General features: G+C 35.6%; 3 protein-coding genes, 1 long non-coding RNA gene and 1 pseudogene across 5 annotated transcripts; 2 read left to right on the top strand and 3 right to left on the bottom strand.

The window, feature by feature from the left end:
- Nucleotides 1-16,924: 16,924 nt before the first annotated feature.
- On the bottom strand, nucleotides 16,925-18,307 carry LOC145092651 (uncharacterized). The gene is made up of 2 exons (XM_079030612.1): nucleotides 18,154-18,307; nucleotides 16,925-17,768 (listed from the first exon to the last, which is right to left on the bottom strand). Exons 1-2 carry the CDS (start codon nucleotides 18,247-18,249, stop codon nucleotides 17,145-17,147), a joined length of 720 nt encoding a protein of 239 aa, XP_078886738.1. The 5' UTR covers nucleotides 18,250-18,307; the 3' UTR covers nucleotides 16,925-17,144.
- A 17,415-nt stretch (nucleotides 18,308-35,722) lies between these two features.
- LOC145094519 (uncharacterized) lies at nucleotides 35,723-37,672 on the bottom strand. Its single transcript, XR_013703393.1, has 3 exons — nucleotides 37,098-37,672; nucleotides 36,747-36,899; nucleotides 35,723-36,233 (listed from the first exon to the last, which is right to left on the bottom strand). It is a non-coding gene; the product is annotated as an uncharacterized LOC145094519 (long non-coding RNA).
- Nucleotides 37,673-43,434: 5,762 nt separating this feature from the next.
- On the top strand, nucleotides 43,435-50,410 carry LOC145092650 (mediator of RNA polymerase II transcription subunit). Its single transcript, XM_079030611.1, has 20 exons — nucleotides 43,435-43,805; nucleotides 44,003-44,046; nucleotides 44,134-44,233; nucleotides 44,313-45,287; nucleotides 45,408-45,642; nucleotides 45,727-45,944; nucleotides 46,020-46,227; nucleotides 46,335-46,612; nucleotides 46,703-46,786; nucleotides 46,861-46,955; nucleotides 47,022-47,184; nucleotides 47,250-47,666; nucleotides 47,755-47,868; nucleotides 47,964-48,089; nucleotides 48,175-48,323; nucleotides 48,486-48,726; nucleotides 48,798-49,518; nucleotides 49,594-49,775; nucleotides 49,891-49,994; nucleotides 50,073-50,410. Exons 1-20 carry the CDS (start codon nucleotides 43,620-43,622, stop codon nucleotides 50,272-50,274), a joined length of 4,842 nt encoding a protein of 1,613 aa, XP_078886737.1. The 5' UTR covers nucleotides 43,435-43,619; the 3' UTR covers nucleotides 50,275-50,410.
- Nucleotides 50,411-52,578: 2,168 nt separating this feature from the next.
- Nucleotides 52,579-53,526, top strand: LOC145092648 (horcolin-like; annotated as a pseudogene). The gene is made up of 2 exons (XR_013702611.1): nucleotides 52,579-53,015; nucleotides 53,095-53,526. The product of XR_013702611.1 is annotated as a horcolin-like (transcript).
- Nucleotides 53,527-67,769: 14,243 nt separating this feature from the next.
- Nucleotides 67,770-68,426, bottom strand: LOC145092647 (uncharacterized). The gene has a single exon (XM_079030610.1). The coding sequence runs from the start codon at nucleotides 68,321-68,323 to the stop codon at nucleotides 67,934-67,936; it is 390 nt and encodes a 129-aa protein (XP_078886736.1). The 5' UTR covers nucleotides 68,324-68,426; the 3' UTR covers nucleotides 67,770-67,933.
- Between the last annotated feature and the right edge of the window lie 3,663 nt (nucleotides 68,427-72,089).

Genomic DNA, 72,089 nt, shown 5'->3' with positions numbered 1-72,089 from the left:
CCCACTCCAAACACCCCAAACAATCCAAATGATCCATTTGAAAATATTAGTTACATGCAATTGATAAAATTTTCAAACCAACAACAACCTCTATTCACCAATCTTTCGTACCATCCAAACTACATGTAAATCTTTGTTTTCTAATTATTTTAATATGGTTTTAATCAATGTAAAATATTTATTTATGTTTTAAATTATGTTTTTTATTTAATTTATTGTTAAAAAATAATAAAATATAATAAAATTATATATATATATATATATATATATATATATATATATATATATGTATGTATGTATATATTGTAGAGTGCTAACCATTTTCAATGTCTAGTGGGTTGATGGTGGGTTTGTAGTGGAGCTGACGTGACGTTGAGTTGGCAGCGTTTTTCCGGTGGCTTTGGTCACACCACTCCCCATATCCTTAAATCTCAATTTATTATCGTTTGACACTTCACATTTTAGTCTTGAGTCTTGATAGTCCTAATATATAAGTGATTTCCTTGATCTGGTCCAATTGTCTCTAATGTGATACATGGAAGCCGATTCTGAATTTCTATTTAATGATTTGGGTACGATTGGTTTTTGTAGTCTGTTTTAGAAATCAAATTTGGATTAGTTAATGAGTTCAATTTCAAAGTCTATTTATTAAGGTTTGTTGGAAATTTGATTTCTTCTCTATTTTTATTTAGTGATTCACTAATTTAGGTGTGATTTGTTTTTTTTTTTTTGTATATTTTAAAAATCAGATTTGGATCAATTCATGGGTTCAATTTCGAAATTTGTTTATTAAGGTTTATTGCAAATTTGATTTCTTCTCTACTTCTTATTTAGTGATTCACTAATTTGGGTATGATTCATTTTTTGTTGGTTGTTTCAAAAATGTGATTTTTCCTCTATTTGTGCTCGATATTTATTGTTTCAGAAATCAGGAGCGGATGAGTTTCAAAATCTATTCATTAGGTTTGATTCAAAAATATGCTTTATTTTTTATCTATTTGATTTCTTCTCTATGTGGTTACAGTAAAAAATAGTGAAAGTCAAAGTATATGATTTTGTATTTGATTTGTGCTCGTTATTTGTTGTTTTAGAAATCAGATTTGGGTTAGTTCAATTTCGAAATTTGTTTGTGATTGATATTTGTTGTCTAAAGTTCCTTTATTAAACTGTTGTGTTCTTGTTTATGTGATGTGAAGCAAGGGCCAAACTTTTTACTTTATTTTACTTTGGATATCTCAAATTTGAACCTGGATTTCCTAAATAAACGTATTCATAATAGAAAAAATAATTTGATGAAATTCCAAATATCAAAAGAGAACACCAGTCTTCTCATCAAACATTTAAAAATGATTATTGTCCGATCTAAAAGTAGATTTGAACAATGCAATATGTTGAATTTGTAGTTGGTTTTTTGTTTGATACTTTCAAATTAATTTGTTGAGTTGATGATGAATCAAAAGAAAAATTGTTTAAATCTTGAGCCCAATTTGACAAATGGTGAATAATATGATATTTATGGAATTGGTTTATTTATTGGTTTACAAATTTTGGAAAAAAATCTTCTCCGATGCAGCATATAAAGTTGAAAGTCCTTGGACATCGATATGTTCCCAAATGTGTTGGTTGCATATAAGATATTGTTGATGATGTCGGTTACGATTGCTTCTGTGGAAAGAAGTTTTTCAAAATTGAAGTTACTGAAATCGTATCTTCGAAGTACCATGACTCAAGAATGATTGAATAGATTATTGAAATTGATTTTTTACAAAATATTGATTATTGTAAAATCAGAGATGTTTTCGCATCAAAAATACACGAAAACATCGTTTTAGATGATTTATATAGGTGTTTGTTTTTATTAGTTGTGTGATTCTAAAATTTACTGCACTTTTTATTTTATAAATCTTTTATATATACGTTTTCTCTATCGTACTGTACATATATAAGGGTATAAATTTTTTATCTCGTCCCAACCATAAATATAGTAGAGAGTGACGTTGTATAGAATAAAATTTTAATTAAACCATTTTGATTATCATTTTAATAAAAATATTAATATATTTTTTTTAATAATGTAGGTTGGGAGGGTTAATGTCCTGTTTAGAGTTTGGAAAAACGGAAGAGAGAGAAGGAATATCAATGAATCTAATTATTGCAATTCCTCAGGATACCTTTTTTTAGTTTCTAGGGTCTATTTCTTAGTTCAAGATCTCTAGAGCTCTCTTACTAACTGGAATCAAAGAATTAGTAGATATGTTCCACCCAAAATGGTAATTGGTTTGGGTTATGAACTTATAATCTATAATCTGATGATCAAATTGATTCTATGATTATAAATTCATTTCATATTGAACCAGACCGGAATAGGGTTATATACATTCTCATCGGGAGAAGGGGTCATTTGAGCGTATCTAAATAGATACTATATTTATATATGGATCCCTAGTTACATTCCATTTAGGATTAGGAATAGGCGTAATTGAACCTTTTTTTCAAATATCTCTCGTTATTTGGGACCCTGTTCACCTATTTGGGCTTCAATTGAATCAAGAAATAGGTTTGATTGTCCATCTTTTTGATATATTGGATATCTATATAAGGCTTTCTCCGGATAATGCAAATTGAAGCAATTGAATGTCCAATTCGGGCCTAGATGACATGACTGATCAATAGAAATACTCCAACACTCCACTTTTATCATATATTCCATACATCACACTAGATAGATATAATATTCATGGAATATGACTCACTTTCAAGATGCCTTGGTGGTGAAATGGTAGTCACGCGAGACTCAAAATCTTGTGCTAAAGAGCGTGGAGGTTCGAGTCCTCTTTAAGGCATAATATTGAGAATGCTCATTGAATGAGCAATTCAATAAGAGAGCTCGGAGAGCAATATCGATTCGATCCAAGCGCTCTTGGAATAAGTTCGGCATTGGATCACGAAATCTTAGTCATCTTCTCTATCTAATGAATGGGGAGTCCGCGTTAAAATTGTTCACCATGCACCCACTCCCCCCAAGTATATTCTTCAATAGGATTCACACAAGGGTATCTTATAACTAGGAAAATGACCGTCTGTAACCCAACAGATAAAGTACATTACATAGAGACAAAGGGCTAAGCTTTGAATAGGAAAAATAGTGGATCTGCAAGGTTCCAAATAAATTGGCTTATTTGAAAAAGGTCTTGTTCTTTGGAAGATATATCTTGTGTTTGGTACTGCATGGTTCCACTCTGCAAGAACTCCAAATCGTTCTCTTGAAGCTCATCATCTTCATCATAAACAATTTGCTTGCCCCAAAATGACCTGGACCAATAGGGAAATCCCAATTCATTGGGCCTTTCGATACAATCAAATAGAAAGCTCCAGGAGCGCCATATTCTAAGAGCTCAAACTATGTGATTGAATAAATCCTCCTATATCTGGTGTCGACCATCCCCTTCTTCACACTTTGATTCGGCTTTTTCATAAAGGAATCTATAATCAAGGATAGACCAAGATCCATTTTTGCATCATATCTAAGGGATTGCTTGGTTCAGATCGAAGAAGCAATGTCACTCGATCCTTATCAAACTGATTGCATGTCCATGAGGATCCCATCAGAGCGCCTTCCACTTCTAATAGGCCACAAACTATGTCATAATCATTCTCAATGAGTCCATGAGGAGTGATCCCATTTTTTTCAACGGGTCCGGGTAGAGACCAAATTTCTTGAATGACTGATCCGGTAGAACAACTCAAAAGATAAAGAAGTATCGTTAATTTCTTCATGCTCGTTCCAAGTTCGAAGTACCAATTGTACAAATAATAATCCACTTCGTTACATGATTTCTTTTTCATATAGATAGATATAGGATCTATGGGAAAATTACTTAAAGTATATTTTATGCTACAGCCCTTCCTATCTTATAGAAAAGGATCACATAATCCTGGACCGACCTTACCTGGGATCATGAATCACAAATTTGTCTATGAAGAATGTATCTAATTGTATTAGTATTTATAATTGATTTATTTTGTGTAATGCTAATTGATAGGGCCTCATTGGCAAGTGCTACACGATCTCGTGCATTGTAAGGCATAGTTACGGACCCAAATCCATTAGTATGGAACAATTTCTTTTCCAAGTGAAATCCCCTAGTATAAGAAAAAGAGTGAAAAAATGTTTTCGTTGTTGTGGAATAAGAAGCCTTCGTATCTTAATGCATGTATTTAATTTATTCGGAGCTATTACAGCAGGATCCACTTTTTAAGGAATATGAGTTGAAGCAATAACAAGAATATTTCTAGTTTCATAATCCCTGAAGAGTAGGTTCACTAATAGACCTGGGGACAAGTAATTATACTCATTCACATCTAGATCATTAATATTTGCAATCCGTATTATGCAAGGAGACATTGTTTTTTGATAATTCGAATTGAAGGATGATACAAAGTAGGTCTTCATCATCAAGCATCATATCCATAGCGCATTCATGCTAGTTAGCAGTTTCAGCTCCATATCAAAGATATTGTCACTAGCATCACTACCATCACTAGCATCAACATCAATATTATCAAAACCTTGAGACTTATTATCTAGGGAACTTGTTCAGAAATATCGTAATGAAAGGAATATATGATTTTTCGCTAGGTATTTGACCAAATAAGATCATCGGGTTCCTATAGAACCTATTACTAAAGTACCCTTAAAGAGGGATAAAGCTAAGTGGGGCGAAAAGGGCTTTCCATAAGATGGGAAATGCAAACTATTAGCCCCACACGAAGTTTATGAATAAGTGATTGTTTGATAATGAGCAAAGAATATTCGTCTTTCTGCTAAAGATGTATTGAACTCATAATTCATTAGATACTTTTTATGAATGTCAACTAAGGGGGTGTTTGGCATTGCTTTTATAATGACTTTTAACTTTTAACTTTTTCAAAAAGCCAAAAGATGTTTGTGTAATAGAAAAGTTTTTTTGAAAATGACTTTTTGTATAAAAGAAAATGAGGGGTTTCAAAAAGACACAAAAAACTTGACTTTTTGTGACTTTACATGTAAAAGTTATACCAAAAGTCATTTTCCTAATCCAACCACGTTTTAAATAGCTCTTTTTGCAAAAAGTCCTTCTACAAAAAGACTTTTGATGTTCAAAATCAATCCCAAACACCCCCTAAGTATCGTAAGTAAATTGCTCTCGATTGTTCAATCATTTGATGACCAAAGTCAATTGAATCGTTGTTTACAACCTAGGATTCTATTTTATCATCAATCCAATCCCCATTCATGTTTTTTCTTTTTCTTATCAATGAATAGATATTTTTACTTGTATGACTTAGACGTCTTGTATTTTTCGATGAAAAAAAAGTCATGTGTTGTCTAAAATATGGAAGGGTTATATTTCATCTTAGGCTAAAAAAACCTCATGTGGTGTCTAAAGCATGGAAAGGGTTAGATTTCATCTTTTAATGATTGGAAAAAGGAAATTGTCATAAAAGCCCTTAATTTTTCCAAAAAGTGATGGTTTTACCCTTGGATGAGTTTGGGGGTCATTAAAGTCGGATACTTTCATTAAACCTATCAAATATCTCATTTAACAAGTTGGACCCTTTGTAGTCGGTTACCATGTGCTGATTTGGCACTTAATTGACATGTCAAACAACGTGGGCCCCAACCCTCTCCCCACATAACCCTTCCTTACCCCCCTGTTTCTTGCATCCTCTCGCACCGCAATATCCCACGCAAAATGCCAACATCTTCTGCAAAATCAAGCTCGAATTCACATTCACGATTCAAGAAGAAGATCGAAGTGAAGTGTTGGTGTGAAGATGACATCCCCATTTTTACGGCCAGAAAAGACCGATTTTGTTTATGCTTTTTTTAAAAATCAGAGTACTTCTTTTAATAAAAATGTTGCGGAATTTGTTCCCAGAAAACCACGATAAATACGTTATCAAAACATTTTCAAAGAAACGTATTTTATTCATTTCAAAACACTTGGGATGTCATCTTCAATACAGAAACATAAGCATAAACAGAACTTACATTTATTTACACTAGTGATCTACATCTCTTTAAATCTCTCAGTGTAATGAGACTTCGTATCAACACCTGTGATAATAATAAACTGAGTGGGTCAGGTTGGGAAACCTGGTGAGTACAAAGGTTTTCATCCCACAATAAATAAGTTTATTAATTTTATCAAACCAAACAAACCCGATTATCCGTTCCCGTTATCCTCACTTTACGTCCCTAAGACATCTAACACAAGGGACCTAGTCTAAGGACTTTCATCGGGGTGACAACACATGCTTCGGGGGTTCCTTAGCAATTCATGTCAAATAAGGCAACCATGTGGGGGATGGAGTACTTCACACAGATCAAATAAACACACAGTTCAAATAAACACTTACAGGTTGCGAGCCTGCTAGCGTTCCACTGGACTGTCTAGAAAAGTCCGTGGTCGTCATCTATACTCCGCTAGATGACTGGATCATTAAAACATCTATATCGAGGCCTCTCGTTATATTATTTGGTCACACAAAAACTATTACATCTATCCATGTTCTACTCAACACATTTTGTAGATATAAAATACATATTCAGTTTAAATCATGTAAAATTTGTATAAAATCGTTCATCCAGCATAGATAGCAAGTATACAGATAGTATGCACACATAGAACGTAATTTATTTAAAATACTTCATATCTATGTGTAAGATGAAAGTAACTATGCACTCACTTGATTAGGTGGTGACTCAGCACTCGGACAGCGCTTCGATATTCTTAAAACAATTTTCCTTCAATAAAACCTAGTATCAATACCACCAGAGTTTAGTCTAACGCTTGACGAAACTAATTTAATAGTCTAGCTATTAGTATTATTATATAAGCGTTAAATAACGTTCAATATAACTCATAATAATAGCCCAAATACTTATTATAAAGTCCTAATAACATTACTATGTTAAAACATAAGCTATACTAAATATAGGGTAGGCATAGCTCACTTACAACGGGTTTTCTCGAAAACCGGGCTTCGTTGGAGCAGCGTTCCCGAGTCGAAAGGCTCTTTTCTCAGGGCTTCCTTCAGGTGCTAGGGGGTTTACCTAGGCTTTTAGGGGGATTAGGGGGCTAGAGAGAGAGTCTAGAGAGAGAAAGAATGGTTTGGAAAGGTATGAGAATGAATGGAACCCGGCACCTCTATTTATAGTGTGAAATCCTGATGGACTCGCCGAGTAGGAGGACCTACTCGCCGATTTGGGGCATGTGGCAGCCTTCTTGTGGTGCCACGTGTCCAATTCTGGTGGTGCCATGTCACCCCCTATCGCGTATCAGCCTTCAAACTTAGAAAAATCATAACTCTTGCATACGATCTCCATTTTCGACGTTCTTTTTTTCAAAGCGTAGGTAAAATCAAGATCTACAACTTTCATTTAGACTCCATCAGCTAATTCTCGACCGATCTCAAATTTAACAGTAGGAGGCGTTTAGACTGTTAAATGACCGCGAAGAATTCGTAACTTCTTCATACGGACTCCGTTTTTGTCTATCTTTTTACCGTTGAGTTCCTATTAATGAGATGTTCAACTCTCATTTAGGTCGCGTAAGTCAAAAACCGCTCGAACTAAAATTCGAGTTTCGGGTCGTGCACTGCTAAGCCGAATCTTAGAAAAATCATAACTTCTTCATACGAAGTTAGATTTGGGCGTTCTTTTTATGGATTTTCTCGGTTTAACATATTCTACGACTTTCGTTTAGATCACTAAGGCTAAAAAGTCCTCCATCGTAAATTCACTATTTACGCTTCCCGGTGTCGTGCCGGTTCCGTCGCGAAACTTCGACGGGCCATAACTTCTTCGTTATAACTCGGATTTCGGCGTTCTTTATATGTACGGAAACCTTGTGACATATTCTAAAAATTGGTTAAGATTATTTATTCTAAATAATATTTTGTCGAAAAGTCATTTTCGACCCCTATTGCCTCTAAATTGACTACCCCGGATCTGCGGGCGTTACAATTTATGCCCTGTGTTTGTTTCACGCACACCAGAAAATCCAGGTAAGAAATTTTGGGGTGCCCTAATTATAAGGTAAAAATCATTTTCCCTTTTCTTTAGCAGGATTGCAGTAAGGGTATTATGCACTAACCTAATTATGTAGGGAGAAGGAGGTTGTGGGTTTTTCAGATGGGTTGACGATGAAGGAATTCAAAAGCAAGACATGATGCCAGAGTCAAATCGCATTACAGAGCAGCGACAAATGATGGCATTAGTGCAGATGATTGTTGTTTTATTAGGGGCTATATTGTTCATCCTTGTTCTAGTGTTATGCAAGATTTAATGGCAATAAAGGGTGTTTTCTGAAGGGAGCGGTAAAGGGTGGCTTTTCTGAAGGGAGCAGTATTGTGATATTGAAATATGTAGCTTTTGAGATTTTGATGGTATTTGATAGTTTGTTAGGTATATGTAATGTTAGGATTGTAATTTGTAATGTGTGGATGCTAATTGCAATGTATGGATGTTAATTTCTAATGTATGGATGTTAATGGATGTTAATTTCTAATGTATGGATGTTAATGGATGTTAATTTCTAATGTATGGATGTTAACTGGAATTCAAGTTGGTTTGCAATGTATGGATGTTAATTTCTAATGTATGGATGTTAACTGGAGTATAAGTTGGTTTGTTTTGTAAGTATATTGAATTAACAATTAGTAATTGGTATAAATTTCTGAATGGTAACAACTGATGAATGGTAACATTTGGTTTGTTTTGTTTTAGGTTGAATTAAAATGGTAATTGGTATAAATTTGTAGTACAAGTTGTTGAATGGTAACATTTGGTGAATGGTAACATTTGGTGAATGGTAACAAGTGTTTTGGTGAATGGTAACAATTCTAAAAGAATGAACAATTGGTGTGTATTTGCAAGTCTGAATGGTAACAATTGGTGTGTATTTGCAAGTTTGAATAACATTGCATAAAATGGTATATTGCAGAAATAATTAGTGAATGGTAACAATTCTAAAAGATTGAACATAATATAGAAGGGGGTGTATCCATTACATATAGTTTAATTACATAGTACCAATATGTAGCAGCCATCCATTTGTACCAAAATGCGTAAACAATGCACAAAAATGGCAACCTAAATGGTAAGAAAATAAACAATTGGATGCATGCTACAATCAAAATGCCAAAAAAACAAAGTTTACAAAAGTGGCAACCTATACCATTCCTCTTATACCCCCACCCCCCTTCTTGCTAACAAACTACTCCAAGTTGATTGGCTTTACAAAAGAAGAACCACCACCATCTTTGTCATAGACACCCTTCCTTAGATTTATCTTGGTAATCCTCTCAGAAGTTTTCCTTGTTCTCCTCCTAACCATTGGGACAACCTGATGTCCTTCATCATCACCCTAGTTTTCCTCACCATCATCAACATCTCCACCACCATGACCTTCTTCATCACCATCACCAGCAGCTTCATATCCAGCACCATGATCAAGTCCAGCATCCAAACCAACATCATCATCCAGACCACCATCACCAGCAGCTTCATCTCCAACACCTTCAGCTCCACCATCCAGACCAACATCATCATCAGAATGATGACCATCAATGAAATCATTTACATCCTAGTGTAAAAAGATATAATTAGGTCACAAGAATCACCAAAAAAAATTGTTAATTAATAAAAGATAATAGGTCTTACCAGTTCAACTGGTGGGGAATCATCCAATTCCACTTGTACCCCTTGCATAGCTTCTATTTCTGCCATGCTATAACCAGCTTCTAGCATACTAGCAATTTCTTCAGGTCCTAATTGTATCTTCTCTGGGAGAATATCATCCTCTTTGCCCTCAGTAAACTCAATAAACTGGTTATCTTCCACCTCATTGTCACCATTTAGTGGACTGGACTTTGTTTTGTTTGTGAAGTTAACCCCTTCTAAAATTGCATCAATACCTTGTTCAATTTCATCATTTATTGATTTAAGCTTCCTACCAATATTGGATCCTACATGCCCAAAAGTGTCACTACCTTCCATCACACTTGCTTGACTACATTCTCCTTCTTGCATCATATGATCATCTTGAATATGAATTACTGGAACTTCCTGCAAAACACCTTCTTCCTGCACCACACCTTCTTCTACAATCGGAACTTGTTGAACCACACTTTGAGCCACATTATCACCCATCACATTTTCACCTTCATCAACAACTGGAACTTTTTGAACCACACTCTCTTGAGTACCTATAGTTGCTGACCAATCCTCCCACCACCTCTCCTTGTGCACAACTTATTCCTTGGTACATCAATACTATTTCTCCTTAATATTTTAGAACCTGCCTGTTGTTTATATTTTCTGGGAATCATCCTTAATGTGTTATGTTTTCTTGGACTCCTCCTCACTGTGTTAGAGCATGAAGGTTAACTTGGGATATTTGGTTGACCAGGGCTTGTAGACACATGGGGGATGGGATGTTTTCTTGGCCTTCCTGTCTTATTTGGTGGGGGAGGCACATATTGTTTTCTCTCATTCTTACATTCCCTCTTGTTATGACCATATTCCAAACAATTACCACATCTGGTAGTTCTTGCAACCTTCACTTTTGTTGTTGAAAACTTGCTCTCTTTCTCACTGGCATGCCTCTTTCTTTTGGTAGCAGGCCTACCAGGCATCCTCCTAGACATTGGAGGCAATGGCTTAATGTATTCAGTTTGGGCCCAAAGATTGTTGCCATTAACAGGTTCAATGTTTGTTGAGTAACATTTCCTAAATTTCTCTTTAGAGAAGTATGCATTGATGTATGCATCTGGTGTTTGATGGATAAAATTAATTGTTGCATTTGCATGCACACAAGGGATGCCAGCCAAATCCCACAGCCTACATGAACATGTCATATCATCTAAGTCCACCTTATAACTGTCACACCCTCTTCTGGCCTCAAACACATGCCCTTGACTATGAATTATTCCCCAGAACCTACAATCAAGTATCTAGTTAATAACAATAATTAATGATTAAGATAAGTTTTAGAAAGCATAAAATAGTACCTCATATTTTTCCCAAATCTATTCATTTTTTTCAAAAATTTTGGACAAACATTTGAATTCCACTTTTCACTTTCCACATTCATGTAAGCAAACTTGTCCATGATATAAATCTGTATCTCTTCAAGCATAGTGATCAAAGGTTGTTTCCTAGCATCCAATATTATTGAGTTGAAGCACTCTGAGATCCCATTCTCAACTGCTTCACATGCATAACCTGTTCCAAAATAGGCTCTACACCATGTTTCTGGTTGCTTTGACATCAAGTATTCATATGCAGAAAGGCTCAATTTCTTGATGCTTTCCATATCCCTCTTGAAGTCACCTTCTGTGCAACTCATAGAGGCAGCCCAAAACAACTTCTTATACTCCACACCTGTGAAAGCCTTTCTAAAGTTGGCATAAATGTGCCTAGCACAATTCCTGTGTTCAACATGAAGCATAATATCTTTCACAGATTCAAGCAGACCCTACCAGACAACCATTTAATTAGTTTAATAAAGGACAAATATGTAATAAGATAATTATGCAATTAAGTAGAGGACAAGTATGTTAAATTTTACTTTGTGTTGATCTGATATCACTACCAAACCTCTTCCAATATCAAGATCTAAATCATCCCTTAGAAGCTCAAGGAACCATGTCCAGTTAGCCTTATTCTTAACATCGACAACAGCCCAAGCAATTGGGTAGACCTGATTATTGGCATCTCTACCTATGGTTGTCAACAACTCACCCTTTACTGCTCCCTTCATAAAGCACCAATCCAAACCAATAACTCTTCTACACCCTCTTTTCCAGCCTTCACATATAGCTTTGAAACCAATATAAAACCTATGAAAATAGTTTATCCCATCTGGATTGACAGTTACACACACCTTACATGTAGAACCTGGATTGTGTCACACCCCGAAACCAGGAACGGCGGAAACGTTTTGGGGCGGAGGACGTCATGTATAATATCAACAACAATGTAAAGTAGTAAACAAGCAACAACATCATCCATTGCATTAATAATATAATTATTATACAAATGTGTTCTGTCAAATTTTGATAAACACGAAAGCGTAAATCAAAATGAAAGATAAGTCTTGAACAAGCTCCATCTTCCTTTCTCCTTGCATCGGTACCTGTCTATGATGACCTGAGGATACAAGTAATTTTGAAAGCGAGTATCAGCTTTGAAGCTGGTGAGATCATAAGTATTAATGTGTCTTAATTTGTAGAACTTGTAATTAAAGACTTGACATTGTTTTGAAAGAAAGCTCGTATAAGTATGAAAATGTTTTTAAAACAACTGTAAACGTTTTAAAAACCCTAGAAATCCCTATGATTCCTATTATTATATAAGGGTGTCTTCTGCCAAGACCTAACTGTTCTCAATGTAGTCTTCTACCAAGACTTGATTGTTCTCCATGTAGTCTTCTACCAAGACCTAACTGTTCTCAATGTAGTCTTCTACCAAGACTCGACTGTGTTACTATTATTATCATAAGAAATTGTATCCTTTAGTACTAGGATACTTAAATATAATTCACCTCATTGGTTATGTGATTGAGTCACAAAATAAAGGTAATAATACAACTAACCTGAATATTACCCTTTGGTACTAGAGTAACTAACAGTGTTAACTTTAAGACATCCGTAGACGTACATTTACCTCTGTTGCTAACAGCTGGGTATAGGAATAGTTAATCCCTTAAAGTATACCTGTAATGGTATCAACCGTTGACATCCGTGGATGTGCTTTTACCTCTGTAGCTAACAAAGATTCTAGGAATGGTCAATCCCGCAACGTATCCTTTGGTACTAGGATATTAAATCCATTATATCTCGTCAATTATGTGATTGTATCACAAGGTAAAGGTAAGAATGAGGATTTCATAACAATATCTATACATATAAAATGTAATGATAACTCGTCATATATTATCTATGTAAACGTAATCATGTAAAGGTAATCATGTAAATGTACTTATGTAAATGTACTCATGTAATTGTACTCATGTAAGCGTACTCATGTAAGTGTAATCATGTAAAAGTAATCATGTATATGTACTTATGTAAATGTACTCATGTAAATGTGCTAGCTGTAACATGTGTTCTCTCTCTATCTAGCAAGTATTGACTCATGAATGAACTGACTCATTGTATGATATCGCGTTCTAGTAATGTTTCTAGTATCTTCCTAAACTACCCATATGGTAGTTTACTAGTAATCTAACTGGTAAATATGGACATGGATGTATACCCTTGCTACCCAAGGACATGGGAGGAACGGGAAGGACCTTTTATGACTTTATATGTACACATGATATATAACTAATATTTAAACGACCTTCGGACGAGTATCCGATATCCCACCAGACCACATCTCAATGCGCAAAAAGGAAATAGGGTGGATAGCCTTCCTAAGTCTTTTAAACATTTCTTATATAACTATACATATAGAGGCATGCAATTTATAATATAAAAGCATAAATAAGTTTTGTAAGACATTTGAAACATAAATATTATTTTAAGAAAAGATCAACTTGATGTCAATCTATAAAACAATTTGAAGGCATAAGTTTGATAAAACAGTTTAAGTACAAGAAAACATTTGTTTGAAACACAGTTGTAAATAAGTTTGAAAGGTAATGTACAGTGCAATAAGGAGTTTAAAACGTAAAATGTTTATAAGAATCGTTTGAAGGAAACTGTTTGGTAAAACGGCTAATGAGTAGCCAAATCATTTGAATGTTGTATATTAATCACATGTGATTGATGTAATAAGTATATAATCCCACTTACTAATCACATGTGATTGACATAATAAGTAGCATGATTCTACTTGTATCCCCCCCTCGTAAAACATTTAAAAATAGTTTAAAACATTAGTTAAGGGGTATGAACTCACCTGCAGTAAGTGACTGGAATTGAACGGACTGTTATCGTACGGAAGGATCGGACAAGTGCTTGGTGTCAAGTGAAGACTTAGACACACACAATGATCCTATTTACATATGAAAACATATGTATATAAATAATTAGTGATTAAAACACTAATTATACAAGTAATAACATTTAAGCGCGAGGAAAACACTTTTGGCCAAGTGCTAGGAGGCTAATGGGTCGCAACAAAGGAGTGCAATGCCCCTAATGGAAGTTTAAGGTCAAAAGACCATATTCATTGGAGTTTACAGCCCAAGGGAGTAAACTCCTAGCCGTAAACTCTCAAGCAAGGCTCTAAATGGTGCTTAGAATTATCACAACTCTAGTGAGGAATTGTTTCAAGGCCATACAAGTGTTTAGGTACCATATGAACTCCTTTGGGGAGTTTACGGCCCATAGACCATATTCCCTTGGAGTTTACGGCCGTAAACTCCCTTGGGAGGGTTTATATGGTGCTTTCTAACCTCTAAATTAACTAGGAACAAATCTAGGTTTTGGTACTTGGCTTTAGAAGAGTTTATGGCACATTTGGCACCATTTTATGGAGTTTACGGCCATGGAACCTTTTGGGCCATAAACTCCCTCACTCATGGGGTTCTAAGTGTTTTAACTAGTCCATAACTCATTTTAGGTACATGCCCAAATTGTTTCTTGGCTTAAGGAAGGATTTAGGGTGTCATTTGACCCCTTTAAAGGTGTTTACGGCCCAAGAGTTTGCCTTGGCCGTAAACTCCTTTTTCTTTGTGATTTCCTTATGTTTGCTAGGCTATAACACTTTAGGTTATATGTCTAACATCAATTCTAAGCTTTAGGGAAAGTTTTAAGGGCATTTTGGCATTTAAACTTGGAGTTTACGGCCTAAGAAGCTCCTTGGCCGTAAACTCCCTTCTAGTCATGGATTCTAATTGTTTTGTGGTATAAGGCATGAATTGGAGGCTTCTAGTTCGAGTTCTAAAGCTTTGAGGGTCATTTGAACCCTTAAGGACCTTAAAATGGAGTTTACTCCCCAAGAACGTTCTTGGGCGGTAAACTCCCGGATCTCACATATTTGGCATGTAATCTATGTTACTAAGCTTATAACAAGTATTACAAAACAACTAGAGAAGTGTACTCACAATTTGGGATAAAAACCCGAAGATCCGTGAGAGAGAATTTGGCTTTTCTCTAATTGGAATTCAACTAATGAACCAATTTGGTTCAGAATTTTATTTATAGTCCTGAGATTTTTGGCAGAAAATATTTCTATTCTCGGAATGAACTCTAATGTCCTAGAGTATTGGAATTACAGTGTTGCACAACACCTTAGTGCATCCACTCTCCTAATATTTCCTTAGGTGTAAAATCCTGAAAACTGCAAACTTATACTCGAAATCCGAGTTTTCACTGTAACTGTTCTACTTCTATTGGCTTGATATGGTTTGTTCAGAATGGAAATTTCGGGTTGTCATAGATTGGATCTTAACAACTCTTGTGCATAATCCCATATTCTGGCATAATGTTCAGTCAATTTACCTTCAATTAGCTCTTTGGCCCATTTCTTTGCCCTACGACATTGGCCTATAGACACAGCACACCTAAACCTTTGTCTGATCTCAGTAATCATCTCTTTAAGCTTCACCTTAGGTTTATTTGCAATTTCAGTTATGTAGTGTCTACCTATCCATTCAGGAGTAACCATAGAGCCAAGTTTGAACTTCCTACCACAAACATGAGTAGCTTCTAAAGCCTTGATTTGAATAGATCTTTCATTAAACATCCATGAGGCATATAGTCTAAAAGGGCAACAATTATCCTCATTTCTTTTCCCACATCTTACAAGTATTCTTGTACTATCACACTTCTCAAAGTAGAGTTGATACCCATTGTGGACTACGTAGTTTTGGATACAAAACTTCAGTTGTTTAACATTCTCAAAAATGTCACCAAGTTTTGGCTCCATTTTGTCCCATCTTGTTTTTGGATCATGTAATTTGTACTTGTTTATCACCTGTTCTTGCTCTTCTTCATCTTCATCACTTTGCAAGTCACAACGATGATACACTTGTGCTCTTACATCATTAGTCAAACTAGAGTTTCTAATATTTTCATCAGTTAGTAACACATTAAGAAATGCATCCTTACACTTGTCCAGTGGAGTAATAAACTCTTCGTCTGGCTCATGATCCATGTAGATGCCAAGAAGTTCAAAATCCATCTCATTAAGACCAGAGAAAGGCTGGCGTAAACCAAAAAATGGGTATGTGTTACCTTCGTGTTCTGAATCCCAGTCCATCATAACAACCTAAAAAAAACACAAACACGTATTGTCATTATTCGTTAACTTTTGAAGAACAAAGAACTGTAATAACACAATCTTCAAAGAAATTACATATACCCTGTGAAATCGACTCTCCACTAACCTAATCTTCTTCAAAAACCATAAACCCTAATTTTGTGATGAATGTTGACTTTCTGAAGGATTCTGAGAAAGTGAACGTATATATGCAAAAGGGTGAGATTAGGTGATGGGTAAACGGACATAACGGAGTAACGTCCGTGCCAACATGTCAATTAAGTGTTAAATCAGCACATGGTAACCGGCTACAAAGGATCCAACTTGTTAAATGAGATATTTATAGGTTTAATGAAAGTATCCGACTTTAATGACCCCAAATGGAGAGAAAGATTAGAGGAAAAAATGAAAGAGATAGAGAGAAAGATTAGAGGAAAAAACTTATATGGGAAGAGCGTGAGAAGAAAAGGAATTTCAAAAGTTGAAAAAGACAACCACAAACACACACAAAAAAAACTAATAATAATAATTTACTCCGATATATTTATCGTTTTCTTTATTATTAACTACTTTATATTTATATATTTGACCCAAAATTCAAAAAACAAAGGTGTTGACAACTCACTATCAATTTTCAAATGCATTTCCATTTTCAAATTCAAATGAAAAAAGTGAGTGTTCACATTCAACTCCATTTCCATTTTTAAAATCAAAGAAAAAAATGAGGCCTAAATTAGCCTAAAATTAAGCTAGAAGATTTGAATTTACAATCCAATTACACTCGCTAACATCCAACAGCCGACCTCACTGAAATCAGTTATAAGAAAATGGTACTTTTTAAGAAGAAAAACGAAAGAACAATTACAACTAAACCCCTTTGACACTAATCTTGCTTTTCAATCAATTTTTCAACCGAATCAGCTGCCGGTGTTTGCACTTTAGGAGGCCGCCCTCTTCCCCTTCGTTCACCACTTGGCGGCGGAGGTTTCGACGCGGTTGAAGCCCCTCCTACCTTCGGAGGACGCCCACGTTTGCGGCCGCTTAAAGACTGAGCAGCTTTTTTAGCAGCAGAATCCGGATTCGGCGGACGGCCTCTCGGTCTGGGCGGGCCAACTTTCACCGGCGTCTGAGCGAGTGGATCTTGAACTTTCTTTGGACGGCCTCTGGGTCTAGGCGTGGAATCAGTGACCGGAGCAAGAGGATCTCGAGGTTTCGGCGGACGGCCTCTGGGTCTGGGAGGAGAAACGACGATGCCCTCCGGGAGAGGTTGCTTTGGTTTCGCCGGCCGGCCTCGACCTCGTTTCGGCGACGCATTTGGATCGGGTTTAACGTAGTTGTTCTTAACAATGATTAGTTCGCCGCTAGCTTTCATCTTGTTGAGGTGGTGTGAGAGGAGCGTTGAGTGCGCAGTCGGGAGACTGCCGTAGGTGGCTTCGATTTGCTTCGAAATCGCAGATTTGTTAGCTCCGTTCTTTTCATCTACAGCCTCAATCGCAGCAAAAATCATCTGAAATGAGGCAAAATCAGTCAAACTCAACAGATACATAAAATCAAAACCAAGATAGTAAATTCAACTCAAATCAAACTAAATTCGTGTAAAAATAATCAGAAACCCCAAACAAAACATAACAATACGTATCAAGAATCATGCTCAAACTCATTATCCAATGCCACTATATGCCGATTTGAATACCGAACAAGAAAATAAAAAAAAGTTGGTTAAAAATGGGCCCCAAAGAAAATAAAATAGCTAGAAAAATCGGAATCAAAGTACAACAATTAGGTTCAATTAAGTCCATCCAGTGATTATCATCAACAAAATTCAAGATTAATCAAGTTACATATAAATTACAAAACCCAAAATTACAAATAACAAGTCAAATTGTTTTTACCTCGGGGTACTTGGGAAGAACTTGGTATGGAGAAGGAGCTGGTGAATCGGTTTGTGCTCCAGCCGGAGCTGGTGAATCAGTTTGTGGCTCAACCATGGCGATGAGGAAGACGATGTGATAAAGGCGAGGGTCGGAAGGTATTTAAGTAAAGATCGGAGTTTGAACAGGGATTAGATCAGGCTCTCAAATTGATCAGACGGCTAGGGATTGCTGCTGATTCTGATTATCCGACGGCTGATGTGAATTTCTGAGCTACGAGAGTTGGATTATTGACCTGGCAGGTATTGAAATTTTTTGTCGCGACACTATTTGATATTCTTTTTAGATAAATCTCAAAAATGGTCCTTCTGCTTTTCTCAAATTTTAGATATAGCCTTTCAATTTAAAAACTTTATAGATGGTCCTTAAGTGCAAGTGAGTTGGGAAGAAGATGGTGGTGGTTTTTTTTTTTTCTTGACCAATGTGTGGGGGTGGGGGGATATAATCCCAAATTATTTATTCTTTCATTTTTTTAAATAGTTTTAAATAAAGAAAATCAAAAAATATATTAAAAATGGTAATTAAGTCTTTTTATGTGGGTGATGGAATATTTGTTAAAAGTTTTGAAATCATAGAGACCATTTATGAGGTTTTTGTGACTCACCCTATCCGGCAATACAACATCAAATATATTTGGTAGTGGTCTATTACTGACACACTCTATTAGGCAGTCTACGAAATTCTCATGATTACTTTGTGAAAGGAAACGTTGACACGTGAAGCTCGTCCGATCACTCCATAAAAGAAACAATGAGTCCAAAGTTCTTCAAAATAAAAAAATAAAAAGTATGGGCAAATACTAATAAAGTACTCTCATACGCTCCTGTAGCCCGACACGCAATAGTGTCAAAAAAGAAGGACTTTGTACATGATAGTACTTCTGACACATTATAGTATCCTGGTATGAGTATGACTCGTACCCTAGAACATAATAATACCCTGGCACAAGCAGCACCAAAGACACAAAGCTTTGAAAAATACTTGGTACTTAGAAAGTACTTGTATACGTAAGACATGCTCCATTGATCATCAATCTCCTCAAACAGAGTTTCTACTCTCTATTCCGATCACACGCGTACCCTTAATAAGATACTACCCAATATTCAAACTTAATTGAACTAAGCATTTATTTTAATTCTTATTTCATCACTAAACAATCCTATAATGCTTATAATCAACTTTCAATACTAACTATGTTGTAGCGCTTCACTTCTAGCAACTGTCTTTTCCTTTGACATAACCTAGCATTATTATCGCTAAGTTTTAGTCTAATATTTATTGCGACTAATTATTAGTCTAGATTCATCATTAACTCAAAGTCTACTTCAAGATCTATCAAGTAAGGAACAACCAGGTAGGATCATATCAAAAGATAGGGTCCGTTTGGTATACGAAGTATACTATATAGAAATCTCACTTTAAACACCTCACTAAATCACAACCTAGACATCATCCTCGTAGGTAGATCTATCGGTATAACGGCTTAGAATCACTAATAAATATTGTTTTTATGTTCATAAATACCGATAATTAACTTAAACATAAGTTATACTTAAATTAGGGTAATCATAACTCGCTTACAAAGGGGTTTAGCGAGGAACTGAACTTTGCGCGAGAAGAACTTCTGAGCCAAAAGCTCTTTTCTTGGGGCTTTCCGATGCTCCGGGACTCGCTTTTAACACCTAGGAGGTGCTAGGGTAAATAATAGAAGGTTTAGGTGTGTTTAGGAGAGAATTGGATGAAAAGATGTGAGAAAAATGAGTGAAAACGCCTTCTATTTATAGGCTGCAAGCAGTCGCATGCATTGGGTGTACACATTGGTACACTTGGCGTACTTCGATTTACGTTGGGCGTACTCCGTCCAAGTTTCGCAATCTCGTTCCAAGCCATGGGAAGGAAGGGACAACCCAAATCTTGTCACGTGTCACTCGCTGGTTACTCCAAAAACTAATTATCTTCTAAAATTCATAACTTCCGCATACGAGCTCTGTTTATTTACATTCTTTATATCCACACGTAGGTGTCGAAAAAATCTACAACTTTCGTTTAGCCTCCGTTGGATAATTTTGACTTTATTTTTAAAGTTATATTTTAACATTTTTAGACAATTAAAGTCCGTTAAAAACTCATAACTTTGTCATCCGACGTCTGTTTTCGAATTTATTTATATCTTTGAGCTCCTATTAATGAAATATTCGATTCTCATTTAGGCTGTGTCGGTTAAAAATCGATCGGTCTAAATTTCGATTTCCAGGTTGTGCACTGTTATGTTAAATTTTAGAAAAATCGTAACTTTCTCAAATGAAGTCAGATTTTCACGTTCTTTTTATGTACGTTATTGGTTTAAGGTAAACTAAGACTTTAGTTTAGATTAATAAGGCTAAAAATTAGTTTATCAAAAATTCACTTTTTAGGATACGCGGCGCCATGTCAGTTTTGTCGTAAAACTTCGACGGGTCATAGCTTCTTCGTTATAAGTCGGATTTCAGCATTCTTTATATGTACGGAATCCTTGTGACATATACTATAACTTGGTTAAGATTATTTGCTCTAAATAATCTTATATCAAAAAGTCATTTTTGACAATTATTGTCTCTAAATTAACTAGTCTGAATCTTCGGGCATTACATCTTTTAAACTTGGGGACTAAATCTAAGATTTCATAAAACCACAGGGACCATTTATGAGGTTTTGTATGTATATCCTGGAGACTTATCATCAGATATGGATTTTAAAGACTGAAAAGAGTTTGGGCTTTTTTTTATGTGTGTGTGTTTGTTTTTGTCAGGCTTGGTTTTTAGGTCTAGGCCTGATTTTCTCGTTTATATATTTATGAATGGTCATATATATAACATCGCAGCAGAAAAAAGCGTGTGTGGAATAAAATATTTATCTTTGTTCGACAGTGGATGTAGCCTATTGTAAGATAATGTGAACCACTTAAATCTTTGTGTTCTCATTTTTTATCTCTCATATTTCTCATATTTGTTTTCATTTATCATCTTTTTCTATACCTAACAACTAGTATCAGAGTTGTGGCTGAAGTCGGGGAGGTGAAGATCAATAAATTTGAAGGCCATGATTTTGGATTCTGGAAGATGCAGATTCAAGATTACTTATATCAGAAGAAATTACACTTACCGTTATCTGAATAGAAACATGAGAAGATGGATCTGGCATAATGGAACTTGTTGGACCGACATGCCATTGGCGTTGTTAGATTATCACTGGCGAAGAAATTCGTGTACAACATCGTCAATGAGAAGGCCACGTTTGCATTGATAAAGGCGTTGACCAACATATATGAAAAGCCATCCGCAACAAACAAGGTTTTCTTAATCAGACAATTGGTAAACACGAAGATGAAGGAAGGAGCGTTTGTGATAGACCACGTCAATGAGTTCAAATCGATGATATCCAGGTTAGGTTTGTTGAAATTAAATTCAAATACGACGTTCGGGCTTTATTATTATTATCTTTGTTGCCCCGAAGTTGGGCTAGAACAATCACTACAGTCAATAGTTCATAAGGATATGCGAAACCCACATTCAAAAGCATCGGAGATCTTATTCTTGGCGAAGATGTTCATAGAAGGAATGTAGGAGAATGATCCACCAGTTTACTCAATATGGAAGAAAGGGGCGGGAAACAAAACATATGTGGATACATAAGAAAAAGATCAAACTCAAGGAAGAGAGGACATTTAAGAAGCTGAAAAAAAATGTTTGCTAAAACTGTAATGAAATAGGACATTTCATAAATAAATGTCCTAAACCTTCTGCGGATAATGGCAATAGGGAGATGAATGCGGCTGAAGACTATGATGATGCTCTGATTTGTTGTGTAGAAATTTAGTTGAGTCTTTGGTGATAGATTCGGAAGCATCGTTTCACACTTTCCACAACAAAGAAATCATGAGAAATCTCAAACCTGACATTGGTATTGTTCGTCTAGTAGATGGTAAAATTTTGAATATCACTGGTAATGGAGATGTAGCTTTGAACACTTCAATGGGTACTGCCTGGATTTTGAAAGATGTGAAATACGTTTCTGATCTAAAGAAAATGTTGATCTCAGTGGGACAACTGGATGAAGAGGGACATGATGTAAAGTTTGGGAAAGGTAAATGGAATGTTATTAAAGGGAATTTGGTCATTGCTCAATGAAAGAATATGGGAACTCTATATATCGTGGAGTTGACCTCGGGAGAAGAAAATGCAGTTGTTGAAGATGGGGAGTCATCTACTTTATGGTACCAAAGACTTAGCCATATTAGGGAGAAGGGAATGAAGATGCTTGCTTCAAAGGGCAGGATCCCATAGATGAAGAATGCGACAATCGACTTTTGTGAACCATGCGTATCCAGTAAATAGAAAAGAGTTATTTCATGAAGACGGGTCAGCCACCAAAATCAGAGGAGCTTGAGTTGATACATTCTGATGTCTTCGGTCCCACATTAGTTTCATCAATAGGAGGTTCCCGGTATTACGTTACCTCCATAGATGATGCTACAAGAGAGGTATGGGTTTACTTTATGAAAAATAAATATGATGTTTTCTCTACTTGTAAAAAGGTTTAAAGTTGTTGTAGAGAACGAGACAAATATGAAGATAACATGTCTGAAGTCAAATAATGGGGGCGGATACAGTATCAAGGAGTTTACCGATTATTATGTAGAACACGAAATGATAATGTTGAATACTGTGCCAAAAACACCTCATCAAAACGGTGTTGCGAAGAGGACAAAAAAAACATTAAACAAGAGAGCTAAGAGCATGAGGTTACATGCAGGGTTGCCAAAAATGTTATGGGCATACACAGTAAGAACATTTGCTTACCTTATAACTTGTGGACCCTCGGTCCCTATTGGGTTTAAAACTCCAAGAGAGGAATGACAAAAAATGGTAGTGTCTCTCTCTTACCTTAAAGTATTTGGTTGTAATGCTTCTGTCAAGGTTAAAGATGCAAAAAAAAAAAAAAAGACAAACTTGAAGCCAAATCTAAGAAGTGTATCTTTATCGGGTACAGGTTGGATGATGTGTGTTGTAGATGTTGGGATTACTAAACCATGAAAGTGATCAGTATCAGAGATATCACTTTTAATGAAGATTCCCTATATAAAGATGATCTAGTTACATCTCCAAGCAAAAGCAAACAAAGGCATAAGGCGGTGTTCGAAGAGTTGACAGATGTTGATGTTTTACAACCTGAAACATGTGAAGGCTCAGAGAATAATGGTAGTGTTGAAGATACGATAAATACTGAAGTCAGTGGGAGTTCTGAAGAAGATAAAGACTCAAAAACCTAAATCCCATATCAGTCAGAAAACAAAGCCCCAAACCAGATAGACATTGGAACCCCTAACCTCAAAAGATCGACCAGAGACCGAAGACCCATTAGCAAATATTCTCCATCAGTTAATTACCTATTTCTAATAGAGAATGGAAAGCCAGAGTCTTATCCAAAGTTGTTGAAACTGAAAGACTCCATAAAATGGAAGAAAACCATGAAGAATGAGTTGGATTCACTTGACAAGAACCACACCTGGTCCATGGTCAAATTACCAGCACAAAAGAGAGCTTTGCAAAACAAATGGATGCTCATAATCAAAGATGAAACTAATGGCATCAAGCGGTATAAAGTCAGACTAGTTGTAAAGAGTTTCCAACAAAAGGAAGTGTTGATTACAATGAAATCTTCTCACCAGTTGTGAGGATGACTACTATTCAATTGGTCTTGAGTATTGTGGTTGCTGAAAATTTACATATGCAACAGTTGGATGTTAAGATTGCATTCTTACATGGTGACCTTGAGGAAGATATCTACATGTCCCAACCGTAAGGTTTCTTGGTGAATGGTAAGGAGAATTTGTTGTGTAAAGTGAAGAAGAGTTTATATGGACTAAAACAAGCCCCACGGCAGTGGTATTTAAAATTCGACAACTTCATGCAGAAAAATGGGTACAAGAGATGTGAGATGGACCATTTTTGTTATCTAAAGAAGTTCAGGTCCTCTTACATTATTCTTTTAATATATGTTGATGATATATTGGTTATTGGATCAGACATACATGAAATCAACAGACTGAAGCAGCAACTCTCCAGAGAGTTCGAGATGAAGGACTTGGGAGCCGGCAAACAAATTCTTGGGATGAGCATAGTCATAGACAGAGTTGTTGGAAATGTGAAGCTTTCACAGCGGAAATATATCATAAATATTTTATAGAAGTTCAACATGGCTGATGCAAAACCAAGAAGTACACCTTTGGGACATTAGATAAAATTCTCAAAGAAACGGCCCCCAAAGACGGACGAAGATAGAGAAGAAATCACAAAAATCTTGTATGCATCAGCAGTTGGAAACTTGATGTATGCTATGGTGTGCACCAAACCGGACATGACACCTGCAGTGGGAGTTGTGAGCAAATTTATGTCACATCTGGGTAAAGAGCATTGGGAAGGGGTGTCAGACACCTGACCGAGGCAGTGGAATATGTCGGGTTGTGCGACTTAGTTCATGGATCACAAGCAGATTGAATATACATCACATGTTACAACAATAAGAATACAAAAATTATATTTCACTTTCATATTCGAATACATGGTTCATACAAATAATAGTAACAAGTTCATAAATTGCCTTAACAAATAGGTCGTTATAACAAAAGCTAGATTAAACTAGGTTGCCTGAAATCCATGAACGTTTCTTTTGCTAAAAATTGGTTCAATGATCGTCTGAGAATACATGTAATTTGAGAGTCAACACAAAGGTTGGTGAGAGTTACAGTTTTCTGCTAGTCGCAATAATAATTGTAACAACGTAAAATTTCAAAACAATTTTTGAATTTTAAAACATACATTTACTCATAAAATAATGTCAAAACATATTGTATCAAGTGTTATCATCACAAATCATCTCCCCATAATCTCAAACATAAACTCCAATGCGTGTGTGTGTACAAATCATGTCGGCGCCTTCCCGCGCTCATCACTAGTACCTGAAACACATAACACGACAACTGTAAGCATAAATGCTTAGTGAGTTCCCTAAAATACCGCATTCAACACATACGCCACTCGAGGCTATAACACGACCTTCCGGTCGATGTGTCTCAGCGGGACCCTCCAGTCCCGTAGCTCGTTGGACCCTCTGGTCCGGTCATAGCTCGTTGGGTCCTCCGGCCCGGTCTGTATCGTTGGACCCTTCGGTCCGGTCTATAACATCATACAACATACATATAACACATAGCACATAATACCATACATAGCACATGAGACCCTCTGGTCCACACAATATACCACCGTACTCATAATATATAGAGTAGGATGGGTAGAAAGAGATAAGAGAAATGAGATAATAGTTAAAGACTATAAGAAAATAGATAATGGTAAGAAACCAAACTAGAGATAAAATTGTGGTGAGAGACCATGCCAGAGATATGGCAAAAGACAAGGCCCAACAGAGATTGGTCATCAAGTTGAGTATTGATGACGACCACATACTATTCTAGACAGTCCAGTGAAACACTAACAGACTTGCAATATGTAGGTGTCAATGAATCACACAAACTGGGAGTATGGGTTGTGGGTTCATTACTCTATTTTCCCATGGAAATTCCTTAAGCAGTATCTTTATACTCATTGTTTATAGTTATCCACATGATAGAGCCCTTGAGATAGATCTTATTGAGTAAGAGAGAGAGAGAGAGAGAGGGAGAGAGAGAGAGAGAGAGAGAGAGAGAAAGAGAGAGAGAGAGAAGGGGGGGCGGAGAGTAACGAGAATGGGTAATCGGGTTAATTGTTTGGTGTGAATTATATAAAAAGATAAATTATATAATCGTGGGTTTAAAACTCCATGTACTCACCATGTTTCCCAACCTAACCCACTAAGTTTATTGTATCCCAAGTAATTATACATGACGATAAAATTAAGGATAAACAAATCGGTATTTTCTGGCCATAAAATTAAGGATGTCACACTTTGAGCCTCAAGTTGGCTAGCACTTCTGTTGTAGGCCTATGTATGAGGATTTTTATCATTTCGCCGCTTTTGGATTTAATCATAAGGCTCAAGCTGAGGGAGTCAAGAAGGAAAATTGGAAGCAGGAGAAAATCAGGGGTAAGATTAATAGGTTTTTTTACCGATAGTCGTAGACTATTGACTCGGTACGATCGGCTTCGAGTTCCAAATTTTGGTGGGGTCAGGAAGACTATGATGGAGGAGACACATAAGTCCAAATTTTCAATACACCCCGTAGCCACAAAGATGTATCGGGATTTGAGACTTAGTTACTGGTGGTTGTGCATGAAGAGGGAGATATCATGGTATGCTGAGAGGTGCTTGACACATCGTACGGTCAAGGCCAAACACCAAAGGCCACAAGGGAAGATTTAGCTTTTAGTAGTTCCCATGTGGAAACGGGAACATATCACTATGTATTTTATCAGCAAATTACCCAGGATGGCTAAGGGATCTGATGCGATATGGGTTTTTGTGGATCGTCTGACCAAGAGTGCCTACGTTCTGGCTATTCGGGAGAGCTCCTCAGTCGAGAAATTAGCCGAAGTGTATGTGTGTGGGATTTTCGCTCGATATGGTGTTCCAATCTCCATTATATCAAATCGGTATGTTCGGTTCACTTTGCGATTTTGGCAGAGGTTCCACGAGGAACTGGGTACGAGATTACACTTTAGCACCGCTTATCATCCACAGACTGATGGGCAAAGAGAGTGGACCATTCAGACTCTTGAGGATACGTTGAGAGCTGTATTATTGATTTCGGTGGGAGTTGGGACTCCTACCCCCCCCCCCAACTGAGTTTTCTTACAATAATAGTATCACTCTAGTATTGTGCACCACCTTTTGATTTTCTTTATAAGAGGAAGTGTCGTACGCTAGTCTCTTGGGGGAGATCGGTCACAAGGTTATGGGAAAGACCAAGATAATCCTTCAGACAATAGCTTATCCAGTAGATTAGGCAGAGGTTACAGATAACTTTGAGTTGACAAAAGAGTTATGCTGACAGACATCGATCCGAGTTGGATTTTCAGGTTGGTGATATGGTTTTACTGAAGGTGTCACCCTAGAAGGGTGTAATACGCTTCAGGAAGAGGGTCAAGTTGGGACCCCGGTTCATTGGGCCATTTCGAGTAGTGGTTAGGATAGATAAGGTAGCATATTGTTTGAATCTGCCTGAGGACCTTAGCCAGATTCATAGCATCTTCCATGTTTCTTAGCTTTGGAAGTGTGTAGCCGATGATATAACATTGGTTCCTTTAAACGATATATATGCGGATGATCGCCTGAACTATATTGAGAGGCCAATGACGATTTTGGATAAGAAGACGAAGGCCTTGCACAACAAGGCGGTACCATTGGTCAAGGTTCAGTGGCAACATCGAAAGGGTTCCAAATGCACTTGAGAACCCGAGGCATAAATGTGGGAGCATTACCCAGAGCTATTTGCAACTGAGGACTTCGATGATGAAGTCTGATTAAAGGGAAGGAAAATTGTAACGCCAAGTTTCAGGTATGTTCCTTTTTAAGTAATTTTAATAAAATTGGAGTTGGATTTATGGTGGCCACGACGTGGTAATGGAATCCCATAGCGTTGTCAAGGCAAGAGTTTTTGTGGTCCTTAAGTTGGCGCCACAACATGGCATATATCGTAATATCGACATAGCGTGGCCGTTGTTTAATGAAAAACCCTAATTTGGGGTTTGAACCCTTATTTAAGGAATGTGACGGCTAGGGTTGCCCACCCTCAGCCTCATTCACTCCCCTTCGGCCTCCAAAAGGAAACCCTAGTCTCCATTACTAATCTTTGAGTTCTTGTGTGTTTTGGTGGTATTTTGAATAAGAAGAAGAAGGCATCTTTGAGCTTGGTTCCAGCAAGCAAATCTTCTCACCAACCTTGAGCACGTTTATGGACCATTGTAAGTCCCCAAGATCCAACCTTTATGTTATTTACCTTTAGATCAATCCCTTTTGTCCCAAAATATTCTTGGTATGAGAATTTGGATGGCTGAATCTCATAAAGTTGGCAACTTTACGGATCCATGTGATCATTCTAGTGTTATATGTTCAAAATCTGAGGATCTATGTAGTTTTTGGTTCCATGCTTAAGTTTAAGCCTTTATTATCATGTTTTTTACCTAATATGGAAGGGACATGTATTGGACATGCATGTATATAAATCTGCGGCTTTTAGAGCTTATTTAGAGTATGGAATCATTTTGGAAACTTTGGATGTGCAACTCTATAGATTTGGTGCTTAATGGGTGTTTTTATGCTTTTGGTCACTCTTAAGGAATTAGGGTTTGGGATCTTGACTTATCGAGGAGTCTTATTGGATAACGTTAGAAACTTTATCCATCAAGACCATGAGAAGGACCATATGTGAGCTTTAGAGCTCTTGAATTGTATGAAAATGACTTAATGGTTAAGTTGTTCAGACTAGTCCCTACGGCATAGCCTTAGGTTGCCACGACATGGCGACTTGGTAGAGGCACGTTTGCTTTTTCGTTTAGTAGCCATGACATAGACAAGGATAGCCATGGTGTGAAGACCGCCTGGAGTGACTTTTGACTTTTACCAAGTTTGACTTTAGGTTAATTGGGGTATTTTGAGTTGTAGATTGAGGCTTGGTCCCTAGGTATTGTACAGGTGACTCGTAGAGCCGATAGTTGGAGCAGCATTCAATTATGCTATCTTTCTGACATTGAGTTGAGTTTTCTTCATTGTACTTGTGGGACGAAGACACCAATTCTGGCCCACGGGATTATGTATCCTGTTATATTGGATGATGTTATATTGGTTATAATATATACTGGTAGATCTATATGATTATTTGTGTTTACTGGTTATATGTTAGACTGGTAGATCTGTATGATTAGATGTGCCTGCTGGTTATTGATTATTATTGTATATGTCGACATGTTATGGTTTGTTGGGTTGAGGTTGTCCTGCTTTGTGCTGAAGGTAAAGAAACATGGGGCGGTCCAGATAGGTTGTAGGCCCTACGAGGCAGTCCAGTCAGGCTGAAGGCCCGGAGAGTGGTCCATATAGGTTGTAGGCCATGCGAGGTGGTCTTGTCATGATGAAGGCTCATATATGCATGTTGTTATCTGTTTGGTTGTATGTGGTACTTTGGGGGAACCCACTAAACTTTGGCTTAGAGTTTGAACTTGTGATTTCTGGTAATTTAGGGGACAAGGGTAATGCAAAGGCTTGACCGTACACATCATCTTAGATTTTTATGAGATTATGGTTTTAGGATACTCTAATTCATGTTTATGACTTTTGGAAACTATGTTTTGTAAACACTTATGGTGTTGGATTGGTACATAGAATGGTGCTTAACTTGTAGGAAATTCAAGGGCGAACCCCAACGACCCCACGACAAGATGCAACCATTAGACATTCCAGTGTGGAAACAGGAAGATATCACTATGGATTTCATCACGAAGCTTCCTAAGACCGCACGTGGAGTAGATTCTATATGGGTCATCGTGGATCAGTTGACCAAGAGTGCTCATTTCATCCCGATCCAGAAGAGTATATCGGCTGAGAAGCTGGCTGAGATCTACGTACGTGAGGTAGTGGCACGACATAGAGTGCCTGTTTAGGTTGTGTCAGACCGAGATGTTTGTTTCACTTCCAGATTTGGGAAGCGGTTTCACGACGAGATGGGCACTCGTCTTCACTTTAGTACCGCTTTCCACCCTCAGACTGACGGGCAGAGTGAGAGGACGATTCAAACTCTAGAGGACATGTTGCGTGCGCGTGTATTGGATTTCGGAGGCAGTTGGGATACATATCTTCCATTAGCAGAATTTTCGTATAACGACAACTACCACGCTAGCATAGACCGACCACCCTTCGAGATGCTCTACGGTAGGAAGTGTAGGACCCCAATCTGTTAGGGCGAGGTCAGTCAGAGAGTCATATGGAGTACTGAGGTAGTACTCAAGACTACTGAGAGGAACCAGCAGGTCCGGAGCAGGCTCCAGACTGCTCAGAGTCGGCAGAAAAGCTATGCCGACAAGCGTTGTTCAGACTTGGAGTTTCAGGTGGGCGACATGGTTCTCCTGAAGGTGTCACCTTTGAAAGGTATCATCCGGTTCAGGAAGCGGGGAAAGTTGGGCCCCAGGTACATCGGTTCGTTCAGGGTTTTGGCTCGGGTGGCCCGAGTTGCTTATCGTTTGGATCTTCCAGCAGAGCTTAGCCAGATCCACAGTACTTTTCATGTCCCCCACCTGTGGAAGTGCTTAGTGGATGACTCTGCAATTGTGCCTTTATAGGATATACAGGTCGATGACAGCCTGGACTACATCGAGAGATCGGTATCCATTCTCGATAGGAAGACGAAATAGCTAAGGAACAATAGGGTAGAGTTGGTAAAGGTGCAGTGGCAGCACTGCAAGGCTCAAAGTGGACTTGGGAGCCCAAGGAGGAGATAAGGAAGCACTACCCGGAGTTATTCCCAGACGCAACGGACTTCGAGGACTAAGTATGATTCAAGTGGGGGAGAATTGTAACATCCGTCACTTGAGGTAATATTTATTTTAAAATACTTATTATTTATTGTTGGACTATGAATTGGATAAGTGGATTATTGAGTTGGACTTTAACAAAGTGGGCCGATAAGTTGGGCTACCCGAAGATGTACGCGTGGCATAAGCTTAGCGTACGCGAGGCGCAGTGCAACATTGGATGCGGGGGTAGAGGCGCGTACGCACAACGTACTCATGCAGACTCAAAACCCTGATTTTTAGGGTTTAAGCCATATAAATATAACATTATGACTCAAACCATAGCCTTTTTACCAACCTCTCAACCTTAGAAACCCTAGATAGCCTCTCATGCTTCATCCTTGTGTGTATTTGGCTTTGTGAAGATCTTGGTGGTGTTTAGAAGTTTGAAAGAAGAAAAGAGAAGTTATAGAAGAAGAACTTGAGTATCATGAGCTCAAGGATTTGAGATTACATCACCATTTGGCACTCACTGGAGGTATAAAGCTTTCAACTTGCCTCATGAATGTTTAGATTTATGTTAATGGAGTTTTGGACCTCCTTAGGTCTCAAGAATGGATTTTTATGATTCAACTTCACTTCTAGGCTTAGGGTTGCCACCCTAAGTGCTAAATGTGCCCCTATGTCAGTAAAGTTTCGATATTCGAGGTCCTTTTGTGACCATGGATGAGTTATAGTCATTTCCATGGAAGTTAGTTGCTATATTCCAAGTCTGGGTCCATTTGGTGTGTTGCAAGCCACCAAGTAATCGACTTTGTGAGTTAAGACATGTTAATGGACTCAGATATGTAATTTAGACTTAAGGTCTTAAGGGATTAAGCAATTTTGAAGAATATGGCTTAACAGGGTCGTACACTGGGCGTACAAGCCAGTACGTGCAGCATACACGCCATACAGCCTGTACACTTAGCGTATAGAAGAGTACGCTCTGTGTACTCTCAGGTTTTGGGCTTTATGTCTTTTGGGCCTCGGATTGGGACAATATTTGGACTTATCAGCTATTGGGCCTTAATGGGCAATCAGAAGTCAGTTAATGGGCTAAGGACATGTTTGGGTCCATTTGGCGGCCCGTATATGTATGCAGGGGTTGAAGGCACCAATGCTACCCGTATATGTATGCTAGTATGTTCGGGTTAAGGTCCAATGCCGGGCAATGCCTGATGTAGGTTTATATGTTTCCGGGTTTCGATTCGATGTTGGTTGGTGCCCGAGGAATGTTTGTATGCTTGATGTGTTCGTGATTCTTGCATGTGTCTGTTTTATATGTTTATGGATCTCGGTCCGATGTCGGGCAATGCCTGAGAATGTTTCTATGCTTCCGGATTTCGGTCCGATGTTGGGCGGGGCCCGAGGAATGTTTATATGTTTATGTTATGTGATTAATTATGTGTATTTTTGATATGTTTATATGTATACCGAGCTTTGCTCGATGTCGGGCGGGGCTCGATGCCAGATTTCGGTTCGATGTTGGACTTGTCCGATGCCGGGCGGGGCCTGATGTAGCGGGCAAGGCCCAATGTTATGTTATCATGTGACTATGTGATTATGTGTATGGTATGTGGTAGTTTGGGAAGACTCACTAAGTTTCGTGCTTACAATTTTCAGTTTTGGTTTCAGGTATTTCCGATAGCAAGAGGAAGAGTTCGGGATGATTGTAGTGCACATACATTTGTTTAGCTTGGGATGTTTATACTCTGATATATATATATATATATATATATATATATATATATATATATGTCAGATGTTTATGATATTTTGAGATACACGACTTATGATTTTTATATGATGTTTGATAACTATGGTTTTCTTAACGATTTGAAATGAAATATTTAGACTGTATTTTTGGAATGTTTCAGATTGATACACCCGTATTTTTTTGGAAAGGTTTTTGAAACTCTAGTTTTGGAAATAATGTGAATTCCTCTAATATTTCAGAAATTGATATGAAATATTTTATGAAAAATACGTGTTGTTACACAACCCCGTCGCCGGTACCATCTGAAGCGACACCCACCTCCACGTGTGTATAAGTGTGTTTATCTGTAATTGACACCTCAATTAGATTTGTATCTTAATCCATTACAAAATTAATGGATCAATTAGCAACCAAACTCACATACAGATGATTAATACAATTACTTTGTGATATCATTTTGTAACAATCACTTATTTTATGACTTCTTATGTTGGAAAGGAGAATTGTATTGGGTGGGCAACAAAGGATCCATATGGATTCGTATCAGCATACGAATTTAACCATAATTTTACATTCAAGTCAAATTTAACTTTGATTCATGTATACTTTACAAAATGTTTAATCACTTATTGAACCATGAATTCATGCTCTTGCCTAACATATCTTATACATATATAATGATATCAGGGGATAGGTCAAATATCATCAAAGTATTTGTAACAATCAACTCATTTATTTATGTCTTTTTTTTTTTTTTGCTTCAAAACATATCCCATATCATTATATTTTCACAATTAGTAATCAAATTCCTCAATTTTAAAAGGAATAATCCAATTCAACATTTCCAATTCCTAAAGGTTTTTATCATCTATGAACAGGGAAGTTCAACCTTTTCAATTCCTAAAGGTTTTTATCATCTATGAACATGGATGTTGGAGCTCATGATGTTTCATTAACCATCCTTTAATAGGAGTATCTAAGAGTGTTCGTTTGGATGGATCGGTCCGACCCGATCCAATTACAATTCGGTTGGATCGATTTTTATAATTCGGTTTTCAAAAACCAAAACATTTTAAAACGACATATAATTATAATATTACCCAACTTTACACAAGAAACAAAAACAAATAATTTAGTTGTGATTTGAAATTTATAAACAACTAATAAGAAGATATATTATAGTTAACTATTTTATAGATACAAAACTTTCGAGAGAAAATACATATTAATGTTTTTTTATCGGGTGAAACATTTTGAATCTATTTGAAAAAATGAATTACAAAATTAATAAATAACTATAGATATATATTATAAATAGATAAATAATAAATGTTTATTCGATTTTTTGGATTATTCGGTTCTTATTTTATAAACCACACCAATCCGAAATCCAAAATAATAATTCGGTTTTGTTGAAAACCAATCCGAAAATTCGAATATCCGAATCAAATTGTCCAATCCAAATTGTCCAATTGGATAATTCGGTTTTATCTGAACAGTGAACAGCCCTAGGAGTCAGTTATGCGGATGTTTGAACTACAAATTTTCTTATTTACTTTACATCTTTTTTTACTATGTTTCATGCTTAACATATGCTTTTGTTTTGTTTCTTGTGTTATTTTATTCCATATAAACATCAAGAGAATCTAAAAGTTATAACAAAAGTCGCAAAGTCGTCTTCTTAATCGGCTAACACCCTCTGTTTTATAGAAGTAACACATATTAGAAAATCAACTCCTTTCGATATAAGGCTGGAAGGTATGGAGCGGGAAAGGGGAGCAAGAGAGCTTCCCTTTCACTGGAACACCGCCCCCTGGCTGAGGGAAGCAACCCGCAGGAAAGAGGTGGGGGAGGGGGTGCCGCACTCTCTCTCCTCATTCTATTGGGCAATTTTTTTTAATTATTTATAAAATTATATACCTACTAAAAAAATATAAAAAATATATCAAAATTCATGGTTTTTAATTCATTACAAAATAACTACAATATATGTATGAAATATATTTAAAAATAATAAAAAAATAGTGATGAGAGCTTCTCACCAATTCCTTGGGTTTTAGGTGGGGGAAAGGAAAATAAGAGAAAAGATATGTGGTCCACAAAAAGTGAGAAAAACACCTCTTCCATACCCTCGAGTCTAATGTGGGAATACTTTGGCTGGAATGATGACAATTGAATCATGATGCCGAAATGGTGACAATTAGGTCCGATCTTTCATCTCTACAAAATACAAACATTTTTTTTATAGAACTAGAAATGAGGCCTGTGCGTTGCACGGGTCGGTTTTTGTTGTTGATGTTTGGCAGGTTACGAAAGTAGGATGCTATAATGTCATTCAAATACTAAGCAACTGTATAGATTGAATAGAGTATAATATCAAATACATGGAAATATGAAAAGATGAAACAAATAGCAATGTACTTTGTTTGTTGGTAAAAAAATGAATTACAAAAAAAAAAAAACCAAAAAAGAAGATGTAAATTCAAAGCGCATTGCTATTTAGTGCACTTAAAACGAAAAAAATGGAAATTACACATAATGACAATAAAACCATTACTGCTGAAATTGGAAGAACCTAAAGAACTGTAGCCTCAGCATCCTTTGCCTCTCAAATTCCAGCTGCAACTATAAAAAATGTCTACATATATGTTTATATAAGCACAACTTGTGGCATTATAGATATACACAATCAATAACATCTGAAACTTAAAAAAGTGCATCATAATGCAAAAGAAAAATGAAAAATAGTTCGGTGGATAAATCATCAAAAACTAATAGTTTAATGACTAAATCAATAAAAAAAAATGTTAGTGTAGTGGCTTAATTAATTAGTAAATAAAATTTTTAGATGATAAAAAAAACATAATGATAAAAAGATTTTTTTTTTTTAAAAAATTTATATAACATCAAAAGAGGCCAATTAGGTCAATTTTCAAGAAAAGAGTTGCATACTTGGAGGTGACTTGCTACATTTTCCCTAGTAATTTCATCCAAATATCATGAAATCAAGAATCCTTTTAGACAAAGCTTCTGCATTTTACAGAAGCAACAAACTTTGTATGAAAGATCAATTGACCAAAAAGCAGTAAATCATTATTTTTTTATCCAAAAAAAAAGAGTATGAAGGGGCAATTTGGACAAAAACTATGGCACTGGCTGGAGTAGCTCCATATGAAACCTTTGCTTTCGAAAGTAATGAAGCAATACATTGTTTCAGAAGATGTGTACTTGAAAGTTATAAATGTATCCCAAACTCTATTTTATTCGGATTGTTGTGTTGTATAAAACCATTGTCAAGGGTAAAATTGGTATTTGGTTATTAAAAAAAAACATATCGGTACAGCACGATAACAATGAACAAAATATACATGTCGGTTTGCAATATCATATAAAATAAGTGAATCTTTTTTAATTTGCAAAGTATTCCAGCCAATATGAGGCACTCTACAACCGTTCACAGAATCAAAACGTCCAACCACCCCGGGAATCAAACCAAGACCTCTCACTGAGATACCAAACATTGAATCAGTTAACAAAAAATATTTTAAGTTACAAGTTACAACTACTCACCTGGCCCGTTTTCTTCACTTGACTTAAAAAGTAGTTGCAGACCAAGACAAATGCCTAATTACCTAAATTATCATATATGTAAAATGTCATATTAAGAGATGACAGTTCCATGAAACATACTGTTAGGTCGTTAGTAGCTTCATACCACTTGCAGAACAACTAATAACTTCACCCTGTTGAGTCGACTCAGTAGTACAGTTGCCAGAAATTAAGTCACTGTGCAAGAGCAGATATCCATTCTGAAATAAACAACATCATCAAAAAGTTTAAATCATAAATTTAGTATATGAGAAATTAAATTGAGAATATCCAAAACTAACATCATCATTATTAACAGAAAGACTCTCTTGAATGATGCAGTCAATCTTTTGTCAAAAACTTATTGATCAACTATATGAAAAGAAATTAACCATGTTCAGTGCCTTAGTTAAATCTATAAACCCATACGTTATTATGTTCTAGCAAAAGGAACAAAAAAAACACCTCTCGTTTTGTATGTTGCTGCCTATTAACCCACCGTCTATGCCCTTGAAAATTTTATGTCATGCTTTTCAACTTTTATATATTACAACCATAGAAACCTTACGTGTTTTCAACTTTTAAACTTAAATCTAAACATAGAAACCTTAGGTCTTTTAAAGCTCAAAGAAGTTGAAACATTTATATAAACAATAAATTAAAAACTTTTGAATACACAAATAGCTTTATGTCTGACCATTTATAAAGGAAAATTTAGCTAATAAGTGATTTACCTGTCTACTTTAAATATCTCCCTCTCAATCTCCTCTATTCTTCAATTTCATATGTCGGTGGTTGGACATAAAAGATGTACACCCATTGGAAGAGGATGGTAGAAGTCGAGATAATACTCAGTTTCGAGACAAATTTGAAAGTAAATTGGTAACCTGTGTGGAATAAAATCTCCAAATCAAACAAAAAAATGCAACCAAGCAAAGACCGAATTGAAAAATTAAGCAATCGGAAACTGAAATTCAAACTTGACGAACGAAACCCTGCCTGAAGATAAGGCATGAATACCCAAAAAGAAACAAAAATTAAAAACATTAAACTTGGAAAAGGAATGATTCAAACGAAGTACGAACCTGGTGAAGGAAGTCTGAAGAAGCAACAATGGAGAATTCGGGGCACCCGAGAAGCGAAGGGGGCCGACAATGGTGCGTTCATGGTCACCATAAAGCTCCAAACTGGAAATTTTACCCTATTCCTTCAACCGATTTAGGACTAAAGTAAATAACCCAAGGAATATCTAACCTCGCAGTGGTGTTCTTCAAAAGATGAAAGAGTAGAAGGTCCGATGGATTTTGACCTCGACAAAACAAATCGAATCATCATAAATGGGTATGAGAAACAGACCTGATGCGTGTGTCGATGCCCGCATCTTCACCGAACGGCCGTCACTATTTAGCTTTACGGAGGTGAACGTGTACTATTCCTGTTCACGATCAAACAACTTGTCGCCTCCGGTAAACCGGAAAGCTTCGGTGGGGAATTTCTAGTCCCTTCGTACAGAGGCTCTTCGTTTCTCGACCCAAAGGGCATAGGTGGATGAGAAAGCAGGTGGGGGGAAGGTAAGCAGAACCTGTCGGGGAAGGCATGGGAACCACGGTATCAGCTCCGTTCTTATCTTGGGGAAGGATTCGCCGGTGTGAAAAAAAAGCAAGCAGACGGGTAAAGTGGATGAGAGAATGGGAGGCGGTTTAGAAAAATAGCAATCGGTGGAGAGGATAACGTACACGTGTGATAGTAGAATGAAAACTAAATCTGACAGCAACCAGGAAACAACATGTAGCAAGTAAGGGAACCTAATTATTATATATGGATGATTTTAACATACACGTGTCTAATACACCGACCCACATGTGTACAAATCCGGGACCAATTTGGCCAGGGACTAAAATTAAAATCTTTTATTATAAGGACACAATTGAACATGTATATATAAAGGAAGGACCATTTTTGCCCTAAAATTAAAATCTTCTATTAGAACGACACAAGTGAACATGTATGTATAAAGGAAGGACCATTTTTGCCCCATCCTTAGCAAATTTATTGTAGCTAAGGATAGCTAAGGATAGAGAATTTTAATATATAGTATAATCTGTAATTATTTATGTTTAAATTAGGTTTTTGTATAACTATTCATAAATTTATTCAAATATTTTATCAAACAAATACTTTTTATTCAACACAAAACATAAGAATAAAATTGTCATTTTTAAATACGGTATAATCTTTATATATATTAAAAGAGAAACTTGATGACATAATCTTCAACAATCAGGACCATTCATTGTATTCTTGATTAATTTCAACCATTGGATCATTTTGATGATGTCATATAAAATAAAATAAAATTAATATTGACTAAATTAAGTTGACTAAGTTTGAAAAGCTGAAAACTTATTAATGGTGACTGAAATTTTTAATTGGAATCTATACAAGTGAAATAAATGTTAGTATAATTATCAAAACATAAATATGGTTCCTTCCTTTTTAAAATCAAGTAATCTGTATATACCTTTCATATTTATAGAATTTGAAATCAAAGAATTCAAAATAGTGTGATATGAATCACAATATTTATTTCTTCATATCCTTTCCAAAATTGTTGTTCAAAATTATGTTAAGTATATATTCTCATTCAGTTTTATCACAATTTCGTGAAATTTGGACTTTACAACATCACGTTCGAATACCAACTTCATAAGGTTAGCAATTTTTTTTGATTTACTTATTAATTTCTTACTTCTGATTATAATTTATGTGTTCAGTATATATATCAATGGCATATTAATGGGTTTTTGATAAACGGATTTTCTATTCTCTCTCTCTCTCACTCCCTCTCTGTGTGTGTTTGGATTGGATTAAGTAAAATTTAGTTTAATTGGTTATGTGTTAATTGGATTGGATTATGTGTTTGGATTGGATGAAAAAAATAAATAAAGAAAAGTAAAAATATAATAGATTCCAGAAGGGTTTAGTGTCTATATATTAAAAGAGAAACTTGATGACATCACCTTCAACAATCATGGCCATTCATTGTGTTTCCTTGATTAATTTCAACCATCGGATCATTTTGATGATGTCATCATAAAATAAAATAAAATTAATATTAATTAAATTAAGCTGGCTACGTTTGGAAAGTTGAAAACTTATTAATGGCGACTGGAAATTTTAATTGGAATGTATTGAAGTGAAATAAACGTCAACATAATTGTCAAAACATAAATATGATTCCTTCCTTTTTAAAATCAACTAATTTGTATATACCTTTCATAATTATAGAATTTGAAATCAAAGAATTCAAAATAGTATGATATGAATCACAATATTAATTTCTTCATATCCTTTCCAAAATCGTTGTTCAAAATTATGTATAAGTATAATCTCATTCAGTTGTTATCATAATTTCGTGAAATCTGGACTTTGCAGCATAACATTCGAATAACAGCTTCATAAGGTTAGCATTTTTTTTTGATTTACTGATTAATTTCTTACATCTGATTATAGTTTATGTGTTCAGTATATGTATCAATGGCTTATTAGTGAGTTTTTGACAAACAATCCAAAGGTAAAAAAAGTATATGTTCAGTATATTCTTGCTGTAAAAACTACTTTTAATTGGAATGATTTGTATATTCTTTTATATATATGTGTATGTATTTCTCAATCAGCATATGCATTTTTGTCCAAAGGTAAAAAAAGGCAAATGTAATTTTGATATTGCAGTATTATACATACTTGTTGTAAAATGACCTATTTACCTTTGTTGTGTGTGTTTGTGTATGTATGTGTGTGTGTTTGGATTAGATTATATGATTGTATTTGATGATGTAAAATCCAGTTTAATTAGTTCTGTGTTTGGATTTGATTATGTGTTTGGATCGAATGAAAATAGAAATAAAGAAAAGTAAAAGTGGAGTATCTTCTCGAAAAGTTTACTGTCTACATATATTATTTCTTCAAAATGACTTATTTACCCTTGCAATAAAACTACTTTTTTGGGAATGATTCATATATTTCTTTAATATATGTTTGTGTTTGTGTTTCTCAATCAGCATATGGTTTTTTGTCCAAAGGTAAAAAAAGGCAATGTACTTTTGATATTGCTTTATTATACATACTTGCTGTAAAATGATTTGCTTACATCAAAATGATAATGCAGGTGTTATCATCCTCCTACGTATGGCAAATTTTAAAACTTGGGGGGGGTAAGAATATTTTTTCATTAATAATTTTCATTTCATTACATTAATATTTTATTTATAAGATAAATTAATTTTTAACTTTAATTGTTATTTCCAGGTCAGCCTCAAGTGGGTAACTGTTTGTTTCGGTCAAGATTGCATATTAATGATGACATGTCTCACATTTCAAAATTCAAAAAAACGTACGTCTTTTATCATTAATTAATAGTTTAATGTTTGTTTTCCTTATTCTTAATCATTAATTATTTATATTGTTTAAATTCTTCATTTTTTTCTTCTTATATGTAGTATTGTTAATATGGATTTGAATGTTGAGTCTTCCATTAGTACTACACAACTTAACACTAATAATGTTGTGGCCAAGACAGAAGATTACTACCTCCGTTTTCCAATCAAGAACATTGATGATATTCCAGATTATAATAAGGTATACTTAACAGTATTAATATTTTTCCATTAATTTTATAAATTTATAGCGCATAACACAATGAATATATATATATATATATATATATATATATATATATGAATTTTCTTATATATTTTTAATTTTTTTTTTATAAAATAGGAAATTAGTTTGTCCATCATTGCTACTGTCATCGGTTTTGATTTAAACGAAGACTGGTATTCTTTTTATTGTTGTGACTGTTCAAAAAAATTAAGTAAGAATGATGATGATACCAATGCTGAACCATTTAGTTGTGATGGTTGTGATGGAGTTTCTGATGTTTACAGCAAGTAAGTTCATAATTTTACATTTGTAAAATTCTTGTGTCATTAATCTATATTCGAATGTTTCCAATTTTATTTCATTGTCCATTAAAGTGTCATTTTATAAATTTTAAGGTAGGGGTCGTAATTCGTGTTCAATATGAAACTGGGTCTACTTCTTTTGTATTGTTGGACTGTCATGTTAAGAATGTTATTCACCAGGGTAATAAGTGGCTGATGGAAAAAAATATCAAAGGTAGCGTTAATTTTTTTAATCGTCAACTCATCTCTTATTTTGTTTTATGATATTAACTTTTTTTTAATATATGTATTAAAGAATTGAATAAATTCATTTTAACCCATTAATGCATCCAATTCTTTTTAACATAAAAATTTGTCTACAAATATGTTCTTCAACGAGTTATAATTTTTTCATGTGTTCCCTCGTATTTAACGCATGTTATAATCTAATATATATTAAAAGAGAAACCTGGGTGACATCACCTTCAACAATCAGGACCATTCATTGTGTTTCATTGATTAATTTCAAGCATTGGATCATTTTGATGATGTCATCATAAAATAAAATTAAATTAATATTAACTAAATTAATTTGACTACTTTAGGAAAAGTTGAAAACTTATTAATGGTGACTGAAACTTTTAATTGGAATGTATTGAAGTGAAATAAATGTCAACATATTTGTCAAAACATAAATATGGTTCCTTCATTTTTAAAATCAAGTAATTTGTATATATCTTTCATAATTATAGAATTTGAAATCAAAGAATTCAAAATATTATGATATGAATCATAATATTAATTTCTTCATATCCTTTCCAAAATCGTTGTTCAAAATTACGTATAAGTATAATCTCATTTGGTTGTTATCACAATTTCATGAAATCAGTACTTTGCAGCATCACGTTCGAATACCAGCTTCATAAGGTTAACATTTTTTTTTGATTTATTGATTAATTCTTACATTTGATTATAGTTTATGTGTTCAATATATGTATCAGTGGCTTATTAGTGAGTTTTTGATAAATGGATTTTCTATTCTCACACACACTCTCTCCCTCTCTCTCTCTGTATGTGTGTGTGTGTGTGTTTGTGATTGTGTGCGTGTGTGTGTTTCGATTGGATTCTATGTTTGGATTAGATGAAGTAAAATTCAGTTTAATTAGTTCTGTCTTAATTGAATTGGATTATGTGTTTGGATTGAATGAAAAAAAAAAAAAATAAAAGTAAAAATAGAGTACCTTCTCGAAGGGTTTAGTGTCTATATATATTAAAAGAGAAACTTGATGACATTACATTCAACAATCAGGACCATTCATTTTGTCTGCTTAATTAATTTTAATCATTGGATCATTTTGATGATGCCATAATAAAATAAAATAAAATTAATATTAACTAAATTAAGTTGACTACGTTTGGGAAGTTGAAAACTTATTAATGGTGACTGAAATTTTTATTTGGAATGTATTGAAGTGAAATAAATGTTAAAATAACTGTCAAAACATAAATATGGTTCATTCCTTTTAAAAATCAAGTAATTTGTATTTACCTTTCATAATTATAGAATTTGAAATCAAAGAATTCAAAATAGTATGATAATGAATATATGTATGAATTTATATATATATATATATATATATATATATATATATATATATATATATATATATATATATTTGAAATAGGAAATTGGTTTGTCCATCATTGTCACTGTCATCGATTTTGATTTAGACGAATGCTGATATTCTTTTTATTGCCGTGACTATTCAAAAAAGGTAAGTAAGAATGATGGTGATACTAATGTTGAAGCATTTACTTGTGATTGTTGTGGTGAAGTTTCTGATGTTTATAGCAAGTAAGTTCATAATTTTATGTTTGTAAGGTTCTTGTGCCATTAATCTATATTTGAATGTTTCCAATTTTATTTCATTGTCCATTAAAGTGTCATTTTATAATTTTACGGCGATGGTCGTAATTCGTGTTCAATATGAATATGAGTCTGCTTCTTTTGTATTGATTGACCATCATATTAAAAATGTTATTGACCATGCTAATTAGTGGCTGATGGAAAAAATATCAAATGTAGGGTAAATTTTTTAATTGTTAACTCATCTCTTATTTTGATTTATGATATTAATTTTGTTTAATATATGTATTGAAGAATTGAAAAAAAATCATTTTAACTCATTAATGCATCCAATTCTTTTTAATATAAAAAACTGTCCAACTGTCCACATATATGACATTAACGATTTATATTTTTTTTTTTTATATGTTCCCCGCGTTTAACGCGGGTTATAATCTAGTTTTAATAAGAACCGGATACAATCAAAATACAACCTAATTATTTTCTTTTAATTAGACATGACAATCAATAACTATCAAGCATCCTCAAATTATTTTCTTTCGATTAATCTAGTCGAACAATTTTGAAGCATAAATTATCGACTCGAACTCTTTTCTTTTAATTAATTTAGTCGAACAATTTTGAAGCATAAATTATCGGCCACCGTGAATAGGAGGCAAAAGGCGTCGGAGACTAATGTAAGTAAATAATAGTCAGCACCTAAAGGTCTAAACCCTCCCTTTTCCTGACAGTTCGATACAATTGAATTTGTTGGGGACGACGGCGACGGTTAAGATTTACTTAAATCGATTTGATATATGTTCAGAGCTCCGACAGCTAGTGGTGGTGGTGGTGGTGGTGTACCTTTAACATCCATCACCACTCAATCACCAAACCCGACAGATATGGGGGATCAGAGCCACCACCGAGCTGCCGCTGCCAGGGCTTTCCAATTCCACCCGGCACGACCAGCCATCATCGACCTCTTCAATCTATACCTCGGTGTACGTTACTTTCTTCTATATCCACACCAAATTTAACGAACCTTACGCTTTGCTAATTGCCAATGATGATGTTCATTACCATGGAATAATCAATTTCTTACTTTTTTTCGATATGCCTACATCCCCCTACAATGTTTTCAGTTTCTGTTACTCCATCAATTTCTGAAAATCTTGTTTTTAAATCTCAAATTTTGCAGAGAAGTGGCCGCGAAAAGTCAGACGATTTGGTCCGAGAACCTCCGTATGTTTAACTCTCTTTACGTTTCAGTTTCAATGAGTAATAAAAGTTTTTTTGATACATGGATGTTGATGATGAGATTAACTACAGGAACAAGACACAGAAACGAGTTACTGCTCTGAACCGAGACCTTCCTCCACGCAATGAACAGTTTCTTCTAGATTTTGAGCAGCTTCAGAACCAATTTCCTGTAAGTTTCCATAAAACTGATCATCAAACTTTCATGATCCCTCCATTTTTGGTTGCCTCATCTGAATTACTTCTGTCAGGATCGTGAACAATTACGCACTGTGTCAGAATCAGTGCTTATCTCTCTGGTTATCCAGTGTAGTAATCATGCACCAAGGGCAGAATTTATTCTCTTTGCTCTACGAAATTTATACACCATTGGCTACATAAACTGGGATACTTTTCTACCATCTCTTCTTTCTGCAGTTTCATCTGCAGAAATGTCAGTTAGTGTCTCCTCTACAGCTTCACCACCTCCACCTATCACCTCTACATCTTTATCACAAACCGGAATGTTACCATCAACCACAATCCCCAATTCTTCAAACTTTCAATCTTCAAGTCCAGCATCCCCTTTAATATCTGTTCATGGAATCGGTTCCCCATCTCAATCAGCAAATGAACCATCAACAACAGCTATATCACCTGTAAAATCATCAGACATGAACAATGGTCAGATGTCAAGAAGTAATGTATTAACAAGAGACAATGCTATAAGCAGCTTGAGACAGTTGTGTTGCAAGATTATATTTTCTGCATTAGAAGCTAGCTTAAAACCATGTACACATGCTGATATTTTCAACCACATGATGAATTGGCTAGTTAACTGGGATCAACAGCAACAAGGGAGTGATGATGTTGATGGAATAAAATCATGGAAACGAGATAAGGCGTTGTTTGAATGGCTTCACAATTGTTTAGATGTGATTTGGCTTTTGGTTGATGATAACAAATGTCGTGTGCCTTTTTATGAATTAGTAAGAAGTGGACTACAGTTCTTACAAAACATATCTGATGATGAAGCACTTTTTACACTTATTTTGGAGATTCATAGAAGAAGAGATATGATGGCTATGCATATGCAAATGTTGGATCAACATATTCACTGTCCAACTTTTGGGAATCAACGCCTTTTAGCTCAGGCTACAACTACTATTTCAGGCGAAGCAGCCATTAATATGAGATATTCACCTATTACATATCCAAGTGTTCTTGGAGAACCTCTTCATGGAGAGGTGATCACTTTTTCTTTTGATTTATCTCTTCGTTGTACAAAAATCCTACATTGATATTTTTCTTTACCCATTAAATCCTTTACGGTGGAGTGGCTGAATGACCATTTTACCCTTGTATAGGATATTGCTGTATGTATATCAAGAGGAAGTCTAGATTGGGAGAGAGCTCTTCGATGTATCAGACATGCTCTTAGATGCACTCCAGCACCTGATTGGTGGAGGCGTGTCCTTCTTGTTGCACCCTGTAACAGACAGCACCCACAAGCACCTACCCCTGGTGCTGTTTTCACTTCAGACATGATATGTGAAGCAAACATTGATAGAATTGTTGAGCTCTTAAGGTTGACCAATTCAGGTAAAAGCTTTTGACTTTTGTGCTTTACCTATTTAACCTGTGTTTTTGAGTTTTGACTGTTTTCCAATCTTTGACTTGATGCAGAAGTAAACTGCTGGCAGGAGTGGCTTATCTATTCAGACGTATTCTTTTTCCTTGTGAAAAGTGGTTGCATTGACTTTGTTGACTTTGTTGACAAGTTAGTTATACGTTTATCTGAAGATGATCACCAGATTTTAAGAACAAATCATGTCACATGGTTACTTGCACAGATTATTCGTGTTGAGCTTGTGATGCATGCTTTAAATGCAGACTCTAGAAAGGTAATTAACATGTCATTTTTAGTAGATAAAAGATAACCATTAATTTGATTTTAATCATTTTACATCTTACTATAGATGGACACAACAAGAAAGATTTTGTCATTTCATAAAGAAGATCGAAGCTCTGACCCTAATAATCCCCAAAGTATCCTTCTCGATTTCATAAGCAGTTGTCAGAATCTTCGTATATGGTCATTAAGCTCTTCTAGTAGAGAATATTTAAACAGTGAACAGCTTCAAAAAGGAAAACAAATCGATGAATGGTGGAGACAAGTAACTAAAGGTATATATATATATATATATATATATATATCTTACATTACTTTACCAATTATAGCAATACATAACTCATAACATTAACAATTTTGTTACATATTTGAATGTTGTTAGGGGATCATATGATGGATTATATGAATCTTGATGATAGATCAATTGGGATGTTTTGGGTTGTGTCTTATACAATGGCACAACCTGCTTCTGATACAGTTATGAGTTGGTTAACATCTGCTGGACATGCAGAATTACCAGGTCCCAATCTACAGTCTAATGAGAGAATCTCAATGATGCGTGAAGTTCATCCTGTTCCTATATCTTTGTTGTCTGGATTTTCAATTAATTTGTGTTTGAAGCTTGCTTTTCAGATGGAAGAAGCTATGTTCTCTGGAGAGGTATTTGATTTCACTATCCCATATGAATTAATTATACGTAAAATATTTCTTAATCATGTTGTGATATTTTGATCTTTTGTATAAATGCAGCATGTGCCAAACATTGCAATGGTTGAAACATATACTAGATTGCTTCTCATTCAACCTCATTCGTTATTTCGTTCACATTTAAGTGTAAGATTCATGTTACTTAAAGTTTTTCATTGATATTCACATTCTAAATTCTAATAATTTTTTAAATTTTGCAGCATCTACATCAGAGGAATCCATCTATCTTAAACAAACCATCTGCTACACTTTTGGTCCTTGAAATTCTCAACTATCGTCTATTTTCCCTATACAGGTATCAACTAACTTATCCTCCTTTTTTTTATTTTATTCTATACTTAAACTTCATTACCCATTTTAGGTATCAAGGAAAAAGCAAGACATTAATGTATGATGTCACTAAAATCCTCTCAACCCTAAAAGGAAAACGAGGAGATCATCGTGTGTTTCGATTGGCTGAAAATCTATGCATGAATCTCATTTTATCATTGCGAGAATTCTTCTTCGTGAGAAAAGAAGGAAAGGTCAGATAATCTCATAATAGTTGACTTTTAGACTTTTTTTTTTTTTAAACTTCAACTGATTACAGGGTCCCACGGAGTTCACGGAGACATTGAATCGAATAACTGTAGTGAATCTTGCTATAATTATAAAAACACGTGGAATTGCTGATGCTGAACATTTGCTTTATCTTCAAACAATGTTGGAACAAATATTGGCAACAAGTCAACACACATGGTCAGGGAAAACCCTTAGGTACTTTCCACCTGTTTTATGTGATGCATTGATTGGAAGAATGGACAAGCGGGGCCTAGCAATTCAAAAATGGCAGCTGGCTGAAGGAACTGTGATTAATCAGTGTAATCAGCTCTTAACTCCTTCAGCCAATCCTACTTATGTCATGACTTATCTTAATACAAGTTTCCCTGAACACCGAAGATATTTATGCGCTGGTGCATGGGTTCTCATGCACGGGCATCCAGAGAATATTAACTCCGCAAACCTCGTAATTCTTCTTCTTCTTCTTTTTTTTTTTTTAAAAATCTTTTTTCTTTTATTTTGGTCGTAAAAACTTATAGTTTTTATTTTAATAGGGACGTGTTTTGAGAGAATTTTCCCCTGAAGAAGTGACTGAGAATATGTATGCCATGGTGGATGTCCTTCTTCATAATATGCAATTGGAGCTACAACATGGACATCCTTTGCAGGTTTAACAAAATAATAATAAAAAAAAACTTCCTTTTATGCTTAAGTGGTATTTAATATTATTATTTGTTTTACTAATTTGATTTGAATTTATTAGGATCTTATAATGAGGGCATGTGCAAATCTTGCATACTTTATTTGGAACCATGAGTTGCTTCCATTGGACATTTTGCTTCTGGCATTAATAGATCGTGATGATGATCCACATGCTTTACGTATAGTGGTATGTAACCGTAAATATTGGATATTCTAGTGGCGTTTTGTTTTGTTTTTAATGTGTTGCATTAAATGGTGTATTCTTTTTTCAGGTTAATTTACTTGAAAGACAAGAGCTTCAACAAAGGATAAAATTTTATGTTGCTAATCGTGGAAAGCCTGAACACTGGCTTCAAACTGGAATTTTCAAACGTATAGAATTACAAAAAGCTCTAGGCAATCATTTGTCATGGAAAGAAAGGTGAAATTACACATTTAGTCCCTGAGCATAGCTGATTTTTGCAACTTTGGTCCCAAAAAGTTTTATCTTGCAATTTTGGTCACTATTTGAAGTTTTTGTAACGGTTTTGGTATCTGTTCCAAGTAAAATTACTATATTACCCTTTATCTTGTGTTTTTGCAGATATCCGACATTTTTCGATGACATAGCAGCACGTTTACTTCCCGTTATACCCCTGATCATCTACAGACTTATCGAAAACGATGCTGCAGAAGCTGCTGATAGAGTTCTTCAATTCTACTCAACTTTCCTCCATTACTACCCTTTAAACATCACATTTGTACGCGATATTCTCGCGTATTTCTACGGACATCTTCCCGCAAAACTCATCTTCCGAATCCTCAACGTGCTGGATATCAAAAAGGTAACCGATTTTAACCTAATTTCATCCCTCCTTTGACTTTTCCTTTGACCAAAAAAGTCAAACCCTTTCAGATGCCATTCTCCGAGTCATTTCCACAACACGTCCACTCATCAAACGCCATGTGTCCGCCACTGGACTACTTCGGGTCTCTTCTATGCAACATCGTCCACAACGTCATCCCCCAATGCAAAATCGACACGTCAGCAAACGGTATAAAAAGCAACCGAAATCCAACCGTAAGTCAAACCGGGTCAACCAACACTTTTGAAGGTCAAAAAGCATTCTACCAAATCCAAGACCCCGGGACCTACACGCAACTAATCCTCGAAACCGCAGTTATTGAAATTTTATCATTACCTGTAACAGCATCACAGATTGTAACTGCATTAGTTCAAATCATTATTCATATTCAACCGACTCTTACTCAATCTAACCATGGTTTTCATCAAGCTTCGACTAGCTCCGGGCAGGGTTCTGCCCTGCCCACATCACCTTCGGGCGGGAGTAATGATTCTTTGGGCAGATCGAGACAGAATGGTTCTGGTTTTCTTTCGAGAAGTTGTTATGCAAGTCAACAGCTTTCTTGTTTGATGATTCAAGCTTGTGGGTTGCTTTTGGCTCAGCTTCCTGGTGAGTTCCATGTGCAGTTGTATGCGGAGGCGTCACGGGTGATTAAAGAGAGTTGGTGGCTTTCAGATGGGAAGAGGTCTGTTAGTGAATTGGATTCTGCTGTTGGGTATGCTTTGTTGGATCCTTCATGGGCTGCTCAAGATAATACCTCCACTGTCATTGGTAAGTTACAATTTGTTAAAAAAATAAAAAGTAAAAGTATTTTTGATTAATTTTCATGATTATGATATTTTTCAGGAAATGTGGTGGCTTTGCTTCATGCTTTCTTCAATAATCTTCCACAAGAATGGTTGGATAAAACACATCTCCTTGTAAACCATTTACGCCCTATAAAATCAGTAGCAGTGCTCAGAATAGCCTTCCGCATTGTGGGCCCATTGCTTCCAAGATTAGCAAATGCTCATAGTTTGTTCAGCAAGGTAAAACTTTCCACTTTCCTTATATACCCTTCTGAAAGTTTAAAAAAAGTATTAATGTTAGTGATTTGGGCACACAAGATTCTTTCTGAAAGGGTAGTTTTGTCATTTTTTCTAGACACTCGAATTGCTGTTGAACATGATGGTGGATGTTTTCGGGAGGAACTCTCAGCCGTCAACACCTGTTGAAGCATCAGAAATCACTGACCTTATTGACTTCCTGTAAGATTTTATTCAAACATCACGTGTGAATATAGTTTAATAATTCTTGAAATTAAAATTGTAATATTTTTTTTTCAGTCATCATATCGTGCATTATGAAGGTCAAGGGGGTCCTGTGCAGCCAAATTCAAAAGCAAGACCAGATGTTTTGGCTTTATGTGGAAGAGCTATTGAAAATTTAAGAACAGATGTGCAACATCTTCTTTCTCACTTAAATACAGATGCAAATGCTTCTATTTATGCTGCTACTCATCCAAAGCTCTTTCAGAGTCCATCTTGAGGTTAAGGGTAGATTTGGTAATTAACAGTTTAACATTTTCAGTGTAATGTACAGTAATTATTAGATGACGCGGTTCAAATCACTATAATATTATACGGAATAGTTAATGTAATCAAGTGTCTTATTATTATTATTATTATTACATAAAGAATTAAGATCTAAGTAGAACAAATCAACAGCAATCTATTTCACCATTGTTGAATCTTGATGATCAAGTATCTTTGCAGGAAAGTTGACTTTTGAGATCAGTGAGACTCTTTTTTTCTTTCTAATTCCAATTATATATAATGGAATCTTTTTTTATGTTGTAAGAAAGTTTGAAGCTGCACTGAATTTTATGGAACATGATAAACAGAGTACAGACAAATGTGATGGTGAATTATATGGCAATGTTACATTGATTTTGGATTTGAAGGAAGTAGGTTTGACCTCAAAAGTCAAGTCTTTTTTTTTTCCTAAAAGGGTACGTGACCATGTGATGTTATTGCACCTTTTAAGAAACCGAGCCAATGAAGCAATGATGCTTTAAATGCCTGAAAATGAACATATACAAAACTCATCAACATATTTTTTTGAACTCATTTGTGTAAAATTTATTGGTCGAAAAAATTAAGATCTGTGTTGGTATCTTGTTTTCTTTTTACTCGAAAATATGGTCTGTATAGTGTCTTGTTATCAAGTTCATGTGAAATATGCACATAAAGAACAAGTTTTTTTGTATGTAGAACAAGTTCATGTGAAATATTCACGCAATACTTTTCATTTCTCTTTCGACAATTAGCTATGGCTCTTCTCGCTGGCTTAATCATCGCAGAGAAAACCTCTCACAACTCTCACAAGCTTGTCTCTTTATACTTACTCAAACGAACCAAAACTTAAAAAAAAAAACAGTAGACCACATTCATTTATTTTTCTCTTATCCTTTGCTTGAGGTTTATAACAATATACCCCATGTCACCAGCCAAATTCGTTATTTTCACTTATTCCTTAATAAGTTTTTTCTCTTATTTCTCCACCTTTGTGCAATGATGGTTCCATTTCTTCAAAAATGGAAACAAGTACCTCCATTTATTACATCTCTCTCCTTTGATCCTCACAATATTCATATGCTCAGATAAATGGTGCATGATCTGAATCTCTTTCAAAACATCTTCTTAATGATCATCTTGTAGATAGGTTTCTTCTTGGGTACGGATCTGCATGCATAAGGAATGCCTTCTGTGCATAGATGGGTTATAAGAAAATGGTATAAAGGAGTTATTTTCTATCTCACTTTTGGAAATTTGTACTTTATTTGTGTATGATATAGTCTTTATTTTTATGGTACATAATTTTGATTTAATGCTATGTTATTGCAAGTTTACTTCAAAACAATATATCCTTTCAATGAGAGGTGGTTGAGTGGCTGGATGATCACATTATTTTAGGACATTTTGCATGCATTTGCATTGTTGTGTGTTACCTGATATCTTTGTGGGTATTACTAAGTTCTTAATGTATAATGTTTTAATAAGAAAAAACCCAATTATAACAGTGTCCAATGGTTTTTAGGTTTATGGCTTTTTAGTAGCCTACTTATGGAGCACGGAATGAAAAAGGTACTATTTTTACCAATGATACTATATTTAATTAGTGTTTCTAAAGTTATTGTTAAATGCATGAAATAGAAACTAACTTGAATTGATCTGTTAATACAGTATCATATTTTCAAAAGCTCTTTTATTTTTTCAATTTCACTTTCTTATTTTTCTAGAAGTTTCATTTTCTAACTTTTTTATTAAAGCATTTACTATGAAAGTACAATGATTTAAAAAGAAAAAACCAATTATAACACTGTATGATGGTTTTTAGATAGCCCATATATGGTTTATGGTTTTTTGGCACTCTACTTATAGAGCACATTAAGGTTGTCGTAACCCTAGTATGTAAATTCGATTGATAATTTGATATTGAAATATATTATTCTCTCTCCTTCTCTCCTTGACTGAAAATTCCCAACAACAAAACAATGACTCTTTGATTTTATTGACTTGTTCTAGCCTATTAAATCACCCTTGGCATGCATACCCTTATACGATCAAATTATAGTATAATCCAACAATTATGGCTTTCAAAATCAAATAATGGCAACAGCATAGAATATCTTCCATGTATCTTCTTATCAATAATGCTTATAGAATATGATGCATGAATGTGACATCCAAATTCTCAATACACGTAGAATTTGATGAATTTACTTTACTACCCTCCTCACTTTGTATATATAAGCAGCACACATCCATGGAGTTTGGCACACAAGCTAAGCAACAACACAAGAGAAATGGGAGTAACGGTACGTACCATTAATGTTTATCGCTTGTTGGCTCGCATTAATTAATTAATCAAGCGCACAGCTAGAATAGATTATTGTAGATTGACTTTTCTCGAGCTTATATGATAAAAAAAGGTACACGTGTACGTAGTATATATATACATGATCTTATCTATTTATATATTATTTTGTCAAACATGCATGCACAGAAACTGGTGCAAGTAGGACCATGGGGAAGCGGGGGAGGACTGAGGAGAGTACCCCTACGAATTCATACCAAACGGTAGGATCACCAAAATCCACATAAAAACCGGAGGCTCAGGTGGTTGCATCGATTCCATAACATTTGGCTACATCGATGCATGTAGTGGTCAGGAATGTTGGTCAAAAACTTATGGTGGCGAGGGTGGTCACCTTTCGATCTCAATATGTAAGCAAGCATTCCAGTGACTTAATTAACTATAGCTAGCTACATCGATCAATAAAAGTATATGGTTTAACATATATAGGTGTTTTTTTTTGGGTGGGTAGATGTATATATATTGAGGAAGGCGAGGAGTTTTTGGAACTGAGTGGAACAGTCGGACGTTACGGTGGTTGGACGGTGATTACTTCATTGTGTTTCAAGACGAACAAGAAAAAGTGTGAGTTTGGTTCGGTGAGTGATAATAAATTCTCCCTGCCTGTGAAAACAAACACCACTAAGATTGTAGGCTTCCATGGGCGGTATGGGGGTTATCTTGACTCGATTGGTGCCGTCCTCCAGCCCAAGTGATACCCTTAATTATATGGTGCTGTATATGTCACCATGCATGGTTAACACTTTGTGGAATAATTAGAGAGGCTTCGGGCACAAATGAATATGTAATAGCAATAAACCTTCCTTGTATTGCACTTGTTATCTTAAGCTATATATATGTAATAAACGTATGTTCGACGTACGGTTTGTGTTTAAATATATAAGTTTCGTTTGGTTTGCAAAAGGTTGTTGTAACCCTAGTCACGGAACAATTAAGGTAAAGATCGTAAGTTCATGGATAATCGTTTAAGAAATTAAAGTGCTTAATTTGTCTATAAGTACAATAAATGTCAAAAACATGGAAAAATTAAGCAGAGTCGGTTTAATTTGGATTGTTTCAAACGCAGACACTTACCTCTGATCTCAACAACTCGTCATTTTTTGAACTGCAAGTCTGCATAAGAAAGATAGATAGGATCACAAAGGGCTTAAGGAGAAGCATTGATTGGTAGGATAGATAAGCGGGGCCAAGATAGCAATCCAAGTATGGCAGCTGGCGGAAGGGACTGTTATTTAATCGGTGTACACAACTCTTAATTACTCCTTCCGCTAATCCTACTTAATTATGTCATGACTTATATTAATACAAGTTTCCTTTAACACCAACAATATCTATGTGCTGGTGCGTGGGTTCTATGCACGGGTTCCCCAAGAATATTAACTCCGCAAAACTGGTAAAGTTTCTATTTTTTAATTACTTTGTTAGCCATCCACATTGAACTTTATAAAGTTCAATGGATCAACACATCATTTTTCTACATTCCATATAACTCAATCAATTTTTTCCTATAATGCATTCAACTCTACAAAGTTCAACAGAAAATTACAAAAACTAATTTATAGTATGTATTTAGAGCATCCACAATGATGAGTTCAATGAGAGAGTTAAATGTGGTGGTAAATCCATGTGTTATTCAATGAATGAAACTCAACCATTGTAAGATGCCACCTTGACATTCAATAATTTTTGGAGTTCAATCACCATTGAACTTTTCAATGGAAAAAAGGAACGTTTTAATTCTTAAATATGCACTATAAATTATATTTTGTAACATTCTATTGAATTTTATAGAGTTCAATGCATTGTAAAAAAAAATAATAGAGTTGTATGGATTGTAGAATGATGATGTGACAATCCATTGAACTCTATGGAGTTTAATGCATTGTGGATGCCCTTAAGATTAGAAAACTTTATTTTTTCCCATTGAAGAGTTCGATGGTCATTAAACTCCAAATCTATTGAATGCCAATGTGACATCTCACTATGATAGAGTTTCATCCATTGAATAACAACTAGACTTGCCACCTCATTCAACTCTCCCACTGAACTCATCATAGTGGATGCTATTATAGGTTAGATCTTTGAAGATGTGACAACGTGTGTGTGTGTATATATATATATATATATATATATATATATATATACACATGCCATGCATGCATGGTGGATATCCTTTTGCATAATATGCACTTTTATTAGACAAATGTGTTGAATTTTAGACATTCCAAAATTTGAAATTATAACCCAAATCTTAAACCAAATGAAAAACACTTACTTGAAGCATATGATATACCATAGATTTTGAAGAAGGTGATATACCATAGATTTTAAAACTGACGATTTCATGATTCTTTTTCTTATCATAATTATCTATTTGTCTTATTAATCAATTCAGGGATAGATTACACACGAGTATGGTGTTTATTGATCAATCAGGTGGGTCATAAGAAAGTCGACTGTCCAATGTTGAGGAAAAGAGTAGTGAGTGCGCCTGCTCCAGCTACTTTTGTCACACCCCAAAACCGAGAACGGCGGAAACGTTCTGGGGCGGAGGACGTCATGTATGTATCACAACAATGTAAAGTAGTAAACAAGCAACAACATCCTCCATTGCATTAATAGAATAATTCTACTTACAAGTGTGTTCTTTCATAGTATAAAACAACATAATGAATACTCAAAATAAAAGACGAGTCTTGACTGCTCCGTCTTCTCTAAACCTTGCATCGGTACCTGTTTATTTGTAACATGAGAATACAAGTTATTTTGAAAGCGAGTATCAGCAATAAAGCTGGTGAATTCAAAAGTATTTTAATGTTATTGCTTTGAAAAGTTGTTATGAAAGACTGGTGAATGTTTGATGAAACATTTAGTATAAGTATGAAAACCTTAGAAAATCCCATATTTCCTACTAGTATAAAAAGTAGTCTTCTACCAAAACCCGAATGTTTTGAAAGTAGTCTTTTACCAAGACCTGACTGTTTTGAAAGTACGCATCACTTGAAAATGTGACAGTTTTTCCCTGTTTAACTATTATTATAAAACTATAAAAGTAATAATATAATAACTTATGTTGTATCCTTTGGTACTAAGATACACACGGCGTGGAAACTCGCCGTAAACGGATCAACCGTAGATGTGCATTTACCTCTGTTGCTAACAGCCGGGTGTAGGAATAGTTAGTCCCTTAAGTATACCTGTAATGGTATCAACCGAAAACATCCGTAGATGTTCATTTACCTCTGTAGCTAATAGTGGTGATAGGAATGGTTAGTCCCACAAAGTATCCTTTGGTACTAGGATATAAAGTCCAATCTATCTCGTCGATGATGTGATTGTATCACAAGGTAAAGATAAGAAGGAGAACTATATAACAGTATCTACACATATAATATGTAATAGTAACTCATCATATATTATCTACGTAAACGTACTCATCTAAGCGTATCTATGTAAACGTATTCATGTAAACGTATTCATGTAAGCGTATCTATGTAAACGTATTCATGTAAGAGGAATCTCTGTAAACGTATTCATGTAAGCGGAATCTCTGTAACAGTATCCCTATAATTATATCCATGTAAGAGGAATCTCTGTAAGAGTATCCCTTCATATAGCATGTAGTCTAGACTCATGAATGAACTGAATCTGGTGTAATTTCTTGTAACAGGGATAATGTTTTGTATCCCCTAAACTATTCCTATAATAGTTTACTAGAATGTAATTGATGAGTGTCCAAGTACGTTTATACACCCTTGCTACCCAAGAGCGTCGGAACTGAATTAACTGATGGAACATTTATGACTATATATGTACACATGATATATAACTAATATTTAAACGACCTTCGGACGGGTACCCGATATCCCACCAGACCACATCCAAATCGAGAAAAAAGAAACAGGGTGGATAGCCTTCCTAAGTCTTTTAAACATTTCTTATATAACTATACATATAGAGGCATGCAATTTATAATATAAAAGCATAAAAGAAGTTTTGTAAAACCTTTGAAAAGTTTAATACATAAGAATTTATGACTTGATGTCAGTTTATAAATCGATTCGAAAACCTTTTGACAAGGCAGTTTAAGTGTGAGAAAACCTTTGTTTGAAGCACAACTATAACAGATTCAAAAAGGAAACCTACAGTTTGTAAGACAGTTTCTAAAAGTGTTTCAACATGTAAAAACGTTTGTGAAAACTATTTGAAGTACCTATGAAAATGTTCGTTTGTTCTTGTATATGAATGTATCTCCTTGAAATAGTATTTCTAGTATGTAAAAGTTCGTGATGTTCTCGTAAAACTATACCTATTATAGTTTTCTAAAAGTGTGTCTCGTTTGTATAGTAATCCCTAGTGAAATGCTCACTTGTTATGAAAAGTATAATTTTTGTAGTGCCTAAGATGGACACATATACATACAGTATAAGCAGAGTGTTTGATTTATACATATATAACAACATTTTTCATTTCAAAAGATATGATGTTATCGTGATACATTTTGCATACGAAAGTTTCCCTATAATAGTTATAAATCACATATGATTCCGTTGATAAAAAGTGTATAATGAAACTTTATATAACACACGATAATAATCATGTGTTTTACTTGTATCCCCCCCCTTTTTAAAAGCATATAAAAGCATTTATAAGATATTTAAAATGTAGGGGTATGAACTCACTTGATTGATTGAAGAAAGCGGGACGAAAACCGAGCAGAACTTCTACTCGAGAAAGCGGATTTCTCGGGTTTCTCGGGGATCTCGGGAGCGTAACACTTCCTTCTTAACTTGGATATGAAAACCGGAACTTCGGTATGGCTCCGAGAGTTGAAACGCAGAGCTTCGGCGCGAGAAAGGGAGGAAATGAGCAAAAATGGCCGGCACCCTCGCATCCCTTTTATAGGGGCTGAAAGCCTCGCGCACGCGGGGCGTACTAACGAGGGTACGCTGGGCGTACGCAACGTCATGGCTTACCGCATCCTCGGACGAAGCATCGAAGTGACGTGGACGGATTAAGGCCGAGCATCCGAGTATGCTGGGCGTAACTTGGATTGGTCCGATGACTCCTCATTCGGATAATACCGGAATTTGAATTAAATTTATATTTTAATTATTTAGTCAACTTCAAAAATTCATATCTTCCTCATACGAACTCCGTTTTCGACGTTCATTATATCCGCGCGTAGGTGAGACTACGATCTACAACTTTCGTTTAGACTCCGTCGGCTAATTTTGACTTTATTTTTGATATTATATTTTTAATAGGCCAGGGCAGGAAAAGTCCGTTAAAATTCCATAACTCCTTCATCCGACGTCCGTTTTCGTCAGACTTTTTATCGTTGCGCTACTATTGTTGAGACCTTCGCTTCTCATTTAGTTTGTGTCGGCAAAAAGTCCCTCGATCTCTATTTCGAGTTTTTAGCTGTTTACTACTATATACGTAACTTAGAAAAATCATAACTTCTTCATACGAAGTCAGATTTGGACGTTCTTTCTATGTACTTTTACGGTTTAATGATATCTAAAACTTTCATTTAGATACCTAAGACTAAAAATTATTGTATTGAAACTTCGCGTTTTACGTCTATCAGTGTTGCCGAGAATCTTCGGTTGGTCATAACTTCTTCGTTATAACTCGGATTTTAGGGTTCTTTATATGTACGAAAACCTTGATACGATTCCTACTAATTTAGTTAACCCAAATAAGATTTTAGGAAAGTTAAATTTTGACTTAAATTTGACTTGTGTTCCATCATATTGTCTCGAAATACCGGGTTGTTACAACTTTGATGATTACTGATGGACGAGAGGGTAGGGCAGGAGCCCCAGCGGAGAGGAGCCAGGCTTTGCAGCGTCAGTCAGGGGAGGTCGATCAGGACTCAAGCAGGGGATGTCGCGGGTATATATCTTTTGTCTTCTTGTTGATTCATCTAAATTTTGTTGTTTGGAATCTCGCATCGGTTTGGGAAAGTGTATCTCTGGTTTAATTCGTTGCATATGTTTGGGTTATATCTTCAAGTAATGTCATATGCCTTTTGCATGTCGTGAATTATTAGTGGTTAGTGAAGGGTTGTTTCTCTTATAACGGGTGTAGAGTGTTCTGTGTTATCTTGGTTGTAGTCGGGATCAGTTCGGGGGCATTGTGTGGAAGGTTTATGGTCAGGATTTAGCGGGTTAGTTGTCCAGTATCGCCAGGATCTAGTAGTTTTAGCCATTGTGCTTGGATTGGTTTTTGAAGGTGCCGAGGGAAGTGGTTTGTTGTTGAGGCTTTAGTTGGAGCATCCGTCCTTTGAACTTCAAGATTTCAGTGGGATATCATTCTAAATATCTGGAATTATCAGTGTTGTGGAGATTCGGGAAGGGTTCAACTAGTCTTCAAGGGTTGTGCGGTCTTTTGATTTGGTTAGTAATGGATCACTAGCAAGGTTAAGCGTTGGTTGTCAGCGGGTCGATCGTTGGAACGTAAGAAGGATTGGGGAATCCTTCAATTCTCATGTGTTTTGAGAATTTAGTTGATTCAAAGTAGGGGAGAATCATCCAGGAGTTTAGGAGCATGAGCGGTTTTGAAACTAGGATAAGTTTCGCGTCCTCGTCGGGAAGGAAGACGACCCAAGTGGCTGTTTGGATTGATGATTGTGTGAGCTGGAAGTCTGGGAAACTTACCAACATTGAGATCGCATTCTCATGGTGTTTGATAGCAGACTGTGGGGAACCAAGTTGGTGTTCCAGGAATGGATCAAGTTCAGCTCGGGCGTCCGGTCGAGTGTGTGCTAGACTCTGGGTGTATTCGATTTGATAGATTAGAGGTAAGGCATTAGGTTGCGATTATGGTAAGTGGTGGTGCTGTAAGACTGTGGTGTGGCCTGTAGCATTCACTAGATAGCAGTTACTGTAGAAGTGTTGTAAGACTGCGAGGTGGCTGTAGCATTTACTAGTGGTCAATTGGTGTAGGAGTGTTGTAACACTTCGGGGTGGTCCGTAGCATTCACCAGTCCTTGTTCAGAGGTGAAATGGTAACAAACCTGTGTTTTGCTCGCGATTTTCTTTGGATGGTTTAGACCAGGGTGGGTCAGTTCGCAAGGTTGTTGGAGGGCCACAATATGATTGGAATAAGGATATAGTAGACCGATTATGAGGAAAGACTACAGTTGGTCCTGTAGCGTTCAATTTAGCATCGAGTTAGTGTCGAGATGGTTTGGATAGTTATTGCCTGTGAGGCTTTTTGACGGAAGCCGCGAGGGGCGACTGTATGGGACTCTTTTGGCTTAGCGACCGGGTCGGAACCTAGAATTTCGGATGACTGGCAGACGGATTGGGACCAGGGAGGTCTCGGTGGATTTTGGAAAGCATCCAGTAGGCAACATGCTATTCCGAATAGTATCAGTGTTTCATGCAGTATCGGTGTTTCGGGCAGTATCAGTGTTTCGGGCAAAATCAGTGTTTTGGGCAATTTCAGTGTTTCAGGCAATTTTAGTGTGTGGAGCAGTATCAGTGTTTCAGGCAGTATTAGTGATTTGGGTTTCGTGTATGTGTGGAGTCTGGTTGATTAGGAAATGCTAAGTCACTCGCAGTGGGATTATCTGAGCCTTCTGTCAAGTATAAGTGTTCTGTAGCTACTTATGGTCAATGACTTTGTTTCCCTTTGAAGCAACAATGTGATCGGGGGTTGGAAGCATTTTGTTTGGTACGAGACTCTATGAGGATGATTTGGTGGTGGTTCGGTGTGGAAGGCCTGACATGGGGTCAGACCATTGAGACTTTAGGTTTCGAATGTCAAGTAGTAGGATGGGTTTTATTCAAGAGATTGGGGATTTGTTATTCTTTGGGCTTAAAGAACTACTCTAAGGATGGTTTCGGTTGACCTGGAGCGGCCGTGGTAGGACCAGAGTTGGAAGTGTTATGTTTGGACTGTTATTCATTGAGGGTTTGTCATAGAGTTGTTTCAGCATGGCCGGTCTGTTGGGGAGTCGGGCCATTATAGACTTCAAGTCTCAAAAAGGTAGAAGTGGGTTGTAGGGGCTGAAGGTTTGGATGTTATCTTCCGGATAGAAGTTTCGGTTGCATTAGGAAGATTATTTTTGTGCGCAAAATTTTCGATTATGATCATCAGGTGGGTTGTTTTGTTATGAGTGTTAATAAGAAGCGATTTCGAGGATGAAATCTAATTTGAGTGGGGGAGATTTGTAACACACGGAATCTAGAAGGCCAATTATGGAAATAAATTCCCTTCTTAGGGGCCAACTCGTCGAGTTTAAGGCATAAAATCGATGTGTTGGAAGCTTTTGGGGTGCGTGTTTTTAAGGACCAACTCGTTGAGTTGGTGAAGGGAACTCGACGAGGACGCTGTTGGAGGAACCCTAATTTTTGGGTTTTGCACCCTATTTAAACACCTTAAGTTCCAGGTAATGGCCTCATTCCTAGCCTCCATAGCCCCTAACCCTAATCTCGAAACCCTAGAGCCTCCTTGAGTGGTGTGAGCTTATTGTGAGTATGTTTTGGTGTGTTGGAAACTCATTGAAGGGAAGAAAAGCTTGGTGCAAAGTGGCGGTTCAAGTAGGAGATTTTAGATCTTGATTCTCTGCTTCATTTCCAGCACATCTTGGGTATAAAGTTCTAACCTTGCTTAATATTTGCTTAGATCTCTTATTTGGTTAAATTGCATGCTTTTAGCCATGGACGGGTGATTATTGGGGAAGTAGAACTCCTAAGTGCTTACTCTTTTAGTTCTATGATCTTCATGAGTTCTTTTGGCATAAAGGTGCCAACTTTATGGTCTTAAGGGCTTCATGCATCTATTAATCTCTTCTTTTATTCTCTTATGAGCTTTTGAGCCTCTCTTAGCCATTCATGAGTGTAAAGTTGGAAGCTTTATGTGACCATGCAGCCTTAAAGGACCAGATCTGTATTTTAGGGCTTTGTCTTGGTGGTTAAGTGATTATTGATTAAACCCTTAACCTTTTTCAGTCTAGGATTTGGGTTTTGAGCCCACTTGGTTGGTCCTTAGGGGTAAAGTTGGAAACTTTATCCTTCTAGACGCTATTTCAGTTAAGATCCGAGTGGGGAAGCTGTTAGTTTCGGTTATGTCGGCTTAATGGGTTAAGATGTTTGGTTCCTAATGAACTCGGCGAGTTTTTGGGTGAACTCAGCGAGTTGGATCGGTTCTTTTCGATTTTTGTAGTCTGATAAAGGAAACTCGACGAGTTGGGTCAACTTGGGTCGTTGAATTTGACTTTTGACTTATGTCTTTAACCTAGTTTGTCCCAAGGGGTGTTTGTGGTAATTTGAATTGTACTTAAGGAAAATATGGGCTTAGAATAAGGCCTCTATGGGATTGGTCATAATTTCGAAAATTGGGCCATTAGTGGGCCTTTGTGGACCCTTTGGTTTTGGGTTTGAGGGGTTGAGTTATAAAAAGGCCATTCGAACACAAAGTGTTGGACTAGAGAGAAAGGTTGGGCCTTAAGGCAAGACCATGTAAGGGGTTTGGGCCCAATTTGGAAAATTGGGCCAATGGTTGATTTGTGGGTCTTTGGGCTTTTTAGAGTGTAGTTGGGTCATAAATTTGGACAAGGTTAGGTAGGGGTAAAATGGTCCTTTTACCCCATGCATGGAGTTGTGATTTGGATTGGAACTCAATTGTTAATTGGGTGTCATTTTGTTACTGGTAGTTTGGGAATCAGTTAGCCTGCAGTCAGGAGTTCTCTGTAAGATTCAACAGTGCAAGGTGAGTCTTCTCACTATATCCATGGGTCGAAGGAACCAATGCCGACCCATTATGTGTTATGTGGTATGATAGCTGGCTCTGTGATATTTGCATGGAAGACCCCGAGGGAGCCCGAGGCAATTGGATGTCAAACCATGAGGGGAAAGCCCATGACATTCCAGGTAAAGACCATGGGGGAGCCTATGACATAATAGATAAAGACCATAGGGGAGCCCATGTCACCTATATGTATGTGTGTGATAGTCTGTGATTATATGTGGTATGGTATTTTGGGGAAGTCACTAAACTTTGTGCTTACAATTTTCAGTTTATGTTTCAGGTACTCTAGTTTTCAAATGAAGAGCTCGGGATGATTGCAGAGCACACACCACATGTTTTCCACAATATATGATCTTTGGGATTGGACTCTAATAATTGTATTACTTGAAATGCTTTTCAGTGTTTTGAACAAAGTTACAATAGTGTTTTAATTATAATAAAAAAGAAATTTTTACCTTGGATTTTTGGGTTGTTACAACTTGGCTAAGGGGTTGTTTGTTTTTTGGCTACAAATCTGCACAATCACTTTTGTCTGCGCCGCACAGACCACGTGTAGACATATATCATTGTAGTGTGTTTGTTTTTTCAAAGTGCGCAAATCTAAAACGTCTGCATGAAGTCTTCAACACATAGACATGGACTAGCCTCTATTGAGGCCTGTGGAAGTACTTTTAACCTAAAAAACACACATTTTCTTTTCTTTTCTCTTTCAGCGCCTCCATTCTTACGATACTTTCCACCCTCGACGCCTCCCACCCTCGAAGCCTCGCTGCCTCCCTCCACCACCATTATTCACCGTTCTTCATCTCTGATCAAAACCACCACCCTCCTCTTTGTTCGTAGGCGACAAAAAACGCAACAAGCGACGTCATCACCAGTCTTTGACACCCTCATCTCCGAACGATATGCACCTTTTTTTTCTGTTTTTTTAGTTGTAACATGAAATTGAAGTTTATTCTTGTTGGAAAACTCTTTAATGTACTGAAACATGATGTTTAATTTTGCTGAAATTGTTTCTTGTTGCTTAAATTTGTTTTTGGATGTTAGAAATCTGAAAATATTTGGTTGAAATAGCCTGTCATGCTTAAAATTCTTATTAAATGTTGCTGAAAATCAATATTCCTTGATGTATTTTGCTGGAAATTCCATAACATTGGTTAAATCAAGCTTTTTCTTGATGAAAATATGAAAATTGTGCTGAAATATGAATATAGTGCTGAAAATATGAAAATAGTGTTGGAAATAGTCATTATGTGTGTGTGTGTGTGTTTTTTTTGTTTTTTTGCTGAAAATACTCCTTATTGTTGAAAATAGTCATTATGTTTTGTTTTTTTGTTGAAATGTATATGATATGTATGGTGTTAAATTGATTTTTGATGCAATTCCTTATGAAAGCAGCTTTGTGGATGCTCCAATACCTTATGAAATCTGATTTGTTTATGATATATTGGTTATTAGAAATGAGAGACAAATAATAATGGACCAATGAGCATTTAAAATGCTTATTGGATACTTGTATTGAAGAAGTAGAGAATATAGATAGAAAATGATTAAGTTTGCACAATGATTCATGGATTAGGCTTGCAAGAGTTCTTAAAGAAAAATTTGGTATGGATTTAACTAAAAAACAATCAAAAAACACATATGACAATTTGAAAGTCAAATACACAGGATGAGTATATTTGAAAAACAAATCTGACAATATATACAATTCTCAAACAAACACTTTTAACTTAACAACCGAGGAGTGAGATGATTTTAAGAAGGTTTATATATATATATATATATATATATATATATATATATATATATATATATATATATATATTTATCACTACAGTTTATCACTTTCAACTATTTACAAAATATTCTTTGGTTTTTTAAGTGGAAATGAAATTTATATTTAAGTTGACATTATAATGTTATATTTAACTTAACAATTTAAGTATTTTGTCCAAACTGTTCGATAGTTGTAGCTTTAAACTGATAATGGTTAACATACAACAAAATATTAAATCTAATAAATTAAGTATAATATGTTAAAAGTTAAAGACATAACTTTATAAGTAGAAGTAAATATATTATTTTAAAAGTGAAATTTAGTATATTTATGATTACGCTTTAAGTTTGATATTTATTTAACCTCATTAACCAACTTATAATCATTGTTAGAAAGACACTACAATTAATTACTTTTAACTATTTATAAGGTATTCTTTGGGTTGTTTAAGTTAAACTAAAATTTATATTTAAGTTGATCCTGTAATATTATATTCAAATTAATAATTTAAATATTTTATACATATTGTTCCAAAATTGTATCTTTAAAATGATAATGTTTTACATCTAACAATATATTAAAACTAATAAATTAAGTATAGTATGTTAAAAGTTAAAAAACATAACTTTATAAGTAGAAGTAAATATATTATTTTAATATTGAAATTTAGTTTATATATGATTACACTTTAAATTTGATATTTATTTAACCTTATTAACCAACTTATAATTATTATTAGAAAAAAATTGAAAAGTCATGAGAGTTTCAAATGAATGAATGTGATAAAAGGAAAAATGATATATATATATATATATATATATATATATATATATATATATATATATATATATATATATCACATGAAGAAATAATACTAATAAAAAAGAAATATTTTTACTTAAAATAAAATACCAAAACAAACATAAATACTAAAACAAACATACACTATCAATAAGTTAATCTTGGAGATCAAATTACACTACTCAAAGATTTGAACATTGAGTTTTAGCATATATTAAAAAATTGAGTAAATATCAATTGAGTTTTTACTTATCAAAGTCGGCTAATATAATCATAAAAAAATCAAATCACTTTAAGTAAAAAGCTCCATTTATTATTTGTTTGTCATCGCTTAACATACATTAAAAGTAAACTTTGAGTCAAAGTTACAAACATGACTTTTAACAAATAAACTCTATTGATGATTACAATAGGCAAAGTTCCGATTTTTCAAAACTAGCTTTTAACATAAATTAGAAAATTGACAGACCTATTGTAATCGTTAAGAATAACCAAAATCGAAAAACAGAAATAACAAACCTTATTTGTGTTTCAAAGTTAGATTTTGGTTACGCCTAAAGGAGGTCACCCCCGACTTTTTATCGTCGCCAGAAACCCTAATTCCGCTATGATTCGTCACTAACAATCCAAATCAACATACATTTTTTCCTTCTTGATCTTTCTTTCTTTCTCGAATCCTCTGGCAAGATGGCATTTAGACCACTTGAAGATCGATTGTGGTTGCGGCAGTTGATGATGATGGCGTTAAGGAGGAGGCACCTCATCTGGTCTCATCGGTGTCTCTTCTGGTGTCACTGGTGATGGGTACGACAATGGTGGCTGCATCTTATGAAACCTTAGAGAGAGGGGGGATATAGATATGAGAATATGAAAGGTAAGAGGTGAGAGGGTGAGAAATTATAAGAAATAGGTAAAGCTGCAATTCCTATTATGCCCAGACCATTTAAAAGTTACACCTTAATGCTAGTAGTTTTAGAATTTTTCATAAATTGCCCATTTAATGTAACCTTACATCTAAATATTTACATGGTACAGATCTGTTCTCGCATTCTTAACCTTTTAGGTGTTCTCATTTGATTATTGGTATAAGTTAATAAATAGTTTCCTCAGAAAATATTATTGACAAACCGACCTGATAACCAAATTTTTTGACTCATTTATTCTATCGAAAACAAAATCTTAGAGCGTATAGACTACAAATAGTTGCTCAACCAATTTGTTATCAAGAATGTTAGGAGAGATGCATGGATCGTCGGTTAGCTGTTACGATATGTAACTACTCATTAAAATACTATGATTTTGTTATTTTTATTGTTATAAAGTTTATCGTCGTTTTTTGTTTTAAATTTGTTTATGTAATTTAATTCATTACACGTTAAGGCCTAAGAGTTTTTTCTTCACGATTCGTTTTATACATTTGAATCCTTAGGACTGACCCGGATTATGATACCTAGCTATAAATACTTGTAATCGTAAACCCTAACAATAACTATACCAAGCCCATATACAATTATATTTATAATAGTTGAATAGGCCATACCTTAATATGTCCATACTCCAAACACTTATCTTGCTGAAAATCATCATTTTTTTTTCACTTTGTTCCAAGTCGGTTATTCGTTCGGATCACCAATTTCGAAGACATAACACATCTTCTTATCAACATTGCCTATAGCATATGATGCCTAAATATGACATCCCAATTCTCTATATAAGTAGATTTTTATGAATTTATATTATTACCGTCATCACTTTGTGTATAAGCAACATGCATTCGTGGAACATGAGTGGCATCCGAGCATCAACAAAAGAGAAATACGAGTAAAAGTACATACTATTAATGTTTATCTTCTTGGCTCGTAATCAAGCAACTAGAATCAATTATTATGCTCAACTTTTCTCGATCTTATGACAAAAAACAGTATACATGTAGTATATGCATGATCATATGTGCTTATTTGGTCAAACATATACTAGCGCAAGTAAGACCACAAGGAAGATCCCGAGGACACAATAAGAACACACACACGACACACACACACACACACAAAACATAAAAACACCAACGTATGAGTGGAATCCCAAAATCAGAAAAACCAAAAACGATTTTCTTTCACAATAAAATAGAACTTGGAAAATTAATGAATGAATATCATAAAACAAACTAATTACACTTTTTAACAAGAGCCAAACAGAATCAGCTTAGCATAAAAGAAGTTCAATGAAATTAGTCACCAAAAGTACAATTAACCTGTATGTGGTAACCTTTTTAATAGCTGAGATAAGACATTGAATTGTTCTAAATCAACAACGTAATAATCAGCAATGATTCAACCCCTCAAGTAAATGAGTAACTAATAAAAAGCTTCCAGGATGATTAGCAAGGTGAGATATTTGTAACCCCGTAATTAACAGTTGATGTTCTTACCTAAATATAAAGCAACTAAGATCTTACTACAACATTCTCAATCAGGCGAATGTAGAGCCATAAAATCAATGTACATTCAGATACCTGGGATTTTAATGGAATAACCCAACTAAAAAGAAATACCACATCAGATGTATTATTCTCGATTTAAATACATTCTGGATGCAGAATATGCCATGAAGGCATGAGAAGCAATAACAAAATATGATGCTTTGGGCAAAAAGGATGAGTGATCATTAAAATTTTTTCACTCTGTTGTTCATCTACAGTCTACAGTAAACGAAAGGCATTGAACACTAAGAACACAAGCATCAAAATCACAAAGGAAAATCAACTTAATTGTAAGGATCCATTTATATATAAAGGTCTAGAACATCAAAGCTTAAAAACTACCGATTATAACAGAAAATTTGAAACGCAAACTTTTTTTTTCCCCATAACAGTAGATTTGGAAATAGTGGAAAAGTACCGATTCGATTAAATCCATCACATCATTACTGGTTCTTCAACTTCTCGACCCTGTTATTCAACTGATCGATCTTAATAACCAAGTGCGTGACGGAAAACAACAGCCAATAGAAAACCAAAGCGCTAACGATCAACAACATGTTGCGCTGGCTCTTCATGATGGATTTCTGGTGACGCAAGTGCTCCGTTGGGGTACACGATTCCGCCTCACAGTTGGGTCGATGCTCGTATTTCCAGTAGATATCCATGAATAGGAAGAGGCAAAAGGGGACGATCGAGAGGAACGGTTTGAGGAGGTTACGGATGACGGCGACTAAGCCCTTTCGGAGCGGGCCAAGGCCAGGAATGGTCAGCAGAAGGACCATGACTGCTTCTGCCGCGGCGGCGTAGCCGAGGACAACCCATTCTAACGCCATTGTTAATTGATCGGAGAGAAGATTGAAGAATACGAAAACCCTAGATCTGTTGTGGTGTGGACGATGAGAGGATTGTGAGGGGTGGAAAGAAAAGGAAATCGAGTTTCTTCGAAGATGTAGTCGTTGCCTCGTTGGTCGGTGATGGGACACGTGTGGACACGTGGTATCTTAGTAGAGAACCAAGGAGAGAGGACTAAAATAGTAAAATGTATTAAAAAATAATTAGATAAAGGATAAAATGGAAATGGAGTAATCTAACAGTTATAAACATAGTTGTTAATAAAAATAATCATTTCAAATTTTTATTGCAAAAATAAGCACATACTCCAGATATCATATTTCGGAGTGCATAATTTTGTTTCGGGCTTGGGATACAGAATACGATATTCCGGAGTATAAATGATGTTTCGGAGTTGGTGTTGGTTGGTCGGATTTTTGTCTGGAATCTGACATACTTTACGTTCCGGACTGAAAAAATGTATTCCTGACTACAGTCTGAAACGGTCGTACATTCCGGAGTGTTATTCCGGAGAGATATAATTAGGGTATTTGTATGGTTTTGTTCCATATATGCAATATATTCGTGTGTTTAATACTTTCCATAAACGTTTCAGAATGAGTATGTATACGAGATTTTTTTTCTTTTTCGAATGTTAGTTTCTAGTGGAGGGCAATGGCAACGTATCAACAGATGTATGTCGTATCTTGCTCCGGACTACACATGATTTGGTGTAGATATAAGCAATGATATCAACTTAATTGGGTTAGTTATGTTGATTGCTTCCAAGGCCATGTTACACGCTGATCAAATTTGCTTATTTTTTCAATGTCATGGATCAAATATAGTTAGACAGATTATTAACGATAGTGATATTAGATATTTTCTTAGTTTTATTAGTCTTATGCCTCCTAACATAGTACAATTGTAAATAATGTATTGGAAAGTGGTATCGATTTCTCGGGGAAAATTGTTCTGGAAATGTTTCTTCCGGTGTTGGGTGTAACCAAATTTGTAATTTATTACTGATGACAACCAACCATGTTCCTTCTTACAATGACCCTATAGATGGGGGTGATTATATGTCTAAAGGTAAAGTTGTTCATATCGACCTTCTTGTTGATGTTGATGAATCTGCGAATGATGAGACAAAACTAATGATGTTGGTTGATGATGATAATATAATTCCACATGGAGAGCCAGCTGAACGTTTTTAGAGTTAGACTGAATTTGATGGATATGATCATGAACGTGGAGAGGAGAAAACTGTTCCCTTACAACCCCGAAAATCACAAGAGGAAAAGTTTCCTTTTTATTTTTTCGATTATGAAGAAACACAATCCACCCATTGGGTTATGCTTGAACCTTTACAATTGTAACATTCAGTTCAGGTGAGCAATTGTCAAGTTTAAAAGTTCGAAGGATAAAACTCTACTCACGATGTGAGGTATGTATGTCACGTCGTAAGGAGATCAATGAGAACGCACACCACATTTGATCTCACAATGTCAACACATATTGGCTCACAACGTGCGACCTGTCTGAGAGGAAACCCTAATTTTGGGGGGTTTTATTTCCGTATTGAAAGGAAGTGAGGGTTAGGGTTAGCCCACCCTCAGCCTCCATCACCTCCTTGCACTCCCATTTGAAACTCTAGTATCCATATTTGATCTTGAAGCTCATTTGTGGTGATTTTAGCAAATGAGAAAAAGAGGAAGAGCATCTAGTCCATCATTTCTGCATTCAGGTGTCACCGCCAAGCATTTGCACACCTTTTGGACCTTTTGTGAGTTTCAAGTTCGTTGCTTTATAAGTTGTAACGCCCGTAGATTAGAGCTAGTCAATTTAGAGACAATAAGCATCAAAAATGACTTTTTGATGGAAGATTATTTAGAAGGATTAATCTTAACCAAGTTGTAGTATATGTCTCAAGGTTTCCGAAAATATAAAGAACGCCGAAATCCGAGTTATAACGAAGAAGTTATGACCTGTCGAAGTTTCACGACAGAACCGACACGACACAGCGCGACGTAAATAGTGAATTTACGTTAGAGAGATATTTATCCAAAACAATCTAAATGAGAATTGAAGATCTCATCGATAGTAGTGCAACGACGGAAAGACGGACGAAAACGGAGTTCAGATGAAGGAGTTATGAATTTTGAACGGAGTTTTCCTGTCCCAGCCTACTAAAAATAATATATAAGTAATATAATTATAATATATTAAAAATAAAGTCAAAATTAGCCAATGGAGTCTAAACGAGAGTTGTAGAGCATAATCTCACCTTCGCATCGATATAAAGAATGTTGAAAACGGAGTTCGTATGCGAAAGTTATGAATTTCTGAAGTTCGGGGCGCGAAACCCCAAAACTGTCAGAGACCACGACGTGGAAAGCAGTGCCACGACGTGGCAAGTCTCCTGACACCTCCGGGAGTCCCCCAGATGCAACTTGCAATGACGTATGCAATGACGACCAAGCCCACGACGTGGAAAAAGGATCCCACGACGTGGCAAGGGCCATATTTGCCCTATAAATAGATTTGAAGGGCCAGCCGACTATGGTTGCTCCATCCCTTCTCTCCCACTCCTGATACACCCTCTAAGCCCTATTTTAAACCCCCCGAAGCCCCGGTATCAACCCCGAGACCCGAAGCAAGTCCCGAAGCCTGAAGATCCCGAGAAGAAAAGAGTTTCCGAGCCGAAGCTCTACCCACGAGAAACCCGATGTGTGAAGTGATCCCGGTTTCACCAAAGAATACTACTTCTACAAGTCGTAGTGCTGTCCGATCATCTTATGATCAAGTGAGTGTATAGTCACTTTCATGTTACACATAGATATGAAGTATCTTATAAAATACGTGCTATGTGTATATATATTATTGTTTATACGTGTGAGTGTATAGTCACTTTCATCTTACAAATAGATATGAAGTATCTTATAAAATACGTGCTATGTGTATATATATTGTTGTTTATATGTGTGAGTGTGTGTTTACTTTCTTCTAACACATAAATATAAAGTATTAGCTATGAAATATGTGCTATGTGTTATATATTATTTGTCTATTTGAGATGGGCTTGGAATTGATGTTTTTATACGGGTGTTAAATGATTTAAACTGTATATGTATTTTATATCTACAAAAATGTTGGGTAGAACATGGGTAGATGAAATAGTGGCGACTATGAGACTTAGTGCCTATTGAGTAAACCCTGGCGACTATGCGACTTAGTGCCTATCGAGTAAACCTTGGTGACGATGTGACTTTGTGCCTATTAAGTAAACCCTGGCGACTATGCGACTTAGTGCCTATCGAGTAAACCTTGGTGACGATGTGACTTCGTGCCTATTGAGTAAACCTTGGTGACTATGGAGTTAGCACCTATTGTTAAGTAAACCTTGGTGACTATGGAGTTAGCGCCTATTGTTAAGTGAACCTTGGTGACTATGGAGTTAGCGCCGCTTGAGTAAACCCCGACGACTATGGAGTTAGCATCTGATAACTATGGATTTAGTACCTGATAGATAAACTTTGGCAGCAATGGACTTCGTGCCAATTCCTTAGGTAAATCCTTAGGAATGAATGAATGAAGGATAGTGGATTCTTAGGGTAAAACCTTGAGAAAATAAAGTAGATATGGGGATGGGTCTTTGGGTTGGTTGTTTGATAATTGAATATAATAAATGTATTATTGTGGGTTGAAAACCCTATATGCTCACCAGGCTCCCAAGCCTGACCCACTCAGTTTTCTTTGCATTACAGG

This window comes from Lactuca serriola, chromosome 3 (assembly GCF_051521515.1).
Source record: "Lactuca serriola cultivar US96UC23 chromosome 3, Lser_US96UC23_V15, whole genome shotgun sequence".
In the NCBI taxonomy this organism is placed as follows: Eukaryota; Viridiplantae; Streptophyta; class Magnoliopsida; order Asterales; family Asteraceae; genus Lactuca; species Lactuca serriola.
Note: the sequence above shows the minus strand (reverse complement) of the source record. Positions and strands in the feature narration are given on the sequence as shown.

Bases quoted from the DNA above. Each gene is read 5' to 3' on its own strand.
- LOC145092651 (XM_079030612.1), bottom strand. From the start codon at position 18,249: ATGGTTGAGCCACAAACTGATTCACCAGCTCCGGCTGGAGCACAAACC. The intron at 17,769-18,153 runs GTAAAAACAATT...GCCTCATTTCAG, and splicing joins TTCTTCCCAAGTACCCCGAG to ATGATTTTTGCTGCGATTGA.
- LOC145092647 (XM_079030610.1), bottom strand. From the start codon at position 68,323: ATGGCGTTAGAATGGGTTGTCCTCGGCTACGCCGCCGCGGCAGAAGCA.
- LOC145092650 (XM_079030611.1), top strand. From the start codon at position 43,620: ATGTTCAGAGCTCCGACAGCTAGTGGTGGTGGTGGTGGTGGTGTACCT. The intron at 44,234-44,312 runs GTAAGTTTCCAT...TACTTCTGTCAG, and splicing joins AGCTTCAGAACCAATTTCCT to GATCGTGAACAATTACGCAC. The intron at 46,228-46,334 runs GTATATATATAT...GAATGTTGTTAG, and splicing joins GTGGAGACAAGTAACTAAAG to GGGATCATATGATGGATTAT.